Genomic DNA, 72089 nt, shown 5'->3' on the forward strand with positions numbered 1-72089 from the left:
AATGACTAACAACTCCCACATCATGTGCAATATCCGGCCTTGTGCACACCATTGCATACATCAAGCTGCCAATTGCTGAGGCATATGGAGTTCTCTCCATCTGGACTCGCTCTTCTCTGCTCTTGGGTGAGTCATGTTTAGATAGCTTGAAATGGCTACCTAAAGGAACCGTAGCTAGCTTGGCATCTTGCATGCCGAATATAATCAAGACCTTCTTGATATACTCAGCTTGTGAGAGATACAACTTTCCAGCCTTCCTATCTCTTTCAATCCTCATGTCCAGAATCTGCTTAGCTTCTCCGAGATCTTTCATAGCAAACTGCTCAGATAACTGCTTCTTCAGTTTTCTCACTTCTCGAGCACTCGACCCTGCAATCAGCATATCATCAACATATAACAGTAAAATTATGTAGCCTTCATTCAATTTCCTGAAGTAACAACAATGATCAGCTTCACTCCTCACGAACTCAATTTCGTGCATGAAACCGTCAAATTTCTTGTACCACTGTCTTGGAGCTTGTTTCAGACCATACAAGCTCTTGTTCAACTTGCACACAAGCTCAATGTTATCAGACTCATAGCCCTAAGGTTGCTTCATATAGATGTCTTCATCTAAGTCCCCATGAAGAAATGCCGTTTTTACATCCATTTGCTGCAGCTCCAAATCTTCTGCAGCTACCATACTCAACACTAAACGAATAGTAGTCAGCTTCACCACTGGAGTAAAAACGTCAGTATAATCTATGTCGTACCTCTGCTGAAAGCCTTTCACGACCAGCCTTGCTTTGTAGCGTTTGCTACCATCAGCCTCTTCTTTGATTCTGAAAATCCACCTGTTTTGTAGAGCTTTCTTACCCTTTGGAAGCTCAACAAGTTCCCAGGTGCCATTGGTCATCAAGGAATCCATCTCATCATCTATTGCAAGCCTCCACTTGCTCGCATCCTCAAGCCTCCACTTTACCTTCAAACCTGTCTCATTCTCAACCAGGGCCTTCCATTTTCGAAAGGAATCAAAAGCATCAGATTTCTTTCTCAGAAAATAGATCCACACTTTCCTAGTGGAGTCGTCAATGAGGGTCATGTAATACAAAGCTCCACCAAGAGATTTCACAGGTGCAAGACCCCATAGATCGCTGTGAACTAACTCCAACTTCTCTTTCTTCAAAGTTCTACCACCCTTAGAGAAACTGACTCTTTTCTGCTTCCCAAAGATGCAATCCTCACACAGCCCAAGATCAGCAGATTTCAGACCCGACAACAGACCCTTTGAACACAGCACTTTCATCCCCTTTTCACTCATGTGACCAAGACGACAGTGCCACAAATCTGCATTGACATTCTCCCTCACGACATCAATGCTATTGAAAACGTTGTCTGTTAAGTACAACGATCCAACCTTCTCACCACGGGCAACCACCATGGCTCCTTTGGTCATTTTCCAAGCACCACCTGCAAAGATTACACAATAACCTTCATCATCCATTTGCCCAATTGACAACAGATTTCTCCTTAGGCCAGGAACATGCTTTACTCCAGACAGCTTTATCACAGATCCATTCGGAGATTTGATCGAAACATCTCCTTTCCCTACAATCTCCAAAGGCTCATCATCAGCAAGATAAACCTTTCCGAATTTCCCAGGGGTATAGTTTTCCATCAAATCTGCACTACTACATGAATGAAACGAAGCTCCTGAGTCTAATACCCAAGACTCTAGAGGACTTCTTACACTCAATACCAGGGGCTTCTGCTGCTTTTTCTGCAGTTGAATTACTCAGAATCAACGCATCACCAAAATCCTCGCTGGTTGAATTCACTGACTTCTCCTTCTGCGGTGCCTTACATTCACTCTTGTAATGACGATTCTCATTACAATTCCAGCACTTGATGTGGCTCTTGTCCTTCACAGGTTTCCCTCTCCCTTTGGACTTAGACCTGCCACGATTCTGCTTTGACCTACGATCTGACCTGCCCCGATTCTCTGCATTCAAGGCTGATCCAGATGTGGAACCTGACTCTTTCCTGCGAATCTCCTCGCTTATAATCAAGTCTCTGACATCATCAAACCTAAGTTTTTCTTTCCCTGCTGAAGCACTTAGGGCAGTAACCGTGCCGCTCCAACTCTCTGGTAAAGAAGATAACAGAATTAGGGCTAATACCTCTTCGTCAAAATCAATATCTACAGAACTTAATTGAGTGATTGTCATATTAAAATCATTCAGGTGCGTCGCCACTGCTATATTCTCTGTCATCTGCAGATTAAACAGTCGCCGCATCAGATGAACTTTGTTTGCTGCGAAAGGCTTCTCGTACAACGAACTCAAGATCTCCAACATCTCCTTCGTGGTCTTTTCCTTCACCGTGTGATGAACCACGTTTCTGGACAGCGACAGGCGAATCACGCTCATCGCTTTTCTGTCCAATAGCTTCCACTCTTCATCATACATATCCTCCGGCTGCTCACCTAGGGGTTGGTACAGATCTTTACCGTACAGGTAATCCTCAATCTGCATCTTCCAGAAACCGAAATCCGAACCATCGAATTTCTCCATAGGGGTTTTTCCTTCTCCAATCGTAATTACCCTCGCTCTGATACCAGTTGTTAGGAATAATTGAAATTACTGTTAGGAATAATTGAAATTACGATAAACAAAAAATAAGCAAACACACAAGAATTGTTAACCCAGTTCGCCACTCGATTAGAATGACTACGTTGGATCGCTGCAGTTGGGCCCATCACTTCAGTTGGGCCTATATATATTAGTCTCCATAAGCCCAACAAATAATTCAAACTCTTTGTGACTATTCTTCTAAAGTAAAATAATTAAAAATTTATCTGGTGTGACAATGTATATATCAAATTGATGTGTTAAAACAATGTTATATTGATAGTTCCATTTATGCTAAATTGAGTTTGAATCACAAATATAAGTGAATCATCCAATAGAGTTTAATAGGTTACCAAATAAATGATCAAAAACATAATATATATACATTTAAAATATGAATGATTTAATCAATATAAATTAAATTAATCTAGATCAATTCTCATACATAACCGCGGATCTTCTTCACATCTTCGTCCAAATCCCATAATCAAATATACAAACTTTCCTTTTATTTTTGTTCATCTACTTTGAGTAGCATGAAAGAAGTTTGTATTCCTTCCCTCCTCTTACTTGGTTAGGTTCTTGTGTTTCTTTATTTTGTTATTTTCTTTTTAGTTTTTGTTCAAATATTTTATAAAATCTCTTTATGTGTATAAATTGTATCTACTCTCTAGTATTTTATTGTTTATATCTTTTTCGGATTTAGCAAAACTGGAAACGATTTATCGGTGGATCAGTAAATATAGGTGGTTGCAATAAAAAACGATTCAGATCCAAATATTCGAAGTTTGGATTACAGATGTTTTTCAACAGATTTGTTTTAGGAGAAGTACATGTTTATAACTTTTATGGAATTTTTTTTTTGTTTTTTGTAGTTGTTTTCATCCCTTAGTGGATCTTGTATTAGCTTTAACTGGTATTTGTGTAATGTTTTATTTCTGACCATTTTCTTGTTATATTTCTTCTTTGTTCACATATAAGCATTTTTCTGGAAAAAAAATAAAAAAAAAATCAAATGAATCTGATTAAGTGATGCGGACATCCTAATTGGCAGAACTGTGTTATGGATTATAGCCAGTTAATCAACTGTAGCGCAGCAGAATTGCGGTTTAAAATTTATTTCTAATCCCTTTTAGTTTGATATTTGTCTGTTAACCATTGATTGAATAAAACCTTTTGGATCCGTTTAAGGATAAAAACTTACCCGGACTGTCTCTTCTAGAGACGGCTGAAGAATCCACAAAGTAGTAAGATCTCCGTAGTCAGGTGCACGAACAGCTATCGAGCCAGAACCGGTGCTAGCCGAAGAACGGAGAATGAACTGGAGAGAATAAGTAATTTGCCAATAAAATCCCACTATACATGAATGGTGGCTGCGTTTTTTTGTGTGTATTGCTTTGAGCAATAGGTTGGCCGAAATCATGTGTATTAGGTTAGTTAATTAGGTTTTAGGCTTTTATTATATATAGTGTAGTTATTCCTAAACCTAATTGGTTTAGGGTTAATTGGTTAATTACAAAACTAATCTAATCCTAACATAATCACTTAAATAAATACCAATAGTATTTATTCTATGCAATTAGTTACAATTAGATTAAATTTAATTACCCCAATTAAATAAATAACACTAATTAATAAATTGACGTATTAGTTTGATTAATTATTCACGAATGCAATTTCATTAATTTACAAATTAATTAATTACATTCCGTAAACTAATTAACCAATTAAATACTCAACGCCTAAATCCATTAATCAATTACATTGATACAAAGTATCAATTAATCAATTAATTAACCACCAATTAATTACCTTAACATTTTACTGTCAACCAATTAATTAATCTCATCCCTCCAGTGTACCGTTCTATAAGTTCTAACTCAGATGTTCAATGTGCACGATCCTATGGGACTGTCCTTAGCTAGCAGTGGGCTCACGGCCCATAGAAAGTAAGTGGGTTCTAGCAAACCATTACTGCCCCTAACCAATACAGCTATTTCAGCAGTCTAAAGATGTAGAGACCTTGTAGTTATCTCTTAACGTCTTTTACCATTTGATATCGATATTATAAACTAGAGGCATGGCGGCTGTCATCCTCTCTGATGTTTATGATATTTCTTGATCTTAAGTAGATTAATGAATCAGATAAGTAAACTACTTATCAGGGTGTGGCCACACACTTATCAATCTCACTTATCAAGTGGCCTGTGATATCATCTCACTGTTATGTGAGTGGTAATTCCATCACTTCACTATCAATACAAATGTGTTCACCTGTTCACCCAATCATACCCGTATTTGGCATCCTGTTACAGACCTGTTAGGCATATGTCAAAGTGAACCGGCTCCCACATTGATATTATAATGAAATCTAGTCTGAAGACAGTCAGAGACCTACTTAAGAAAACTAATGACACAACCACCATATAGTTTTCTCGGGCGGATCGATCCAGTCACATGTTTACAACATGTACCCATATTCACAACTGACTTATCAAGTGCTATGGCTAGTATCAATTGCTACCATACAGTCGTCGAATATACAAGTCTATGGTCCTAATCATTCCCATGATAGAATAGACTTGGGATATGGTTTTATGATTATCAATCAATGGATTCTCTATTCATATTATAGCACAAGATATAAATGAACTAGATTAATGCCTTTATTAATGTGACACAAAAGCATTTTATAAGAACCAATGCCTATGAACTAAGGCACACCAACAGTCTCCCACTAGAACTAGTTCCAAACGGGTATTTCCCTAAACACTATAGATCTAGTACTACCAATTTCCTTGGTAAACTGACCAGCGACATTGTTCTCAGTGTCAACCCTCTACAATGTAATGTCACCGGGTAATGTGTTACTATCTAAGTACGCGTTTGGATCTCTTGTGTGACATAGGATCCAGTGCTTGTGCTATGACCCCTGTATTGTCATAGAAAACATCAACTGATCTTAAGAGAGTTTGACCTACTCCTAAATCAGTTATGAACTTCTTAATCCAAACTACTTCCTCTGCATCATCGCATGCAACGATGTACTTAGCTTCCGTCATAAAATCGGCAATGGTTGGCTACTTTAAGGATCTCCAACTAATGGCATCGCCATTCAGGAGAAATCCATAACCAGTATGTGACTGGTTATCATCCTCAAAGTCTCGATCAGTGTAACCTGATATTTCCATTCCTTCTACCCATCAAATACTAAGAAAAATATCCTTGGTACGGTTAAGGTACTTTAGGATTGCCTTGACTGTCTTCCAGTGTTCCTTATCGGGGTCTAACTGGCACCGACTAGTCATGTTTGGTGCAACACGCAACATATGGCCTTGTACATAACATAGAGTACATGATGGATTCTTGTTTATGTATGATGCCTGACTCAAGCCTAGAAGTCGGTTGGATCTAACCTTGTAGATCTTGATCGCCTTCTCCTAAGTCTTTCATTGTGAAGCATTTACTCAACCACTGCTTGATCTGGCAGTGTTAATATATTGCCTCCAATGAGCAGTATGTCATCGACATACAATATTAGGAAAGTGGATATGCTCCCACTGAATTTCATATACACACATGGTTCATCAGAATTCTGTACGAATCTACTTGAAACACCACATGTATAACCGGTTTAGCCTCCTCAATGTTTTGAGGATCTATATCGGTTCCCAAAGCATCCTCAACATAAGCTGCAGGAGTTTGTGAGTCTTGAATCTCAACTAGATCAATATCACTCCCACTGTCTACTTTGGAAAGGAATTCCTTTTCCAAAAAGATTGCAAACCTAGCCACGAATGTTTTATTCTCAGCTGGGTTGTAGAAGTAATAACCCTTAGTTTCCTTAGGGTAACCCACGAACTGGCATTTAACAGATCTGGACTCTAGTTTGCCACTTATCAATTTCTTGACATGTGCATCAAAGCCCCAAATCTTCATGAAGGAAACGTTGGGCTTTCGTCCCATCCATAATTCATATGACGTTCCTTCAACTTCCTTGCTCGGTGTATTATTAATTGTATGAGCAGCAGTTTCCAAAGCAAATCCCCAAAAGGAGATAGGGAGAGAAGCTTGACTCATCATTGAGCGGACCATGTTGAGCAGGGTCCTATTCCTCCTTTCTGACACTCCATTCCATTGGGGTGTACCAGGAGGAGTGAGTTGGGATACAATCCCACACTCTCTCAAGAATGAGACAAACTCTTGGCTCAATTATTCACCCCCTCTATCAGACCGGAGCGCTTTTACTTTCTTGCCAAGTTGATTTTTTACTTCATTTTTGAAATCTTTGAATCTCAGAAGAGTTTCAGATTTATGTTTCATCAGATACACATACCCATACCGGCTATAGTCATCTGTGAAGGTAACAAAGTACAGAAAACAAGATCTAGCACTGGTGCTCATTGGACCGCATACATCTGAGTGTATCAGCTCCAACAGCTCCGTGGCCCTTACACCAGTTTTGGTGAAAGGCGCCTTTGTCATCTTCCCTCTTAAACAAGATTCACACGTGTCATAAGATTGCATGTCAAATGACCCTAGCGCTCCACTAGAGTGAAGCCTAGTTATGCATTTCTCATTTATGTGGCTAAGACGACAGTGCCAGATATATGTAGGATTAGTCTTAATCCTTTTAGCTTTTATGTTATAGATTGATTCACTACGTTTTAGATCAAGGATATACAAACCATTTTCTAGAAATGTGGTCTATAAACAATATTGCCACGATGTATAGAAATTATACCACGTCCAATATTAAAAATTAAAACCATAAATATCCAACATAGAAACTGAAATAATATTCCTGCGCATTCCAGGTACAAGATAGCAATTTCTAATTTCTAAAACTAATCCACTAGGTATCTCTAAGAATAATCTTCGATCTTTAAGGCCTCTACATGAGCGCCATTGTCGACTCGAAGATCCACTTCACCAGATCCCAGCAATCTCCTATTTCTTTGTCCCTACACATTTGAGCAAATGTGAGTACAACATCTAGTGTTTACAACCCAAGATGTAGAAATAGCCAGATTAAATTCAACAACATAAATACCTGAACCAGAAGCTTCGTCCTTCTGTTTCTCCCTTAGCTTTGGACACGCATTTTTCCAGTGTCCCTTCTCATTACACTCATGGCAGATATCATCTGCTAAGGCCAACCTACCTTTAGAAGCTGCCGCCTTCCTAGCATTGGGCTTGGCCTTTTGGGCCTTCGCTTTGGACTTAGACTTGGCCTTTCCCTTAGGTACGTTCCCTTTGTTAACCAGCAACACTTCTGGAGTCCTCTTGCAGGATTGCTCAGCAAGTTTCAACATGCCATGCAATTCTACTACAGACTTATCAACGCCCTGCATGTGGTAGTGCATGATAAACTGATTGTAGGATGCCGGAAGTGATCCAAGAATGATGTCGACTGCTAGTTGTGCAGGCACTGGTGAGCTAAGCCTTGACAATGTGTCAATAAAACCCTTCAACTTTAGCACATGTGTGCTAACAGAAGTCTCGGCTTGCATCGTAGTGCTGCATTGCGCCTTTGTTGTCAAGTATATTTCCTGACGAGCTTGATCTTGGAACATCCTTTTGAGTTGATCCATGATCTCAAAGGCGTGCTGCTCCATGAACTGTTTCTGAAGATCAGGAACCATGGTACCCAGCATAATGCATGACACATCCCTGTCATCCTTAACATGTCGGTCGTACTCCGCCATTCGATCAGCGGTTACGCCCCGACCTGTAGGACGAGCTGCTGGTAAGGCAGCAGTCAGCACATATTCCTTCGACTCGTGTCTAAGAACTATTTGCAAGTTCCTGGACCAGTCAAGAAAATTAGTCCCTGAAAGCTTTTCCTTTTCCAGGAGTGGTCTGAGTGAGTTGTTGCTTGTTGCAGCCATTTAATTTTCTTTTCATGTAATTTTGATGTGGAGTTTAATCTACGTGGAAGAAATTACATTAGAGTTAGAATAAAGGGCTTAAGCCAAAGATCAAATTAATAATCCATTTTAATTCGTTATTAGTGATATTTATTTGGCTGTCTTGACCAAGATCCACAATCCATCAATAATCAACCGAGCTAGGGCTCCGCCGTCGACCATTGACGATTTGGTAGGATAGACTATCCAATCCTCCACAAGGACTCTTGGTTTGATGGGTTTTGTGACACTTAGCCCATCTGTGCTTAGGGCCCGCTCTGAGCTAATGCTACCCACGTTGAGTCCAACCACCATACACGTGTTAGCCATACCGAAGTATCCTAACCCTCGACGGCCCATTAATTACTACAGCATACCTGCTAGGGCACGTCATACACTGTAGCACTACCTGGGAGGAAGAGGTGTGAATCTGGAAAGCACTTTTAAACGACTCAATATTTCACTATCCGGATTAATTAAGTGATACGGCTTTAACATATAATTATCGCGGGTGATGATCTGGTGATCGTTGCTACTTATATTTCATGTTATACTAAGCAATTGTATAATCAAAATAAACATAGAGACTCTATGGGCCTTATAATACATCCTAGTGAAACTAGATATATTATCTAATCTTCACGGGCTTGCTTCAAGTCTCCTTGGGCTCCCACCATGGGCTTGGACCATCTGGGCTTCTTCACGACCAATTACAATTTTATGAATAGAACCTATTCTAAAATTACATTAATGAAAGAATGGCACGCAGGCCATATTTCCCAAACTAAATTAAATTACAAACCGACTTTAATTTAGGGCTCATAGAACTCTATAACACATTACTACACGGTAAGACATATAAATATAATGCATGATCATGGCATTCCAAAATCATCTAATAAAGTTAAGCCGAGTTACTTAGGGTGAAATCGCCAATTTTTACCATATGTGACTAAGGCCCATAAAGGCCCAAACGGTTAACATCCATTTAAATACAAAATTATAATTTTGCTCCCACTGAATTTTAGGGTCGTCACATATCTAAAATTTAGCTCTCCCAATTTAAACCGGTGTCACGGTCTATTGGGCCAATTTCACAAATTAACCATATTCAATTTTATACAAATTATCAATTCGATCAAAAATTAAATATGCATGCCAATCAAAAACGTTTTAATACCAATTAATTTTTATTCAAAAACACGTTTAATAAATTAAACGGTATTAGGGCCCTGATTTTATTAAAATTACCCGAGAAAAATTTAAAGATTAAAATCAGTCCCATCAAATCCAAAATTAAACAAATTCTGAATTTTTAACGGACCCGGAACAGTGACGGGGCTGCTGTCCGCGGACAGCAGCCCCGTGGCTGCCGTCTGGCGGACAGCAGTAGTGTTGCTGTCCGCCCAACAGCAGCCGCGGGGCTGCTGTTCGCGGACAGCAGTCCCACGACTGCTGTTCCGTGTCCGAAACTTTTTTTTTCTTTTATTATTTAAAAAAAATGTTGCTGTATTTTTATTTAATTTTAAATTATTCTAAAATTAATTTCAGAACCAAACACACCAAAAATACAGACAGAAATAAAATTGAAAACTTCCTAGAACAATTTCTACACGAGGAATTAATAGGAAATTTCAAAACTTGATTTGGAAAAATAATAAAACCAAATCATATTAATTTTTCAATCAATCAAAACGGACTAAACCATGTCTCTGATACCACTGTTAGGGATTATAGCCAGTTAATCAACTGTAGCGCAGCGGAATTGCGGTTTAAAATTTATTTCTAATCCCTTTTAGTTTGATATTTGTCTGTCAACCATTGATTGAATAAAACCTTTTGGATCCGTTTAAGGATAAAAACATACCCGGACTGTCTCTTCTAGAGACGGCTGAAGAATCCACAAAGTAGTAAGATCTCCGTAGTCAGGTGCACGAACAGCTATCGAGCCAGAACCGGTGCTAGCCGAAGAACGGAGAATGAACTGGAGAGAATAAGTAATTTGCCAATAAAATCCCACTATACATGAATGGTGGCTGCGTTTTTTTGTGTGTATTGCTTTGAGCAATAGGTTGGCCGAAATCATGTGTATTAGGTTAGTTAATTAGGTTTTAGGCTTTTATTATATATAGTGTAGTTATTCCTAAACCTAATTGGTTTAGGGTTAATTGGTTAATTACAAAACTAATCTAATCCTAACATAATCACTTAAATAAATACCAATAGTATTTATTCTATGCAATTAGTTACAATTAGATTAAATTTAATTACCCCAATTAAATAAATAACACTAATTAATAAATTGACGTATTAGTTTGATTAATTATTCACGAATGCAATTTCATTAATTTACAAATTAATTAATTACATTCCGTAAACTAATTAACCAATTAAATACTCAACGCCTAAATCCATTAATCAATTACATTGATACAAAGTATCAATTAATCAATTAATTAACCACCAATTAATTACCTTAACATTTTACTGTCAACCAATTAATTAATCTCATCCCTCCAGTGTACCGTTCTATAAGTTCTAACTCAGATGTTCAATGTGCACGATCCTATGGGACTGTCCTTAGCTAGCAGTGGGCTCACGGCCCACAGAAAGTAAGTGGGTTCTAGCAAACCATTACTGCCCCCTAACCAATACAGCTATTTCAGCAGTCTAAAGATGCAGAGACCCTGTAGTTATCTCTTAACGTCTTTTACCATTTGATATCGATATTATAAACTAGAGGCATGGCGGCTGTCATCCTCTATGATGTTTATGATATTTCTTGATCTTAAGTAGATTAATGAATCAGATAAGTAAACTACTTATCAGGGTGTGGCCACACACTTATCAATCTCACTTATCAAGTGGCCTGTGATATCATCTCACTGTTATGTGAGTGGTAATTCCATCACTTCACTATCAATACAAATGTGTTCACCTGTTCACCCAATCATACCCGTATTTGGCATCCTGTTACAGACCTATTAGGCATATGTCAAAGTGAACCGGCTCCCACATTGATATTATAATGAAATCTAGTCTGAAGACAGTCAGAGACCTACTTAAGAAAACTAATGACACAACCACCATATAGTTTTCTCGGGCGGATCGATCCAGTCACATGTTTACAACATGTACCCATATTCACAACTGACTTATCAAGTGCTATGGCTAGTATCAATTGCTACCATACAGTCGTCGAATATACAAGTCTGTGGTCCTAATCATTCCCATGATAGAATAGACTTGGGATATGGTTTTATGATTATCAATCAATGGATTCTCTATTCATATTATAGCACAAGATATAAATGAACTAGATTAATGCCTTTATTAATGTGACACAAATTCATTTTATAAGAACCAATGCCTATGAACTAGGGCACACCAACAAACTGATCACGCGTGCTCTGGCGGATCCTCAGACATCAAACCCACGGAGGTTATATCGAGGATGGCGGATCCCCAGGACATACGAGCGGGGTGGATCTAGGAGTACACAAAGAGGCGTATCAACATCTACCCTGGACGGATCTCTAGGTTTACTTCCTGCCGAAGTAATTCACCAACAACCCTGACAATCCGTACCTGTACCATTGTACTGGTTGTTGGGGCGTATCACCTATTTTACCCTTTTACGGATAGCCTTATTGAAACCCTAGTAGGGGTAGTCCTTGTCTTTTATTATCATTAGGAGGATGTATTTAAACCCTCATTTTGTAAGGATGAACCAACTTTTATCAATCAAAAATCATTCTCTTTGAGAACTTAAGGTTTATACCTTGTTATTGGGATTTACTCCTTCTAGTTTAGCTAGAGAAGAACCTCTTTGTTGGTTTACGATTAAAACCTTCATTTATTGCTTTCAATCTGTATCAGTTGGTATCAGAGCTGATCGTTTCCTGACCCGAAACTTCTTTTGGCAATGGTTCAACCCCGACAACCGCAAGATTCTATGGAAACCAGTGATCGGAGGTATGAGGAGCTGAGGGAGCACCTCGCGGAGCAGATCCAAGCCAGCCATGAGTGGTAGAGGCAAACCGACCAACGGTTCCTGGAGCTAGCCACGTCCCTAGAAAACTTCAAACTGGAGGTTCTGGCTCTAATCCGACCAACCGCGGGAGGATCAACCCAAAGAAAGGAAGGAGTCCCTGAACAACAGCTTCCACAAATGGGTCCTAGGGATCCTGAGGTAAGAAGACCCAACTTTGTCCTTGTGCATAACGCTGATAGTGATAGTGATGACTTTGAGGGTATCAGGAATGATGATACCGTTAAAACTATGAGGGATGTTGGGCCTGTTGACAACCGACGTGTGGAGGTTGCTAGAGTATACCCAGGTCTAGGAAACTTTGATAGAGATGATGCCTTTAAGCTAAAAATAGACTTACCATCTTTTGGAGGCGAACTGGATATAGAGGGATTCTTAGACTGGTTATCGGAAGTGGAACGTTTCTTTGAGTATGTTGGGATTCCTGATGAGAGGAAAGTAAGGCTGGTGGCGTATCGCTTGAAGGGTAACGTATCAGTTTGGTGGGATCAGATGAGGGAAGAGAGAAGAAGAGGGGGCAGAGATCCGATTCGATCTTGGCTACAGATGAAGGCGATGTTGAGGGAGCGGTTCTTACCGCCGGATTATGAGCAGTATATTTACAGCTCCTACAGGGGATGCTCTCAAGGGACCCGAAGTGTCCATAAGTATACCTCCGAGTTCTTGAGGCTTTCGGCAAGGGCCAACTTGTCAGAAACTGAAAGCCAAAAGACCTATAGGTATCTAGAAGGGTTGAGATACAACATCCAGGATCGTATTGGCACACAGATGGTGGTTTGGGTACAAGATGCCAGAAATTTAGCCCTCAAGGATGAGTCTCAACTAACCGGGAGATCCAGGAGATCCGCCATTACTGAGTATACGCCTGGAGGAAGAGATAACGTGAAGTCTTATGACAAAGGCAAGAAGGTGGCGAGTGCCAGTGGGGCCAAGATCAACAGTGTGGGAAGGGGATCTGTCGGAGATATTAGGCCGTACAAGGAAGCTTATATACCACCTAAGAGCATCAATCCGTATGCGAGGCCAGCGCCTTTTAAATGTTTTCGGTGCAATGAGCCAGGCCATAGATCCAATGAATGTCCTAGGAGGAAGAGCGCCAACATGGTGGAGAGGTATGAAGATGACTATGACAAAGGGGATGAAGTATTTTGTGAACCCTTGGGAGAAGATGATGATGAGGCGGATGAAGAGAGATACGCCATTCATGTGGTACGGCGTTTGTTAGTCTCCAGCCGGATAGAGGGAGATCAGAGGCACCGACTATTCAGGACTCACTGTCTTGTGAAAGGTGGGCGATGCAATGTGATAATAGATAGTGGGAGCCAAGAGAACATTGTGAGCTGCAACGCCGTTCAGAAATTCGGGTTGTTGGCGGAGGCGTATCCCGACCCCTATGTGGTAATGGTTAAGGCGAATCATTTGTCAGCGAATGTGAAGAGAGCCAGATGGTGTATGTGGTAATGGTTAAGGCGAATCACGAACCCTCCCAAAGGGGCAAAAGGGAGATGCCGAATGAAGTGACCCGCCTACTTGACGAATATCAAGATCTGTTCCCTGAAGAACTGCCGAGTGGGTTACCACCTTTGAGGGACATCCAACATCATATCGATCTTATGTCCGGGGCTAGTTTGCCAAGCCTTCCCCATTATCGAATGAGTCCAAAGGAAAATGACATCATGAGGCAGAAAGTGGAAGAGCTCATTGAAATGGGATACATTAGAGAAAGTATGAGTCCATGTGCCGTCCCAGCCCTACTCACGCCCAAGAAGGATGGATCTTGGCGGATGTGTGTGGACAACAGGGCTATTAACAAGATCACTATCAAGTATAAGTTTCCTATTCCAAGGCTGGATGATATGCTAGACCAACTTGGCGGATCCCGAGTTTTCTCCAAGATTGATCTCAGGAGCGGTTATCATCAGATACGAATTCGATCTGGGGATGAGTGGAAGACCGCTTTCAAGACCAGAGATGGATTGTATGAGTGGTTAGTTATGCCATTCGGGATGACTAACGCCCCCAGTAATTTTATGAGGCTGATGCTTCGCCCGGTGATTGGAAAATTTGTAGTTGTGTATTTTGATGACATCCTGATTCATAGCGAGACCTTGGTGGAGCACGTGGAGCATTTACGGATATTGTTTGACCTGTTAAGGAAACACCAGTTATACGCCAACACTAAGAAGTGTGATTTCATCATGGAAAGCCTGGTTTTCCTTGGGTTCGTGGTTAGTGGCGATGGGGTCCAAGTTGATGGGGAGAAGGTAAGAGCCATCCGAGAATGACCCACTCCGAGGAATGTGGGGGATATCAGGAGTTTTCATGGGCTAGCAACATTTTATCGCCGATTCATCAAGAACTTCAGTGCCATAGTGGCCCCGTTGACGGAATGTTTGAAGAAGGGAAGGGGGTTCGAGTGGGTGGATGTCCAAGAGAAGAGCTTCGCCCTGATCAAGGAAAAGTTGAGTACAGCGCCCGTGCTGGCGTATCCCAATTTTCATAAACTGTTCGAAGTTGAGTGTGATGCCAGTGGAGTTGGGATTGGTGGAGTCTTGATGAAAGAAAAGAGGCCCATTGCATATTTCAGTGAGAAGCTTTGTGAGGCACGGCAAAAGTGGGCCACGTATGATCAAGAGTTTTATGCTGTAGTGAGGGCGTTGAAAGTGTGGGAACATTACTTGGTGGGGAAAGAATTCATCCTCTACACTGACCACCAAGCTCTCAAGTACCTGGGAAGTCAGAAGCAACTTCGAAGCTCCATGCATGCCCGGTGGTCCGCCTTCATAGATAAGTTCCCCTATAAGCTTATCCATAAGGCTGGAAAACAGAACAAGGTGGCGGACGCCTTGAGTCGAAGGGTGTCACTAATAAAAACAGTCAACCTGGAGACCGATTGTTTTGAACACATCAGAGGAGAATACTTGGCGGATCCTGACTTTGGCAGTATCTGGGAGAAGTGTCAACACCAGCATGGGGATGGGGCGTATCATCTGATGGATGAGTATCTCATGAGGGGCAACCAACTTTGCTTACCCTGCACTTCCATCCGCAAAAAGGTTGTTCGTGATCTACATGGCGGATCCCTTGGAGAGCATTTTGGGCGAGACAAGACATATGAAGCAGTGAGTTCTCGTTATTTCTGGCCTAAGATGAGAAGAGATGTTGCCTACTTAGTAGAACGATGTTATATTTGCCAGACCGCCAAGGGACGCACTACAAATGCTGGCTTGCAGCTACCTTTGCCTGTGCCAGAGACCATATGGGAGGATCTGTCCATGGACTTTGTCCTATGGTTGCCCAGAACTCAAAGAGGCATGGATTCCATCTTTGTTGTGGTTGATCGGTTTTCAAAGATGGCCCACTTCATACCTTGTCGTAAAACTAATGATGCCTCAGCGACTGCTAAGCTATTCTTCAAAGAGATTGTCAGGCTACATGGCGTACCTAAGAGCATTGTCTCGGATCGTGATACGAAGTTCCTCAGTCACTTTTGGCGAACGTTGTGGGCTCTGTTTGATACGTCTCTGAAGTTTAGTACCACCGCCCACCCTCAAACAGACGGACAGATCGAGGTGGTCAATAGAACTTTGGGAAACTTACTGCGCAGCAAATGTAAGGATAAGCCCAGGATGTGGGATGTGGTTTTAGCCCAAGCTGAGTTCGCCTACAACGGCTCTGTACATTAGGGAACCGAGAGATCCCCATTTGAGGTAGTATAAACAAAGACCCCAAATCACGTCCTTGATATAGCCCATCTTCCTAAAGGAAACGTGACTGCCAACCAGCTGGCTAAGGATTATGTACAGATGCACCAAGAGGTGAGAGAGACTCTTGAGGAGAGAAATCAGAAATTAAAGGCTAATGCGGATGAACACTGTAGGGACCTACAGTTTGAAGTTGGGGATGAGGTTATGGTATATTTGGGCCAAGAGAGACTCGCCAACGCCACAAGCAGCAAGCTTCGGCCTAGGAAATACGGGCCATATAAGGTCACCAAGAAGATCAATGCCAATGCCTATCATATAGCATTGACGAATTGGCTCGGTAAAATATCACCAGCGTTCAACATCCGTGACCTTAGCCCGTGGAAGTCAGATGGTCCTTTGGAGTTCAACAAAGACGAATCAGTGCCGAGATCTTTTAAAGAAGGATAGAATGATACGGACATCCTAACTGGCAGAACTGATCACGCGTGCTCTGGCGGATCCTCAGACATCAAACCTACGGAGGTTATACCGAGGATGGCGGATCCCTAGGACATACGAGCGGGGCGGATCTAGGAGTACACAAAGAGGCGTATCAATATCTACCCTGGGTGGATCTCTAGGTTTACTTCCTCCCGAAGTAATTCACCAACAACCCTGACAATCCGTACCTGTACCATTGTACTGATTGTCGGGGCGTATCACCTATTTTACCCTTTTACGGATAGCCTTATTGAAACCCTAGTAGGGGTAGTCCTTGTCTTTTATTATCATTAGAAAGATGTATTTAAACCCTTATTTTGTAAGGATGAACAAACTTTTATCAATAAAAAATCATTCTCTTTGAGAACTTAAGTTTAAACCTTGTTATTGGGATTCACTCCTTCTAGTTTAGCTAGAGAAGAACCTCTTTGTTGGTTTACGATTAAAACCTTCATTTATCTCTTTCAATCTGTATCATTAAGTGTGTGTTTTCCCTAATATTTTTTTATTAGAATGCTGGGACGAGAATGAGGCCCAACGATGACATCCCGACCAGGTCGGCACCCCAACGAAGAGCTCCAAACAACCCGAAACGAACCAAAAAATGAAAAAATACAAAGAGAGAAACAATTAAAGGAAACGAACGTGCGCTACATTATAGAGATCATCAAAAATAAAGGATTGACAGAATGACGGTGCAGAGTGCCACCACGTCAAATTAGCAGCCATAGTGCCGAACTTCGCGAGGCGATCCGCAGCCTGGTTTCCTTCGCGGTAGATGTGCGAGATTCTGAAGTTCATAAGAGCGCACCGTGCCTTCGCTAGAAGCCACTCCTGTCTGAGCTGCCACGGCACCCCCCCCTTCCCTTCCGGTGAACAGGCCAACCACGTATGACGAGTCTGATTCAACCCATAGGTTGTGCCACTCCCTCTCCCATGCCGAATCAATTGCAAAAAGAACTGCCCGAAGCTCAGCAATATGCGCAAAAGGACTGTCAACGCGGAATGCGAAGCAACCTCTAGCAAACCCTCTCGTATTGCGGAAGATACCCTCAGCACCTTCATGACCAGACGATCCCAATGTCGAACCGTCTGTATTTACCTTAACCCACCCGGCTGGCGGCGGCACCCATCTCACAATCCTGTAATCCGGTTCCGGCGGTGGTCGTGTGCGCTGCTGAACAGTAGAAAAACCGTAGCTGTCGCCTGCAGATTCAGCGATGTGCGCGATCAGGCGGGTTACCAAACTTTGGATTGAAGGAAGCTCACTTTCAAAGATTGCTTTCACTATAAGAAAAATGACTATTAATATGTAAAATTTAATAAAGGTATAAAATACACTTATTAAAAGTATATTGCTCATACATATAATAAGACTAAATATCCTCACTATATTATTAGTAAGCAAACTTTTTTTTTATTAAATTTGACTAAAATTTCCCCTTATTAATTCACTCTAAACTAAAAATTTTTTATTTTTATTTCCTTAATAAAATTAAAATCACTTAATAATTATATTAGTAATAAAAAAACCCCTTGTTAAAACATTTTCATTTTACCGCCCATCTACTTATTAGGTTTCCCCCTCAAAATTTCGTTTCCCTCTTTTTTCTTCCAAAATTCCAGATGAAAACTCGAATAGAAAGACGTTTCCCTCTTCAAATTCGGTTTCCCCCAAATTCTCCCAAATTTCAAACCAAAATTAAAATTGTTTCCTCTCAGAATTTCTCGACCTGTTTGCTCAATTTATTCACCTGCGCGAGCTACTTTCTATCACTGATTCACCACTGCGAGCTCGTCTGAACACCGACTACTGCTCAACCCAGACCACGATATCAGCTCTGATGGCCATCCCTTGAAGCAGGTACTTCTTGAACACTTCCACTTGCTTGAGTGCGTTTGAACATCCAAATTTGTTGTTTATCTTAGAAATTAGAAAGAGTATCTCCTTTACTCCCTCATATTGATTCCTCTAGTGTTTCTCTTGCTCTTGGTTTGCTTGATGAATTTAGGGTTTTCAGTTATCCTCAAATTAATTTTGGTCATGAAGTTGTTTAATTTCGTTTTTTTATATGTTTATTCTTGAAGTTCTAAAGTCTTTCCATCAGCTCTGTTGAAAAACCCCTTTTTGTTGTCGGTATATTCAGTTTTGTGTTTGTGGGTTCTATGTTTTTGGTTTCTTTTGTTTCTATTCATAAACCCTCTAGCATTGTTATAGGATAGGTCTTATCCAATGTTCAGTTTTCTTGTCAATTGAAGAAATATAATATACTGAGTTGTTTTAGGTTCAGTTTAAGAGGTTGCAATGAAGGAAATCACATTCCTAGTGGTGGGGTTGTTACATAAATCCCAAAAATTCAAGGTGGCTTGCTTAGAGTCCTGAAGGTAAGCAATCATGTTCTGCTTTTCATCCAAATTGGTATGGTTACATGCATTAAAAATGAAGAATCAAAGATCTCTAGTTAGTGGTAGTTTTCGTCCTTAAATTTTACAGTAATAGAAATATACATGGTTCCTTGTTAGTTGTCAGGTCCAATGAACCAGGACCTTAATAGAACTTTCTGTATCCCAAGTTAGTCTAACAATAATATTTGATATAGAAGAAACACAGATTTTATGTCTGAATGAGGATAGGAGGTTATTGAAGTTGAGTGCCCAAATGATCAAACATCAAAACCCACTTCAGATTTTTCATTCAAACATTGTACAGAAATTAAAGGTCTCAAACTTGGAGCCAGACCATTTGAACTTCTAAACGTCATCTCTTATCCACAATCCCAAAATCCCCAATACCCTTTTCCTTTTCCTTCAACTACAACTTTTTTGCCTACAAATTTCACCATTTTAGCCGGCCATGCTTGGTATACTCTGTATTAGTCTTTATTTTTGAATTTGAGTCTATGAAAGTGGTTGTGGATAGAATATGACCAGCATAGATACCTTTAGGAGAAGTGAATAAGAAGATCATTAGAGATTTAAGTGGTTCTGATCAGGGCCGACTCGGGACTACTTGAGGCCCTATGCGAAATATAAAATATGGGCCCTTATATACAAAAAAAAAAAAAACTATAAAAATAAATAGATGTATTTAAATATAATATCATCCTCTCTTTTTTCGGAAGGATACCTTAGAACTTTTATAAATACATGAAAAAATATATATATTTATATACATGAAATTACAAATTTAATATTCATCTAAAAATTGCTCTAGCCGGTTGAGATGCAAAATCACTAATTAAACTTTTATATTCAATATCCTTTAATGTTTCATTTTCAATAGACAATAAAGCTAATCCATTGAGTGGGGACTCTTTTATCCTTCCAAAAATAAAATATGGCAATATTTTGTACTTTCCAAAAACTGACAATTTTTTTTTTTACTTAAAATCTTATATGTGTAGCAAATTTATCCCAGCTCTCTTTTTGTACCAATTAACCAAACTAACCTATATATTACTATAATAATATATATGAGGCCCTAATTTTTAGGGGGGCCTAGGCAATTGTCTATGTTGCCTAAAAGCTCGGCCGGCCCTGTTGGTATTGATTTGTTTATAAAATAACCTTTTGAACTAATTAAAAGAAATAACATTAATAAAAAAATGTAAAGTTTTAAACAATTGATTTGTTTATAAATAAGTGGAGGACTAGGATTTTGGATCACTTGGCCATCTCATGTGGACAATTATGCAAACATTGCATGTAAATTAACATAAGACATGTGATTTTTCTCAATAAAAGTGGTAACTTTAGCCGAAAACCACTAAATCTACTTTAACTATAATTAGGTCGATGCTCGAGTATCAAAACTCCATAATTATAATTAAAAGCTATAAGAACTATGAAAAGATCGTAGGGGTAGTAGAGGATTCCCTACCTGATTCTACGTCTCGATAGGCTTTTTCTCGCTCACCTTCTTTCACTTTCCGCAATTGTCACCACACATCGGCCATTTCTAACTCATACGTGGCTTTTAGGTCATCCATCTCTTTTTCCATGGCAGCTAAATTATGGGCGAACCTACTTCCTCAGCCATGAGTTGGTATTGAGAGTCTAATGGGTGGGGCCCTGCATGCTGATCAACTTCTTCATCATTGTTTCGGTGAAAATTCAAGTGAACTCGACTAGATTGAGCCATTGAATATTCTGATAAATGGTGGATAATCGAAGTCTATATTCACCACACTAATGATATCTTCTTACCTGAACTCTGTCACGTGCCAAGACGATGTTGATGATCCAACGTCCTGTTGGTTCCTACAAGATAATATGCAGGTTGGACGGGGCAAATTTGAGGCTAACTATTTGGGATAAAAGGCCAAATTTGACACTAACTATTAGGTGAACTGTAAATTTAACTCTAACATACGAAATGATCCAAATTTAAGCCTAATGTTTATAGGCCAAGATAAATATTAGCTTTATGTTACCGAGAAAATTTGAAAATAATGGTTTGAGTGTTTTTTAATTATCTTGTCGGACCTTCCAAACTCAATTAAGTCTAAGATATTTAATGTGTTACTAAAAATATATTAAAATACTAACAACCAAGTCTCGCTCAAACATGTTAACACGATTTTTTATAAGGTGACTAAATTTTTTATTGTGTTATTAATATAATTACAAACAACAACAAAATTATGAAACTGCTTCAATTTATCATAAAACTTGTTTGGAATTTATAATATGATAATTAAATAATAGTCAAACTATAGCCTTTTCAAATTTTTAATATAATAATGCTAAAATTGATCTTGTTTGGAAACGTTGGGATTAAAATTGAACTATTTCATGTGTTAAGGCTAAATTTGCACTTTTAAAACAAATGTTAGAGTCAAATTTCATCATTATCTATTTTTTTTAATTAAACCTAATTGTTGATGTAGGGAACATATAAAAATCTATTAAATTAAATAAAAATGTAATTATTAAATTTTAAAATATATAAACAAAATGATTCCTCCACGTTAACCCTAACGGATAAAAGTTAATCACAAATATACCATGCCAGATCTCATATATAAATAAAACGATTGATGAACATAAACCCTAGACTCCCAAATCTCATATATCTGGAGCAACTTTCCACCAACATTGCCTCCTTTTATTAAGAAAGTTTCTTTTATTCTCTATCCCACTCATCAAATAAACAATAGCTTTCACTTATAGAAGAGTGGTTGCTCTGCATGCGCTTTTTCAGGAAATGTATGTATACTCTCTCTCATTAGTTGTATAGATGTTAATTTGATGCGATTCAAAACTTTGCCTACAAATTCCTTTCACTGATTTTTAATTTCTTTTTCTAATCTATTGAAAGCTCCTCATTTTAATATATGTGTATAGCTTTCCAATTGAAACTTTGAGCAGCACCATTAAGTTTATACATATAATGATTTGTGGAATTTGTTCTTTTGCCTTTTGAAGTTTCCGAACCTACATATATTATTTGTATCCTTGCTTATGCAGGATATGGCTATTGAGTTATTTTTTTTAAATCAAAACCAAAGGAGAAATCCAAATAGTTCTACCTTTCAATGTTTAAGAAATAAAAAAAATAATCAAAAATATGTAGAATGATAGTGAAAAATGTGAATCCATCTAGAAAACACATGATTCTAACTTAGTATATATTGTGCAGGAAATATGACATTGAAGAAGCATGAAGAAAATCCATATCAATATATGAGTAATTCAACAGATCTTGAGAAACACGAAAAAGAAAAAATATATTCTAGCACTGATTGCAGAGTTAATGTGGCGAGCGAAAACCATCATTTCTTACAGCAAAGATGATAAGAGGCTTCAAGTAAGTTGAGGTTTTGAATTAATAATTTATTTTTATATTAACATGTCCATCTTACAATTAAATTTGCATTATTTAAAAAGTTTATGTTTCCGAACAATTAGTTTGATTGATTGGTTCATTGTGTTATTAAGTTGTATAATCAAATGCCTTTGTAAAATGTTACATATTTATTTTGAGAAGCTCATCTGTGGTCCTTGTTTTATATTGATATTTTGGTTTTGCTGGTTAATTTTTTTTTGTTGCTTAAACTGTTTAAACTTGATGAAACCCATATTGTACGCCATGCGTGAGTTTCTATGATTAGTTCAATTAGTTTTGATCTTATTCTCTTGACTAGATTATGATTGTTCAACTTGTCATCAATTAGTTTTAGCCTTATCTTTAACTTCTCATCAATTAGTTTTGGCCTTATCAGTCAACTTAATTTTCTTATGGTCATATGTAATTCATACTATTTCAACTTGAGATTTATTGTATTTAGGCTAATTCATCAAAATTTGTCAATCTGAGAGCCCAAATATACAATTAAGTAATTGTGATATTTTAATTATGCTATAAGTGGGTTTAAATTGGGTTAATTGTTATTTTTGTTATTAGTATTGGTTTTTTTAGATGTGATAGTGATATTTTAATTATGTGATAAATGGGTGTAACAATATGATTCTCAGTGATTGTTATTGATATGAAGTTTAGTATTTATACAGAATACAGTTCACTCTGTAGTGAACTACTATAGTCAACAACTGAACCTATATTATAGGCTAGAGATAAATAACAGAATGATACAGATAAATGATAACTAAATACATAGTCTAATACACTCCCTTAGTCGAAAGGTTCGGAGGGCGAACGTTGAGACTATTTCGAAAATCTTCGAACAGTGTTGACGGTAGACCTTTGGTAAAGATGACAGCGATTTGATAACGAGATGACACGTGAAGAACACAAACTTCTCCTTTGGCTACTCGTTCTCGGTCAAAGTGAATATCCATTTCCACTACTAATTGAAGAAAATACACCCGATCGATTCTCCTCTAAATTCTGTTCTAACACGTTTTCCTCCAAATACTGCCGAAACTTAAAAACTCTTCGGTTAGGACTTAGATCTATGCATACGGATGCTATGTTTTAAATTTCGAGTGATTCGGACGGTCGAATCTCCGTAAATCAAAGAAACGGTAGAGAAACGGTTCAGGAACGATAAGAAAAGACCAAGAGGCAAAGAAAGAGAAAACAAAGTTGATGATGATCACGATGATCATCTGTTTTCAATTAGAATATCTATCCAAAACTGGAGAAAATCCAGTTTGATCCTCCATCTTTATATAATCTTTTAAAAATTATCCTAACTTTTAATTTACACATAAAAACATCAAATTAACTCCAAACTTTTTCCATAACACCAAATTAACTTCACACACCTAATAATTATAATATCTATTACTATCAAGGTATAAATATATCAAAGAATTGTTAGAAATTGACATCTTAGGGTTTATACAGGTATTTTGTAAATTGAGTTTTTTCATGATTTTGCTTTTTATTGTGAAATTACGGTTCAAATGAAGCTATTGACTATGCTTCTATGTGAATTTCAGATTTTACTTGATTATGTTGATTTAAGGCTTAATTTGGTTGATTTACATATATACATATATGTTTTTGGTTTCAATATATATCTATATTGAACAAAATGAATTTGATGATTTCTTACGAATTGTTTTTGGATTGAGAAATCTGTTGCGGTTATTGTTGTTATTATTTTGGATTGAAGTCCAAATATGATTTTTATGATACAAAAGGGCTAATTGAAGCCAAATGATTTATGGTTATGAAATAGTTTGGAATTTGATTGTGAAAGGAAATTTGAGCACGTTATGATTTTATGATTTTATATCCATCGAGAGTTATGTGGATCGGTGGTTTTATATTTAAAGACCATGTTCAGTGAGGGACATGGCCTGTGTACACAGTGTGAAGACCTATTAGGTATGGCAGCGAAGTGTTGGCTAAGACCATATGGGATAGGAAATGTTAAGAGACGTCTCGATTATATACACTACAACAAATGAGCACTTGTGCCACGAATCATGCCACGAGAATGTAAAATTCGTGGCATATTTTTAGTTAGCCACGGGAAAAATGGATTCCACCATAAACTTTTGATCACTTGATGTATTTATGCCACGGTTAAGTTTATTCCGTGGCAAACATATATTTGTGCCACGAATCTTGCCACGGTATTTTTTTTTTTGTGTGGCTGAACTTGTTTATACCACGGGAAAAGTTTAAGCGTGGCATAAACTTACTAATGCCATAGGTAATTTATTTGGTGGCAAACAATAATTTATTATGTAGCAAAATTTTCACTTACTATTCTCACTATTTTATTTAATAATACATTCAATTTCACTTAAATTTTCCGCTCACTATTTCTTCATGGCTTAATACATAATTAGCTCCCTGAATTTGTCCATAATAGTAGATTGGCTCCCTGAACTTTGCAAGTGTCTCACCAGCTTCCTAAACTTGCTTATTTCGTACTACCAGCTCCCTAAACTTGTCCATAAAAATTGATTAGCTCCCTCAACTTTGCAAGTGTCTCACCAGCTCCCTAAACTTGCTTATTATGTAACAACTAAATACAAAAACCATAATATTAACTCAGACTCAGGTGGAAAAATACCCCTAACGTTTTGGGTCAGGAGTAATTTTAACCCTAACGTTTGAAATGGTGTAATTTTACCCCTAATGTTGGAAGCCAATAGTATATTTACCTCTAACATTGATAAATTGGGTTAATTTGAGAAATAATTCATCAAACTGTCTTTTCGGTCATGAATCTTTCCATATACACTTCACACATGCGTTATTTTATCAGTAACAAATCACAAATATATGTTGGGATGTGAAAAAAAATACTGACTTTTGTACGAATTTGCCAAAAAAATTCAAAAAATTCACCAGATTTATAAATTTGCTCTTGGCTACTAATGTTAGGGGTAAAATTGCACCATTTTAGACGTAAGAGGTATTTTTGCACCTGGTGAGACACTTGTAAAGTTGAGGGAGCCAATCTACTATTATGGACAAGTTTAGGGAGCTGGTGATGTATTAGGCCTTTTCTTCATTTCACCTCTTTTTCACGAGTTTTTTTTGCCTCTTTCCCTTCCCCCCAATTTTTTTGCCCAATATTTCAAGGTTACAGATTTAGACTTTCCCCAAATTTTCTCTTTACGCCAAATTCAGACCTAGGGTTCTCCATTGCTTCACCTAATCCAGAAATTCGCACCATCGCCAACAGTCTGATCCACCTCCTCCCCTTCAACGGCTTATGCCATTCACCACCATACCGCCACTCCATTTCATCGTTTATATCCTCCAGATTTCTCTCTATCCTACTTCATTTTTTCTCCTCTACCTTTTTAGATCTGGCCACCAGAATGGAAAAACGAATCTCCAACTCGATTTGTTCTCTCCTCTACCTTGCCTCCTCTGCTACTTCTACAGTGCTGCTCCCTGTACCACCGCTGCTTTAGCTCAGGTATCTTTTATGTTTTAGTTTCCGTGATGGATTATACTTTATCCGGCTCTTCATTATAGCCTCCTATTTGTTTAACTATCTAATTGTCAATTTAAAACCTTACATTCCGTAGAATAGGCATAGTTTCATGGTTGAAATGCTGATTGTAGTTTTAGTATTAATTTCTATAATGTGGTAAATCAAACTATAATCTATGATCAATTGTAAAGACTTGTTTTGCTTATTTTGCCTTACGAGGGTAGTTGCTTTATATACTGGTGAAGTTAAGTGTTATTATGAGACTCCATGAATTGTGATTAATGTTGGCAAATTTTCAAAAACTGCAATTAATTTAAAGTGTGTTTCAATTCGACAGTTATAAATGGAATAAGGATAAATTAGACTTGTACTAATTGATTCATAAATGGAATGAGGATAAACAACTTATTGAGGATGCAAAACCCAATAGGTGTTGGAGTTTGCTGATAAACATTACACAGTAGTAGCCTACATTCAGTGGATCGCCCTTTTTAGTGTGATGTGAATGGTTACCAGGTAATAACACTAACCCATAGCCGTTATATGACTATCATAATGAAGAACATCACTGATTTAGTAATAAAAAATTTACAGGATAAGTTGCTCTATGGAGAAGTATGGTTGCACAAGGCCTCACACCGGTGCCAATACAGAGAATACATAATTAAGAACGAGGTCATGTTGCATGCTGGAGATACCATCAATGAGTTTGTCTGGGATAACAAGCATGCTGAAATTAATGTCCTCATTTCCAAGGTATATCTAAGTTAAATATCCTAATCAACACCTTAATTATTGGCTTATGATTAGTTTGAAGTATTTGCTGCTTAATTAGATCTTAATTGATTGTATGATGTAATAATATGATGTTACTTTATGTGTGGTTGCTTATTAAACCAATTTGTCTTTGTCCTGTCGTGGGTGCTCCTCCTTCCTGATGTCTTGTTGTGACTTTTTCTTAGTCTGCAAATTTTATAAAGTGAAAAACCTAGGTGTCTCACATGGTGAGGAGTAAGTGGATAACTGGGGCATGTTGAGTGGCTCCTACATAATGTTGGACCAGGCTCCCAGATGCGAGCGAGGCAAGAGCGAGGGTGAATACACTGATTCGGCATATTGCCTAGAAAAAGCCATACCTCTTCATAATTTTTTGTTTTGACTCTAGCCTCTAATTTTAGCAGTTTTAGCTCTAGTTGGCTGAGTGGCTGGAATTTTAGCCAAAGTATAAAATTAACAAACCCTAGGTTGAAATTTTTTCCATACATTTTAAATTTAATAAAAACTTCTTACTTTGACAACTTTAGCATTATTTGTGCTTTTAGCAAAACTAATGCAAATTGAATTTGAACAGCAATGTATCGGGAAAATTTTCATAAAAAGTCACTTACTTCTGTCATTTTTACAAATTACAAAACAATAATATATATTGAAAACTTAAGTAATCATTTTCTTTTCAATAATATAAGAAGTTATTAGAATTGGAAAAAAAAAAGTTCCCCTTAGTTTTTGTTATTTAAAAGTCGTAGATAAAAAAAATTAGAAGTACTATATGAATAAAAAAATATTATTTTGTCAAATTTTACCCTTTGGCTAAAATTATAACAAATTGGCCAGTTTAGGCTAACCTTCTATTTTACAGTGAAAGAACCTTTTGCCCTAGGAACTTGCCAAATAGCAAAAAGAAAAAAAAATTGTGAAAAATCATGAAAAAGAGGATTCTAGTCTTTAGGGCCTCCTTTTTTTTTTCCTTTTCCAATTTGTCAATTTTCTAAAATTGCAACTAATTGGAAAATCAGGCTTTAGTCATCAAATTTAAATCTTTTTGTCTGGATTATTTTATTAGGCCTTCAAAAATTGAAAGATTTGACTAGTATATTATCATATGGGTATGGATAGCATATAAACAAGAGATAAAGTTTAGTAAAGTGAGATGAAAAGAATCAGAGTTGTGGTTACTGTTTCGTTGACATAGAATACTGTAGCAAATGATCACAAGAAAAAGTAGATATAGAGTAAGAAAAAAGTCACATAAGGTGTGGAATCCTTCAAAACTCAAGCCAAACTAGATATGAAGCAGCACAGACCAAAATGATTTCTGGTTTGCAAGTGGATATATACCGAGGGTTGACTGCTTTCTAAGGGGCAGAATAAAAAGGAAGCATTTTCTTCTGTGCAGATTCCCAAGTTTTGTACAGATGCTTTCTATGTTGCACGGACACTCCTCTTTAGTAGCATTTTTGCGTTTCATGTCCGTGTTCATTTCATGTCTGTTTCATGTCCAATAGCAGATTGATTATAAATCAGCCTACTCTGCCTCAAAATAAGCAATTCCTTATTCTTAATTTTGTTAATTTTGTATAGCATTTTGTTTAGAGACACTCTGAAAGGTTGTTTCTTTTAACTTTTGCTTCAATATTTGTTGGTTTGAGGTGGATCAATCTTTTTCTTGGGCAATTTAAGTTGGAACTTATTTACACTCTGAATTAATACATCCATAAACACAAAAATTTCATTTCATTTCATTCTGTTTTCCTTCACAATTCGGATTGGTGTATGTCATACTCATGTTAAATAATAATTATGTCAAATAAGTCGTCTTATTTGTGTCATTATGCACTTCAATGCTCTATTTGTTTTCATAATATAGTGAAAATTGTTCTTTGACTCATAATGGTTGCTCAATTTGTGTCATCCATACTGAATGACAAGTAAGTTCTGTGATTGATTGAATGATTATTGCTTCTGTTTTCCCTTTGCTCAATAGTTTTGACTTCTAACAGAATACCTTTTACAATCAGGTGTTAATATGTGAAAACCTTTGCAATCAGAACCATAGTGAACCTATTAATGGAAGAGCATAGTCTCCGTCCCCTTTGACCTTGGATGCTCACTTGGAGTTGCGACGGAGCTCACGAACTTGACGGGCCCTATTTGGTGCGTCTTTCGTCTCTTCCTTTTATTCTTTTTATTGGATGATTTGTGGAATATTCAAACAGGTTTTCATCCGAAGCACCTTTGCTGCATTGGCATGTTTGGTTTTATGGATATGGAAGATGTTATTTGCCTTTGGAGTATGATTAAGGTAGTTTCTGTGCATTACTATTGAGATTCCTATTACAATGACTTTGCTTCTTAATTTCTATGGAACACAAGTTCCTAAAGGATTCATATGTGCTTGGTCCTTTTTTTAGTTTCACCTTTTATTTCTCTAACTAATGTCTATTGTGGATCTGGTATAATGTCAAGTAACCATTTAATCCAAAAGCCAAAGAAAAGGGCAAAAAAGAACATACATTTACATGAAAAGATAATTGATATTAAGAAATAAGATGCGGTGGATCTAAATCATTATAGAACTTTTCTATTTCTGGTTGTTTTATATGTTATTGGGCTTATGCCTTGACAGTATTGTAATCAATTGTTTCTTAATGGTATTAGCAAAACATGTTTCCAATTCTGTTTACAGAACTAGTTCCAGATGTCGGAATACATAGTTTGATTTATACATTTTTGTGTGCATGTAATGTTGCAGGAATTTGACACCACATATGGTCCAGCATGGCTTTGCGTAGTGGAAACAAGCTTTGGTTTTTATGTTACTCATTCAATAGGAGGCTTCTTGTATTTCTCAATTGACAAGGTTTACATCTTACTCTTTAGGACTGCTTTTGAGCCTTTGGATCAATGTTTATCCTTGCATTTCTATGTTATTGTTGTCGTTCATGTTCATGTTGTTTTTTACTTTAAAATTATAGAGTGCACGTAGGATTTTGTTAGTTGAGGAAACAAACTCTGTAGTTGAGCTAGCTGACTTCTAGGATTTTATATGAGTCGTTTTTGTTGAGGTAGCTAACCTTTTCATTTATTTGGAATTAAAATATACTCTAATCTAGTGTAATATCTGTGGTTAAATTTAACTAGTCAGCCTGTAAGTGATTTGGTTGCATCTGCAGTTATTGAATTGCGTTCGTAATATTAATATATATAAATATTGTCTTAACTTTGATTGTTGATTTTGTAATAGTTGGTGAATTAAACCATTTGGTTTCTTCAACTACGAGTGGGGTAACTCCAATCTTTGGAAGCTTGCTGCGAATCTCATTTTTTCTTATGATTTCTTCTATTATTATTTGTATGGTACTGATGTGGAAAAATTTATATTGGATACTTTTGATAGATTTCTTTTCCTGTTGGGATTTTTATTGGATGGATCTAGAAAGATTCATGTTTAATTAATAAATATTATTTTTGACAAGATTGGTTGAAATTTGAGTCTTTGTTCACTTTTATATTGATTTTAATGAGCTTCCTCCATTCAAAAGATCATATAATAATAATAATAAATTAAAAATAAATTACCACTGATTATGTTTGCCACGATGATGCTCGTGGCTAGGAAATCTTTACAGCCACAATGAATCTATTTTTGCCACAGTTATGCTTGTGGCTAAACAAGATTTCTAGCCATAATTATTTTACTTTTGCCACGGTTTTGCTCGTGGCTATGTTGGGTTGATTGCCACGGGTTGCTATTACTCGCCAGATGTATTTTATTCTTACCACAAGTTTATCCGTGGCAAAATGATGTGATTAGCCACGGACGTTCCCGTGGCATAAGAACTCATTTATGCCATGACCATTATATTTCCGTGGCAACTAGTTAGCCACGATCACTTGTGCCACGGAAGAATTTCTGTGGCTATGTAGTGTAGCCATAGAAATTTTAAACTTGTGCCACGATTTTAACTGTGGCACAAGTGCTCATTTGTTGTAGTGATATGTGGTTATGTATTGATACTTAAGGGGAGAAACTCGAGGATGGATTCAATGTTTTAAGCTCATTTGGATTATGTTTTCGGTTATGATTGATTTTGATTTAAGGTTTTACATTTGATTAAATCCCTTTCTAAATGTATATATGTAGCTATGTTAAGTAAAGTTGGTTTTTATAGCTGATAGTTTCTTACTGAGATTTTTGTCTCACGTTTTTTAAATGTTTTAATGTTTTTAGGTGATAAAGTACAGGATATAGAGAAGGTTACCGACCGATTAGGTGAGGTTTGGAGGTTGGCTGCTTATTGTTAGAATTATGGTTAAAACTTTGGTAGTTCAATTGTAATATAATATGATATTATGATATTGGAATAAATTGGAGACTCCTAGGTGTTGATTATAATCTTTCTATTTCACGCCCGATGCCGATTGAGGTCGTCTAGGGTCGGGTGTGACAGGTACTGAACCGGGTTGCCTGTTAGATACACTGCGCTGACATTGTCACAATACACTATTGAAGATTTCTGAATCTGACAGCCAAGTTCTAAAAGTAGATTGCGTATCCAGCATGTCTCAGACACGACGTTGGCAACACCGCGATATTCGGCCTCCACGCTGGAACGGGACATTGTTGGCTGTCTTTTTACTGGCCAAGAGATTAGATTGTACCCTAGGAATACACAGTAGCCTGATGTTGATCGACGAGTATCGGGACAGCCTGCCCAATCGGCATCCGTGTATGAAATCAATTGGTTGGGAGAAGATGCTAGGAGTGTGAGGCCAAAATCAAGAGTGCCCTGAACATACCTGAGGATGCGTTTAAGGGCAACCATGTGTGTAGTTTTGGGGTTGTGCATGAACAGGAATATCTGTTGAACCGCGTATGAAATATCAGGTCCGGTAAGGGTGAGATATTGAAGTGCACCAGCCAATCGTCTGTATTCGGTGAGGTCATGGTAAGCAGAACCAGAAGAGATACTGAGCTTTTGCTTGGTGTCAACCGGAGTGGTAGCCGAATTGCACGAGCTGAGTCCGACTTTTTCAATTATTTCGGAAGCATACTTCCGCTGAGATAGGAATGGAGAGCCAGGAGAGTGAGTCACTGATATGCCTAAAAAATAATGCAGAGGGCCCAAGTCTTTCATTGCAAATTCGGAGCTTAATTGGGACATTACGGAAGCCTAAAGTGTGTCAGAAGAGGTTATTAGCACTATATCATCGACATACATAAGGATGTATGCCGTGTCAGAGCCTTGCCTGTAGACAAATAATGAGCTGTCAGAGATGCTATTTGTGAAACCGATTTTGATGACAAATTAGCAAACCGATGATACCAGGCCTGAGGAGCCTACTTGAGGCTGTACAATGATTTCTGTAGCAGACAGACATGATCAGGATACCTGGAATCCCGAAACCCCAATGGGTGATGCATGTAAACTATTTCATTAAGATCCCCATGCAAGAAGGCATTTTTGACGTCTAATTACAGAATTTTCCAATTTTTAGACAAAACTATGTTGAGGACAGTACGAATAGTAGCTGGTTTAACCACAGGGCTAAATGTTTCACCACAATCAACTCTTGCCAACTGTCCGGACCCATTTCCAACCAATCTTGCTTTATATCGCTCAAAGGAGCCATCTGATATCGTTTTGTGCCTGAAAATCCACCAACTACGAATAATATTAGCACATTTCAGACGGGGTACAAGTACCCACGTCTTATTTTCAATAAGAGACTCAAATTCATCAGTCATGGCTTGTATCCAGTTTGGATCACTTAATGCAAGCGAAGGTGTTTTTGGAATCAGAGATATGGTAGGTTGTGTTAGAGTGGAGAGATATAGCATTCGACGGGGTTTGTGTATTCCATGTTGGGCCCTTCTGGTCATTTTATGAGTATTAGGAACTTGTAATTGAGGAATGGGGCAGAAGTAGCAGAAGGTGTTTGTGATGCATTAGAGGAGGATATGGAAGACGATACTAACTCGGAGGATTGCGTTTGCACTGTGCTCGCAGATGAAGATGCGGATGGACTGAGATTATGTGACGAGACGGGAGACGACGCGGACGGGCTATTTAGACTCGATGGGACAGCAGACGACATGAACGGACTGACTCGACTTGACTTAGGGGTAGATGACGCGGACGAAGTGCTTGGACTGGATGGAGCGACAGGTAACATGGACGACGCTACTGAGTTCGACGCGACAGATAAGGGTGACGCGATGGACTCGAGGCTGACGACTGATGAATGGGGAGTAGGAGTTCGAAAGTGGACAGCGGGTAGTAAATTACTGTCCGACTCGGTAGGAATTTATGGGGGAGAAGCGCAATTGAGAGGCGCGGTGGAAAACGGAAATGTCGATTCGTCAAAAACGACATGGCGGGAGATGATTAACTTATTCCTAGACATGTCCAGACACTTATATCCTCGATGATTAGGTGGATAGCCTAAGAATACACATGGATAAGAGCGAGAGTCGAGGTTATTTCGTGTTTGGGATGGAATTAGAGGGAAGCAAAGGCATCCGAAGATGCGCAAGGGAGAATAGGTAGGTTCCTGATTATACAAAATTTTTGTAGGTGATTGATATCCTAGAACTTTGTGAGGATATATATTTAGAAGATAAGTCGCTAATTCGAGAGCATGTTGCCAGAATTTAAGAGGAATGGAGGCATGATGCATTACTGTTCGAATCATATTATTAATAGTGCGAATGGTGCGTTCTGATTTGCCATTTTAAGGTGAGGTGTATGGACATGAGAAACGAAATTGCATTCCATTAGTTTGACAAAATTGTTTAAAGGAATTATTATTGAATTCACCCCATTGTCACACTGAAAAACCTTAATTTCTCTTTCAAATTGAGTTCGAACATATGACCCAAAAATAAGAAAAGCTGAATAGACTTGTGATTTGTGGGCTAACAGAAAGGTCCATAGAAAATTGGTGTAAGAATCTAGAAATAATACATAAAAACGATGACTACCCGAGCTAAGAACGAGTGATGTCTAGATATCACTATGAATTAAATCGAATGGCATACAAGCAAAATTGTTGGAGGACTGAAAAGGTAATTTTACTTCTTTTCCATTAGTACATGAAGAACAAACAGCAACATCCTTAACTTTATTACAAGAAATCAAATTTTTATTGAGCAGGGCGTTCAAAACAGGAAGCCCTGGATGTCCTAATCTATTATGCCAAACGGCGGAAGATAAAACAGTAAAAACATAATGAGACGACAATGAATTGTGGGAGCTAGAGGTGACTGGATATAGGGCACCGGCACTTTTACATCTCATGATAATAGTGCCCGTCTGTAAATCCTTCACAGAAAACCCCAAAGGATCAAATTCCACAGAACTTGGTTATCTTTAGTAAATTGACGGACGGAAATAAGATTTTTGATAAGGTGAGGTGCATGCAAAACATTGGTTAACTTTAAAAGGTGATGATTAGAAGCTAAATATGCATTACCAGATCCATAAACAGGCATACAATGACCATTACCAACAATTATATTTTCATTGAGGCTCGAATTAAAATAAGAGGTGAGTGTACCTTTGTCGGCTGTCATGTGTGAAGTAGCTCCAGTGTCCATGTTCCATTGATCAGAAGGTGGAGCAAGTGTCATGGTGTGCATAGCTTCTGCAATATCGGTAGGCACATACGATAGTGATTCCATATGAAGGTGTTCTTGCTGCATGTGAGGATGAGGTCCTAAAATACCAGATTGTGATGGATGTCGCCCTGATGTAGGATAAGGGCATGGAGGAGTTGCCCATTGTTGCGGTGGTGCCCAAGGGTAGGTATATCCCCAAGGAGGAAGGGTAGCAGGGCGATAATGTGGTGGCTAAGACGACCAGTAGTGGTGTCGACCGCCTCTGCCGCGATAGGAATGGCCACTATGTCTGCCGCCGCGGTAAGAGGAGGAGCCGCGATATTGCACGAGTCGGGATGACGAGTGGTGCGATGGCACAACAGCAGCGTCAACAGACGATACAGTCAATGCAACGGGTTCAGATGTAGGAGGATTCTTGCGGGCACGAGCTGTTTCCTTTAGAATAAGCATGGATCGAGCTTTCTAAAAAGAGGGAAGAGGATCCCCATGTCCAATTTGAGTACCAACGGTATCATATGCCTCAGTCAAACCAGATATAAGCTGTAACACCATCTGATCATTGGTAACCGGACAATCCACATTTGATAATTGATCACACAGGGATTTGAGGTGCTGACAGTAGGCGGAGATGTCAGAATAGTCACTAAGCTTGGTTTTGGAGAACTCTTATTGGAGAAAGAGAGCTCGGGAATTTTTGTTGTCTGAGAAAATCTTTTGTAGACGACTCCAGGTCTTGGTGGCTGTGGAGCCGGCTTCAATAATAGTATGTAGAAGGTCGAAGGAGATGGTGCTATAGATCCATTAAAGAACAACGGCATCAACCAGAGATCAAGGTTGGATTGTTGGAGAGTATTGGCGGAAGGGTTTGTGGGTGATGGAGGAAATATATGGTCCAGGACCTAGAATGCCTTGGCATGGAGCTTGAATAGAGCAGCCCAAGTAGGATAATGCCCTTTTTCGATGTCGATGGTTATTTTTATAAAGGTAGATATGTTGGAGACAGTGAGGGAAGGATGGTGATTAGGGTTTGTGCCTGTGTTATTCATGTACGAGTTTGTGTTGGGCGGGGTACCGGTTGTGGAATTTTGTTTGGTGCTCATGATTTGCGATGGGAAGAGGGAGGTGGTGTTTCGGTTTTTCTGGATCGGTAGAAGAAGGTGGCCGGAATCAGTAACGGCGACGGTGGCGGCCGTATATGGGAGGAGGAAGGTGGTGTCTGGGTGAAGGTGGGAAAGAAAGAGGGAAGATTAGGGTTAGAGTTAGGTCTCTGATACCATGTAACAATATGATTCTCAGTGATTGTTATTGATATGAAGTTTAGTATTTATACAGAATACAGTTCACTCTGCAGTGAATGACTATAGTCAACAACTGAACCTATATTTTAGGCTAGAGATAAATAACAGAATGATACAGATAAATGATAACTAAATACATATTCTAATAGTGGGTTTAAATTGATTAGGATAATAAGTATGGAAACATAGGATTTGATGACTGAGAAACATATATGATGGACGACGTTTGGTTGCTTGTTTAAGATTTAAAATTCCGAATTTTAACGGTAGCCTATTAGTTTAATTGGTTAAAGATCTAAGGTTATTTGATTAAATTGTTAAACTTGATGAAATAAAGTAAATACTTTCAAACCAATTCCAGCATGGGAATTTCTACACTTTCTTCTCCTCAAGTAATATCATCATTGAGATAAATGAAATATTTATATGGCTTCAACAGGCAGTGCATCATCATCATCTGTCATGGTCATCATCATAATCATCTGAAACAGTGCTAGAATCAGCAGCACACAAATTTGCAGCATAGCTGGTATTATTATCTGTTGACTGCGGCGGGACTTGATTAGTTAGCAGTTTCTCAAAAGGCATGCCCTTTGATTGAGAATCTTGCAACAACAGCTTTATACTGTATGCTAAGGCATTTCCTAGTGGTTAGGGTGAGATTGAAAAATAATAAACTATGTATCAACTGCGTGCGCTTGGGACCTTGGTGTTGTTACATTCCATTGACCTCCAATATCTAAAGCATGTTTGCCTTTTGAGGCGGCTACCTAGACCCATATGGTTGTGTTAAAGGATGTTTCGCCAGCAGCCCCGTTTGATAAATTAATGGGTTGGAGTACAATAGGGACCAAATTGCCTCTCGAGATCCCCAGGAGAACTTTCAGTTACCACTAGAGGCACCTGTTTACCTCTGGAGCTGCATGAACAGTTCCATTTCCTTCCGCGGATGGATAATTATTGCCATCAACCAGAGCATAATTTACCTTTGAAGACTGTAGACTTTTGTAGACTTTTGGGCAGAATTACCTTCTTTATTTTTTCAGTTTCTTTAAAATGGCTTGGCATTAATGAATATTGGGCATTTTGGAGTACATGCACATTTATAGAATTAGTATTTACAAGTAAGAAATGTTCACAAACCATTTCCAACAGTTTTATCAAAGAGAAATCACGAATTTGGTATTTACCACGGCATTCATCTTCCACTTCTCCCAATTAGATTTTGACTTTGAAAGCTGCAATTCAGAGAAATCTTTCGAAGATGAAGTCATATCAAAATTCTTTTGAAGAAGAAATCCTTATATATTTGAAGTAATCTCTTTTGTCATCTGAATTATGTCCATTTGAAGAATTCTGCTCAGGTGAAGAACCAATATAAACCATATCAAAATCAGATTTGCAGGAAGAATACGACGTTCAACATATAAGAATTCATAACTTCAATATATAAGAATCAAGAATTTCTCTTTTTTCCATTGTCTTTGTTCATATGGCTTTAAGCAACTTATTTACTTATAGAAATACTAAAAGTAACTTCCAAACATTCTAAAACACTTTAAATTAATTACTAAAATCTATCTCAACTGATTGCTCCATTTGTTAGTCTCTTAATGTAAACAAATCAGTAGAGAAGGAAAACCTAAATTGACTAATCTTTTAAAACTAAATTGTGTTACTATTTAAAAACATGCAGCAGCCAAAATATGATCACTTACTGCAGCTTCAACATTTGCAGGAAGCTCTTGGTTAGGACCCAAAAGCATTGATATGATACTCAAACCTATGCTTTCAACCTACATAGTAAAATGTATGCATCTGTAAACAATGGCTACCGCCAAACAAATCGATAGTAGTTGGTTATGCTCAATAACTAGGATCTGAATGGATAGACCATTAGTAGATCATTTCACTGCCCACGAGGAAAATCTGCAATCTTCTTGGGATGAAAACTATCGCTATCTATATTATGAGCAATCTACCCTCAATCACCACAAACCTAAATATGGTAACAACTCATAATCTACAACACCCTGTTATGTCGGAATCAAAGATGAGCAAAATGATTTTCAAAGTTAATGCAGTCAAAATAAGTCCCAATTGAAGAAGAAGTTGGTATTAATGAATTGGAAAAATTGGAAACTGTTTATGAACGTTTTTTGCTTGTAAATACTAATTCTATAAATGTGTATGTACTCCAAATTGCCGGAAATTCCTTAATCCAAAGACATTTTAAAGAAATTGAATAAATGAAGAAGGTAAATCTGCCTAAAAGTCTATAGTCTTCAAAGTTAGACAACAGGAGGATGTGAAGCCAAACAAATATCCCACTTATCTTGATGATATTAGTGGAGGATAATGCAACAACAACAACAAAGCCTTAGTCCCAAAATGACTCTGAGTCGGCTAACATGAACCATCATATTAAACCGTGAAATCAATCTGACATAAATTCTCTCCCTCCACTCTGTCCTATCCACTTCCATATTTTCCTCAATCCCCAATAAACTCATATCACTCTCAATCACTCTCTTCCAAGTTTTCTTAGGTCTTCCTCTATCCCTCACCGTTACATCCATTTGCCACTCTTCAGTCCTCCTAACCGACACATCAAGCGCTCTCCTCTTACATGCGGCCAAACGACATTAGTCGGTTTTCCCTCATTTTATTCTCAAACTGAATAAATGAAGAAGGTAACTCTGCCTGTGACGGTCAATTGGTGGCATTTACAGCCGGTCCCGAGCCTGGAAAAATGAGGAGGGTTGCGGTAGGTTTGTGGCGGCCAGCCTAAAACAACGTAAAACTTAGCCACATCTTATGACATGAACCAAAATATTACTCGAGGAGAATAAGGTGTAAAAAATCCGAGAATTTCCTTCGAGCAAAGGAATTATGGAGCCTAGTAGAAGACGGAATAACAGAGATTCCAACAGGAAGAGAGCCATCAGAAGCAGAGACTAAAGTTATTGCAGAACAGCAATTGAAAGAAAAGAAGGTGAAGAATTATCTCTATCAAGCCATTGACAGAGAAATTATGGAAACCATTCTGAACGATGATACATCCAAGCAGATTTGGGACTCGATGAAGCAGAAATTTAAAGGGTCAACAAGGGTTAAAAGAGCATAACTTCAAACCCTAAAAACTGAATTCGAAATTCTGAAGATGAAAGAAGGGGAAAGTGTCAATGCCTATTTTGGAAGAACACTCTCAATTGCCAAGAGGATGAAATCATGTGGTGAAAGTCTCAAAGAAGCTGATATCACAGGAAAGATTCTTCGATCCTTAGTTCCAAAATTCAACTACGTGGTATGTTCAATTGAAGAATCAAATAATGTTGATGTTTTAACTGTGGATGAACTCCAAAGCAGCCTTTTAATTCACGAACAAATGATGAAAGGATCTGTAGAAGAAGATCAAGTATTGAAAGTTACACATGAAGACCGAAGTGGACAAGGCAGAGGAACGTTTAGAGGTCGAGGAAGAGGCAGAGTTCGATCGTTCTTTGACAAATCTGCTATTGAATGCTATAAATGTCACAATTTGGGACATTTTCAGTATGAATGTCAAAATTCAGAGAAACGGGCTCACTATGCCGAGATCGATGATGAAGTTGAGATGTTGTTAATGGCGCAAGTTGATCTCAAACAAGACAAAAGGAAATGGATCTGGTTTCTTGATTCTGGATGTTCGAACCACATGTTAGGAAACAAAGAGTGGTTCACACGACTTGATGAAGTTTTTAAGCATTCTGTTAACTTGGGAATGATTCCAAGCTGATGGTGATGGGGAAAGGGAGTATCAAGCTCGAAGTTGGAGGCCAAATCCAAATTGTGAGTGATGTTTTTTATATACCTGAATTGCGTAATAACTTGCTAAGTATAGGTCAATTACAAGAACGAGGAATCACCATTCTTATCAAACATGGAGTGTGCAAGTTATATCATCCGACCCGTGGTGTTATAATGAAAAGCGAAATGACAGCAAACAAAATGTTTGTAGTTATTGCAAACATTCTCATGAAATCACCTTCTTGCTTCAACGCACAAATTGAAGAATCGAGTGAAATTTGACATCAAATATTTGGGCATCTGAGCTATAAAAATCTAGCATTGTTGCACAAGAAAGAGATGGTTCGAGGGCTGCCAAACATCAAAACCCCAACAAAAAAATATACAAGTTGCATGATGGGAAAACAACACAGGGTAGCCATTTCAAAGAAGAGTAATTGGAGAGCCACAAAGAAATTACAGCTCATACACTCAGACATTTGCGGTCTTATTTCGCCTGCCTGCTACAGTCAAAAGAGGTACATATTAACATTCATAGATGACTTTAGTCGAAAGCTGTGGGTTTATTTTCTGAACGAAAAGAGTGAAGCTTTTGTGACTTTCGAAAATTTCAAAATAATGGTGGAGAAAGAGTGTGGTCTATCAATGTGCAGCTTAAGAACAGATAGAGGAGGAGAATTCAACTCCAAAGAATTTTCAGAATTTTGCAAAACACAAGGCATAAGAAGACAGCTTACTACAGCGTATACGCCTCAGCAAAACGGAGTTGCGGAGCGTAAAAACTGTACAATCCTCAATATGGTGAGATGCTTGATTGAAGAAAAAAAATTCCCAACATGCTTTGGCCAGATGCTGCGAAGTGGACATGTCACATTCTCAATCGGAGTCCCACTGCCTCTATGAAAAATAAAACTCCAGAAGAATATTGGAGCGATTTGAAACCTAACATTGAATATTTCAGGGTCTTTGGCTGCATTGGAAATGTACATGTACCTGATGCTAAGAGATTGAAGTTAGACGCAAAAAGTCAGAAATTAGTCTTGATCGGCTACAGTGTGGAGTCCAAAGGATATAAGCTGATTAATCCTTTCACAAAGAAAGTAACCATCAGCAGAGATGTCATCTTTGAAGAAGATGAAAAATGGGATTGGGCAAAAACAAAAGAGGAGACTACTGATGTACTTGATTGGTGAGAAGAATATGAAGAAGCCCACAATCAAGGAGATGAAAGTGAAGAAGAAGCAGATTTAGATGAAGAAAATACACCAGATGTGGATGAAGACATCACCTCCAATGACGCAGAAAATTCAAGCTCCAACAGTGATGTTCCAAATTCAGCAAGTTCCAGCTCTAACTCACTGAATTCCAGCCCCAACAATACCTCTAATTCATCTTTCTCAATCAGAGAACGAAGAGCTCCTGCCTACTTAGAAGATTACACAAGTGGAGAAGGATTCCCTGAAGATGAGGTACAAAACTTTGCTCTATGTATATCTGCTGATCCCATTTTCTATGAACAAGCAGCAAAATTGAAGAAATGGAGGCATGCAATGGATCTTGAAATCGAAGCAATAAAGAAAAATCAAACTTGGGAACTTGTAAAGGCTCCTTTGGAAGTGAAGGTGATAGGTGTCAAGTGGGTGTATCGAACCAAGCTGAACGAAAATGGAGAGATTGACAAATGTAAAGCACGCCTCGTGGCAAAAGGGTATGCTCAAGACAAGGGAATTGATTATAATGAGGCCTTTGCACCAGTAGCACGATGGGATACTATTCGCATGGTAATTGTAGTAGCAGCGAAAAATGGTTGGAAGTTGTTTCAACTAGACGTTAAAAGCGCATTTCTGCACGGAGAACTCAAAGAAGACGTCTACGTCGCTCAGCCACAAGGCTATGAAGTTATTGAAGAGGAGAACAAAGTATACAAACTAAACAAAGCTCTTTATGGCTTAAAACAAGCTCCAAGGGCGTGGTTTAGTAGAATTGAAGGATACTTCGTCAAAGAAGGGTTCGAAAGAAGCTGATGTGATCCTACCTTGTTTGTAAAACTGGAGAACAATAAGATTCTAATTATAAGTCTCTATGTTGATGATCTAGTTTTTACAGGCAATGATTTGATTATGATACAAAATTTCAAAATCTCTATGAAGAATGAGTTCGAGATGACTGATCTTGGAGAAATGAAGTATTTCTTGGGAGTGGAAGTTCATCAAGGAGTAAATGGCATTTTCATCAGAAGAAATATGCCAGTGAAATGCTTGAAAAATTCGGGATGAAATGGTGCAATGGAGTCAGAAATCCAATTGTTCCAGGAAACAAACTATCAAATGAGGAAGAAGGCACTCAAGTAAATGGAACCTTATTCAAGCAGATCGTTGGAAGCTTGCTATATATGACTGTCACAAGACCAGATTTGATGTACAGTGTATGTCTTATAAGCAGATTTATGTCAAAACCCATGGAGATACATATGTTAGTAGCTAAGAGAATCTTGAGATACATTCAAAGTACTGCTGATTCCAGCATTGTTTACAAACGAGGCTTCACAACTGAGTTAATGGCATACACAGACAGTGATTATGCTGGTAATATAGATGATCAAAAGAGTACATCAGGGTATGTTTTCGTATTAAGTGGAGGAGCTGTAGCTTGGGCATCAAAGAAGCAACCTGTAGTGAGTCTGTCAACTACAGAGGTAGAATATATCGCTGCTGCCTAATGTGCGTGTCAATGTGTCTGGATGCAGAGAATTCTAAAACAAATTGAAGGTACAAAAATTGACTATGTGAAGGTTCTCTGTGACAATTCTTCTACTATTAAACTTGCAAAGAATCCGATACTTCATGGGAGAAGCAAACATATTGATGTAAGATTTCATTTTTTAAGAAATCTTGTAAATGATTGGTCAATTAAAATGGAATATTGTGGCACGAATGAGCAAGTTGCAGATATCATGACAAAACCTTTAAAGCTTGATCAATTTGAGAAGCTTAGAGAAGCATTTGGTGTTCGAAGCAACTTGGGTATAAACCTTCTTGCTGTAAGCAAGTTTAGTTTAGGGGAGAGTTTTGTTAAGTCACGTGTCTTCTTGTTAGGTTTCTTTGAAGTAGTCTTTGCTGTTAACAATAAGTTCCTAGAAAATAGGAATAAGTTAGAGTTTGATTCTATCTGTTTTGGTCTTTCTTGTAATCACGTTTCCTGTATATGTGGGATACGTTAGTTTCTCCTTTTTTATTTTTGTTCATTCTAAAGCTATTTAAAACTTCCTCAGTTTACATTCTAAATAACAAATACTCTTTGCATTTTGTTGCAATTTGTCTATTGAGTTTATCAGGGATGTCCGTCTTTTACTTTTCTCCTGCTCGCTTTTAATAAAAAAAATCAAATTAATAAATTTATATTGATTAACTAAAAAAAATTATCACACTTATCATGGTTGGAGAATAATTATTGCAATGTTAAAAACAGATTGAACAAAACAATAAATTTAATGATTCGATTAAAAAAACTAAAGTAAAAATTATTCAAATCCTATAATGATTTATATTTTTGAAAAAAACAATTTGCTAGAATGGCAGGCAATGAAAGGAATCATACTTATACTTATAACTTAATCATTATTGATAATCTAATTCACTAATATTATGTAATAAATAACCATATTAATTTTTAAATCTCTAATTTTTTGAATTGATTAGGGATTGATTGTTAAAAAATAGTGGAATATCTAAGAATATTACCCAGTAAATATATTAAATCTCAAAGCCTAAACATAATCTGACTGTAAATAAAAAAAAAAAAATAAAACAAATCCCACTGTATCCCTTCGCCTGCCTCTCCACAAGTTACAAGTTAAAAATAATTATAATAATGAGTATATAGTTAATGTTCAATAATAAAACTACACAAAACTCTGAAGTGACACAAATTAATGAGTACTACAATAAAAGGAGTTTCACATGTGAGGGATTCCAAAAGACATATACATTATATAATCTTCAAAGCAGCCATAGGCCTCGCTGAATAATGGCAAAGGAAAGCGAAAGGCCGAAGTTGCAGGAGAAAGAAGATCACATCAGTGGCTTGCCAGACCCCTTTTGCCTTCAACATATCCTCTCCCTTTTGCCTTCAAAGAAAGAAGCTATTCAGACACTGTTTTATCAAAGAGATGGCATAATCAGTGGACTTATATGTTCAGGTTCTTAATTTTCATTCCTCTGGTATGTCTGCTGAAAAACTCTGTACATTCATTGATCATACACTGCTTCTTCATGCCTGCTCCAAGATCAAGAAGTTCAACATCCAATGCAAAGGTTATTACGCTAAGAGGGATTCTCACATCAGTTAGAAACTCGGTTTTTCAATCAGAAAAGAGATGGAGGAGCTAATCTTGAATTTCCATTATGGTTAAGTAGAGTTCAGTTTGCCGGAGTTCCTATTCAATTATGCTTCCTTGGTTAAACTGCAGACCAATTCTTGTAATTTCGTTTTCATGCCTTATGGGAAGGTAAGCTGGGGACATCTTAAGTCATTGAATATAGAAAACTGTAAATTGCCTTCTAAAGCAATTCAAAATATTCTAGGTGGGACTCCCTTACTTGAATCGTTGGAAATAGCAAGCAATATGACATATAAAGAGGATATTATTGCTTCCAAATCTTTGAAAAAATTGGTGCTAAACAATGTTTGGATTTATGTTCTTCAAATTTCTTGTCTAAATGTTGAAGAATTGACTCTTTGTGATAGTTTTCTTGCTTTGACTGAGCCTAAATTAATGAATTGTCCATCTTTAGTTTGTGCTACTCTTGATTTTGTGTTTAGTTGTATATATCGAAGTTTGCATGAGATTATGATCCTGCGGCAGCTTGAGCATGTCAAGGAGCTGAAATTTGGGAGACTGTTTATCAAGGTAAGGAACAAGCTTAATATTTGAATTTGAAATTAAATTAATGTTTTTGAATTCCCATTTGCAACATTGTGTTTGCAGATTCTACCAGATTTAATTTTGAAAGCTGACATATCTTCTCTGCGCTTGAAAAACAAATCCTTGACTTTGGATAGTCCTAATTTTGCAACACAATCTGCTGAAATTGAATTAGCACTTGGCATTTCATATGTTATTGAGAAATTAGTTGTAAAGCTGCCAATTTACAAGGTAAAACAATTTAGAACCAATCATAAATTTAAATTTGAGTTTAGAGTTATTGTGTTTGTTAATATGTAAATGGTTTGGTTATCATATCATCTATTTCACCCGTCGACTTGCACTCTAAACGTCTAATATGACTCTAAACTTTGAAATCGACTATTTCACCCATAAAAGTCCAGCAGTTTATGCAAGTTGAGAAAGCATAAAGGGTGTTTATGAAAGTTGAGGGGCTGCATTTGTATTCAGCCTACCAACTCTACTGGAAATCTTTCTACTTAAGTTAAAAGTTAATTATGACGTTTCATGATTTTTAATTAAAAGTGAACCCTAAATCCTAAACCCAAAACCCTAAACATCCAAGTATTTCCTCGAAGTTGTTGGTATGATATGTGTTTTTCACTACTTCATATAACTTCTTAGCCCATCCATTTGCCAATGGAAATGTTGATGGCAGAGAAATTTACCTTAAAGGGGGCGTATTGGTCTAATGTATTGCATAACAAAAGCCTGAAAAATAAAACATAAAATAAATTTTCTATGCAAAAGAAAATATGATTCAAAGAAAATGCAAGAATGCATGCAATGTACTTACCGTTAGAGCAAATGCACAACCTCATATGTCAGTCGTTTTCTTTTTCTTAAATTCATCAAAGCAATGGTGATCTCCACTAAGACAGCCTCTCTGCAAGCAAAGTCTTTAATTTCATCAACACTTTTTACAAATTGTCCATAGATTCATAACTCCACGAGGGAAAAAGTAAATTTTCTATTAGATACAAAACAACTGTTTGAATCCTAGTATTCAAATCACTGCATTCAAGGTAATCTCTTTTAATTTTCTCACTTTATGTTTTTTTTTACTATAAAGTTGAATGTTATTGTTGGCCAATATATCAGCAACTAACCTTTCTGAGTTAATTTTGTTTGTTATTAGTGGTTTTCCAGTAATTGGCAAACCAAAAATATTTATAGTACCCCTCCAACCAAAATATATTTCAACTTCTATTGTAAAAACAAACATCTTCTTTGTACTGTTATAATGTGAAGCAATCTCTTCAATCCAAGGTTTGCAATGAATATGGCCAGTATTGGCAAAGCCAGCAAGTTCTCAAAACCAGTATTTTGTAAGAACTCCAGAACATCATTATCAACATTTGAGTTCTTACAAACTACTGGTTTTGAGAACTTGTTGGCTTTGGCCAATACTCGCCATATGCATTGCAAACCTTTGATTGTTAAAACAGGAGTTGAAATATATTTTGGTCTGAGGGATATTATAAATATTATTGGTTTGCCAATTACTGGAAAGCCATTAATAACAAAAAAAATTTAACTAAAAAAGGATAGTTGCTGATATATTCTCCAACAATAACATTCAACTTTAACGTAAAAAATGTGGCATAAAGTTGAGAAAATTAAAGGAGATTGCCCCGAATAGCAATGATTTGAATACTAGGATTCGGGAAATTGTTTTATATCTAGTAGAAAATTATTCTTGTAGTTTGTAGATTTTTCTTTCGTTCTAACCCAATTTTTGCAAACTATCACTTGGTTTGTTACTTAACCCGAGTTTTTGCAAAGCTCACATTGAGCCTTTGTTTTCTTCTAGCGCTTTATCTTTGTTTATGGCATCATAGTAGCAAGCCAAAAGGCTAAGAAGTGAATGAGAATTACTATCCAAAAGAAAAAAAAGAGAAAAAGGAAAAACAGAAAAGAAAAAAAAAGAAAAGAGACGAACAAAAGAAGGAGAACCATATCTCCCAAATCTAAAAAAAAATTATTATTAGAATGTCTCAGAAAAAATATGTGAATAAAAAGCTCAATCACTTCACAATTTGCTAACGCCATTCTAAACTTTGTTTTTCTAGCGCTAGAACTCCTAACCCTTGTTGTACCTTTAACCCTCTAACCACATTACAACCCCAATTCGAGGCTGTTTTTGATATCATCGGAGTCATATAGCATAGCAGAGGAACTCGGATGAACGTGCAAAATCAACATAATCCTAAGCAAGAACATAAGCCTAGAGTAAACACTTTAGCCACCAAAATTATGTGAATTGAGTGAACTACCTATGGTGAGGTGTTTTATTTAGCTATCCCCTTAAGCTCGTTTAATTGAACATGTGTCCATTTCTCTTAAACATATGACCTATGATAATTGAAATGCGGCGTCTCTACTTTGTATTTCCGAATGCATGTAATTACAGATGCTCGAAATTGTGTCAAGCACCTAGTCAAACCAGGAGGTTTCCTAGCTTGCTTGTGATTGCGGGTTTAGTTTTTTAGTTTACTTGGGGACAAGTAAAGTTTTAAGTGCGAGGAGGTTTGATAGGGGTCAAAAACCCCTATCTTTGGGTACGGTTTTAGGACGGTTTTTAGCGTTATTTCGTGAATAAGCGAGCAATTCTCGCATTTATATGCTTTTGTGTGAGTTAGTTAGAAATTGGAAATGTTTTATTAACTTTTCGTTGTTTAGGCTCGTTTTCTGGTAATTTCAGGCAAATATGGCCAAAATAACATGTACGTCAGATTTCCACTATCTTTTATAGCTAATTGATCCGCCAAAAGTCGCACCAAACGGAGTTTTTACTTAAAATGAGCGATTGGCGGGTCAATTTAGCCCTTGGACTAATGTTGTTTGGAGTTTCGTACATGTGCAGGAATGAATTCGGGTGAAAAACGCGTTTAGGGGAAATTCGGCAAATGCGCACGGGCGTTCTGGGTATTGTCGCCCGACGAACTGGCCTTTGTAGGCCAGCTCACCGAGTTGGCTGTGCCAGCTCGCCGGGGCCTGCTCGGGCGAGCTGGCATGGCCAGCTCGCGACGAGCTGGCCTTCATAGGCCAGCTCGCCGAGCAGGCCTCCAGGGGCCTGCTCGGGCGAGCTGGAGGCCAGCTCACGGCGAGCTGGCCTATAAGGGCCAGCTCGGCGAGCTGACCTGCGGGAATCAATCAAAAGACTGATTCCCGGCCCCACGAAGTCCCGATCGGCCCCACGTCTTCCCACCTACAAAAGGACACGACTTAGGTCAAAAAGAGGGCCCGAACCGCGTCTATAAATAAGAATTTCCAATTGTAAAATAGTCATCTTTTATCTTTTGTAAAAACCTAAGCTCCCACCTTGAGAAGTCCTCTCCACCTCCTCCGTCTCCTTCAACCTCCATTGAAGACAGCTCCGAAGCTCCGTTCACCGAGGATTGCTCAAGTTCCATCCTTAAGTCCTAGGAAGACGCCTGCATTGGTAGACAGGTTCCCTGAAAGGGATTTTTCTTCTTTTACATTTTGTCTAGCCTCTGATCCATGTTATGAATCCTAGGCTCATTGTATCTTCGTGACAATACTTTTCATCTTTGATATATATTATAGTTTTGTTTATTCAATTGTTTTATCGCTTTAATCTTTGTCTTACGCTTTGTCTGATTGGTTTAACTCATTCGATAATCCCAAAATTAAGTTGGCACATATTGCGAGCTGAATCTGACCTAGTCAGTGCCTATAGGATTGACGACCCTATAGAAGATTAAGCCCAAATTGCTGATCCTTAGAGCTAGTTTCGGCCTTACAAGGGAATCATGAACTAGGGACCTCAGGAGGATAGGTAGGGTTAATCGCCTCGGACACAAGTGACTTAGATTAGGTTTTAATTCCATTGTCTAAACAATCTATTTTCATTATCATCGTATCCCCTCATGTCCCTTCGGGTAATTACATTGGTAAAAGATCACCTAGGAGTAGAATAACTTAATTAGGAGTAGAATAACTTAGTTCGAATTAGTATAACTTAGCTGGAAGTAGAATAATTCAACTAGGAGTACGTTAACTTAATCAAAACAAACTCAAAACCCACACAGCCTAGATAACGCCTGAAACCGAGTAGCTCGATACTTGCAGAAATAAATCTTGTGGATGATACCTGGACCTATCTAGAATTTTATTACTTGATAACGACGGGGTACACTTATCCCTTAGTCGGCCTCAGCGGAACCGAACGCCGCTGAGGCCTCGTCAAAGTGTACCATCTTTATTACAATTACCCTGTATTATGATGCATTATAATTTCATTTGTTGGATTCTGTAGCCAAACAATTTCATCTACCCCACAACATTTGATTCAAAGAACAGATTGAACAATTATCTAGGTAAAGATTCCTGTCAATATCTATGTACTTTATTTACCAAAACGTTCATCTAACTAAAATAATGCAATTTGTATAGCCAAATGGAGGTTTTGTAACCTATTTGGAAAGACTATCACGCGCACAACACGTTGCAGAATTCATCTAGAGGGAACGAATCGATCAAGATCCCATTCGAGAGGATGATGGGCGAATGGCTAAATTGCAACAAGCTATAGATTATGCTATGGCATATGGAAGATGGCAAAAAATACTTTGTCAAATGTAAATATATATTTTGACAAACAGTAAATAGATATTTTTGGCATACTGTGTGAAAACAATTGTTTCGGCGATCAATCTGTGTTACAAATTTATGTTTGTTTAATTATCATTTGGTTGTGTCAATTTCGACAGGTTGTGTTAAACACAAATTTATAACAGTTTGTATATATGAATTATTCCATAGAAGACATCTTCTTTGTAGTATTTAACACATAAGAAGACATCTTCGTTTGACAATATATTCTATACGCTAGAAGGTAACACCAAATTATAATACATCATTTTTTTGTTTTACATTGTTTACTTATCACAAATATTTACTCATATCCAAATGACACAGATGACTGGAATTTCGGCTATGCTTCATATTTGATTGATAATAAGACAACATCTTATGTATATTCTCTAATATGATATCGAAACAACATTTTTTTACATTGCATTTTCAATCCATTTATTTATCAATGAGGATTAAAATAGAGTGGTAAACGATTAATTAAAACTAAGATTAGTTATGGTCGAATAGAGGCTGACTGAGATTAATTCCGATCACTTTGAGACTGCCTGAGATTAATTCCGATCATTTTGACACTGCCTGAGATTGATTCCGGTCGAAAAAAAGTCTGCCTGAGGTTGATTTAGCGTCGTCAATGGCTGCCATGAGAGAGAAATCGTATTCCTTTGGTTGCACAATTCAACGTTATGCATTAATTTGGAAAGAGAAAGAGAAGATGATATTAATTGATGAGAGAGAATTCGGTTTTTAAAATGCACAAGGTTTTAAATTACAACCTACATATTAGCAGCTTGATGAATTATTTCTCAAATTCACTCAATTTATCAACGTTAGAAGTAAAATTGCGCTTAGCTTCCAACGTTAGGGTAAAATTGCACCATTTTAGACGTTAGAGGTAACATTACTACTGACTCAAAACATTATGGAGAAATTATATAGTGTGCCTGGCACACCACGTCACAACATGATGTGGTGTGCCATAGCTAATTAAATAAGGACATCTATTTTAAAAACAGATAATTAAAATAAAATAAAAAATAGTGGTTTCTCTCCCATCTCATTTTTTTTTACGGTAAACAGATATTTACTTTTATCTAGTACCACCATCAGCTACTTCTGAGTCTGCTCTCAACCTCCGACGACCGGAACTGTTCTGTTTGTTCTCCGCCAGTCACCACCATGTCAAGCAAAATCTGGGCGCAGCTATTCTAGGTTCGATCCAAACACCAACTACTTCTCAGTCTGTTTCTCGTTCTCCAACCATCGGAACTGTTCCGTTTTTTCTCCGCCAGTCACCACCACGTCAAGCAAATTCTGGGCGCATCTATTTTAGGTTCGATCCAAACACCGAAAGCTACTTCTCAGCCTCCAACCACCGAACTGTTCGGTTTGTTCTCCGCCAGTCACTACCATGTCAAGCAAATTCTGGGCGCAACTATTCTGGATTCGATCCAAATTGAATCCTAAAAATCTCGACAAATTCATTATTCTAGCAACATGAGCTCAATGGAAGGAATTAGAGTTTTCTGGACTACTCTAATTAATAATATAGATTTTTAATGAATAACTCTAATTCAAATGCTTTGTAACTTATTATGTTCACTGAATGAAAGAGGAATAAATATTTCAATTGAGTAGCAACAATGGTTAAGCCAATCTTTCCAAAATTAAATATTTATGTATGTAACCATTAATTGACAGTAGAAAAGGAGGTGTAGAAAAAGAGGAATGGCGGCTCAAGAAATAAAACCTAGAAGGGGAAGGGATGTCTCAATATTGAGGGAGGGAGTGAAAAGTTTTTACTGATTTACGGAGAAGTAATAATTATTTTAATAATTATAATACTATATGCCAAGTGTCCTTATTTAATTAGCTATGGCACACCACATCATGTTGTGACGTGGTGTGCCAGGCACACTATATAATTTCTCAACATTATGAGTATTTTTTACACATTAACCCATTTATTTATTGCATGATATTTCTAAGATAAAGTTAACACTTTTCATATATTGTGAATTAGATTATCAATATTGATTAACTTTGTATTTCTTTGTTTGTCATACTGATATCCAATTAATACTGATATGCATGGTTTTCATAGTAGATTGATGTTCATGAAAGCTATTTTGCTTTCATTTTTCTGGGAATGCTTTGTTTATTTGAAGTACAGAATTTTGGAACATGAGCTGTAGTTTATTTCTTATATGTTGACTCATGTTTATACGCTTTGAGATCCACCAACTAATTTTGCCTTTTTTCACATGAAAAGAATTTTTACAAACAAACAAATAACAGATGACCACAACAGAATATTACAATTCTCAGCAAATTTAACCAACCATCTAGCTCCCCATTTGCAAAACTATTGAGCAAATTCTTTTCAATTACTGAAATGAAACCTCACCTGCTAGAAGCTGAACAAACAATGTTGTCTCACAATCTCCCAGCCTCTCGACCAATTTGGATAAGAAGGGGAGCAAATAATTCATGCTTAACTTCCTTTATATCCTGCTTAAAACAGAAAAATAAATAACACCCTTTGTGAAATAGTCTCACTAAGGTTCAAATAAAAAATTAACAAAATTGGCAGTAAAAAATACCTAAGATAATCCCAAACATTATTAAAATGATATGCAACTCTACATGTATTCGTCATTTCCATTTTCTATTTTATTTAGCCTAATAAAGAAAGATTGAACTCTCGACATTACATTGATTACATTCTATTATAATCCTATTTAGAGTAAAGTAACAAATATTATTCCCCTTCCCCAAAATATTTGATTTTCATCTCAGTGTACCATGGAAAAAGCAGTTCACAACAGCTTACTCATTGAAATAACGCTGACCATGATGGATGTTAGTAGTTGTCATACTCAAATCATTGAATTCCCCAACAACATCCTCTAATGCTCCCAATATATCAAGTCTCTGCATTGAGAAGGAACAAATTATTTGGCATTTAAATTTGCTTACATGTGCTTACCAGTTTATGTGTTCACTATAATACATATAGAACATAAGACCAAGGTAATTTGAGGATAAAAATACTTAAGACTTAAAACTCCTTTAACTACTCCTTTCGGGTTGACCTCATCCATATGAAAAGCAGCATGTTTAGCATCAACCAAAGTTACAACACCGTCCAACTTGACATCATTAAAAACCGCATCCTCAGCAAAAAAAATCTGAATTATTGGTGCTGGATTAGCAAGACCTGTAAGGTTTCAGTATGACATATTTTAGTAAATGTGTAACAAGTGCATCATTTGATGTACACACAACAACAAAGCATTTAGATAACAAGTCACTACTGTATAGTGATTTCAGAACAGTACATTTTGACTAATACAGTAATATCTATGATCAAAATTTCCTCTCTTTTTAGCCACTAGTTCAGCTATCATTCTCACAAGATCACCCCTCACTGTACAGCACAAACAACCATTGTTCAACATAATAATGTCTTCAGCTCCAGTAGTTTTTGCAGCAACTAGAGAACCATCAATGTCAACTTCACCGTAGTGCAATTCAACATTAGGAGAGGAAATTATACATCTGCACACTATAAACATACTCTCACAAGCGAACAATATACATAGAGACTCTCATGGTTATAACAAAAATGGTGGTTTAACTAATAAGCGAACAGCCAAAAACAATGCAAACTAATACCTCATTCTCAATCACTGCTATGCGCTTCCCATGCTCTGCAGTCAATATATGGTTAAGTAATGTTGTCTGTTCATCAACGCAAGGAAAAATGTCAGCCCTATTAAGTCCAGTTGAGAAGAAATTCAAGAAAATGGAAATTTTTAACTAGCATTTGCATTGACCATTTAGAAAGCTTAATAAGTCAGCAATTACATTTGAAGTAGCCTATCTTCTTAATTTTAGTACGAATTAATACAAAAAGGTAACAACTAAAATAAAAAGATTACAATACCTTTCTAGAACCCAAAAAGCCGGTAATAATGGTAGCAGGAATTCGATCATGGGGAGGAATCTTGGTGGTGACATCACAATCCTCGGTCTGGGGGGATGCGGCGGCAAAAGAAAATCTAGGGGGGTTTTTGAAAGATGGTTTGGAGAAACCGAGAGCGAGGATTGTAGAATGAAAGGAGCGGGTAGCTTGAATGGATAAGGTGGGTTGAGGTTTGAAGAAAAGAGGAAGGAGTGAGGTGCCACTAGTGGAAAGAGGGGTTTGTTGGCGAGCAGAGAAGGAAATGAAGGAGGTGGCTCTTGCTATATCCACTGATAGTGAAGCCATGTGCGGGAAGAGAGGGAGGCTGGGGTTTTTGATGGGTTTTGAGTTTCCAACTCCACTTCTTAAGCAAAACACAAAGCAAAACTGATCGTAAACCAAGGTCATAAAGACATTGAATCTAAACCCATAAAGGAAAACACAAGAACATGAAGAAAACATGAAAAAATAAAGAAATTAACAAGAGATGAGAAGAGATACCGCGAACAGAATGAGGAAACCCCAAAAATCTGCTGAAGAAGGAATAGAGATGCTCGTTCAGTCCCAATTTCAGAAGTTGAGAGTGAGAAGATGGGAGCAGACCTAGGTCGAACAGGAAGGAGAGCTTTTTTAGCTGAAAGCGTGAACTTTGTGTCTAATTTTAGGGGGGAACGAAATATTTGGAATGAATTGTAGGTCACATTGGCGGTAAATTAAAAATTAAGGTTATTAATGAGTGGGGTTTTTTATAATTAAAAGGTGGTTTTTTTATTGTCATGAAATAATGAGTGGAATTTTAGGAAAATTGAGTCAAATTATATACTTTGGTCATTAATTTGATATCCGCACATTAAATGTATCGAGAACATATTTTTAATGAGCCGAAACCATACCTATATTTAATTTTGGTCACTAAAACCCTTTTTTCTTGTAGTACAAATTTTGCAGCCCTTTTGATCTCTTACAAAGTCTTATAGATTGGAACCATATATCCTATGAACATTTCCACATTTTTTAAACTAATTTAACAGTTTATAAACTAAATAGAATTTAAGCTCATTTTACACTCTTACAATTCGATTTGAGGACAGTGTTTTATCGATTTTGTAGCATCTTAATGAGATCGTGACATAGTTTTTTTAAACGACAAAAGTACCCTTTGTTAATAAGGTATTAATTAGTTTAGTAGCATCTTAATGAGAACGGTGACCCTCATTTTTCCATAAATTGATTACACTACTAAGCTGCTACATGAAATTATGTAGATATGATTGGAGAATAGATAGAAGAAATCACAACTAATGTAAGAAATAACAACTTGGATATGAGTAGTTTCACAAAGGTTGCTTGCAAGGAATTTCTATTTTTCTTGGTAGATTAAACTCGATGTAACTTTGGATGAAAATGAAAGTAGAAAAGCATAATTTTTCACAAAATTGGAGTTCAAGGGCTTATGTGAAAATTTCTCCAATAATATCCTTTTTCCATTACTGGTGTTTGTGAATGAAAATTTTCTTAGCCAAATTTTAAAGCAGTGTGGCATATGGTAACAAACATATGCAACTTATGTGGAAAAAGTCTTATAGATTTTGAAAACCTAACAGGTTAGCTTTGAAAACTGAACCTCAATGTACTAAATTTTGCAGCCCTTTTGATCTCTTATAAAGCCTTACAGATTCGAACCATAAATCCTATGGACATTTCCAGTTTTTTTAAATTAATTTAACAGTTTATAAACTAAATCGAATTTAAGCTCATTTTACACTCTTAGCATTCCATTTGAGGGCGGTGTTTTATGAATTTGTAGCATCTTAATGAGATGTAACACTCAGTTATAGTTTTTTTAAACGACAAATATACCATTTGTTATTAAGGTATTAATTAGTTTTATAGCATCTTAATGAGATGGTGACCATCTTTTTCAATAAATTGATTACACTGCCAAGCTGCTACATAAAATTATGCAGATATGATTAGAGAATAGATAGAAGAAATCATAACTAACATAATTAAATACAAACATGAGGTATTTTTTTTGAGAATTCACAAACATGTATCAGTTATAAAGCATAATAATAGCAACCAAATCAGTCAATACTGCAGCAGGACAACATATTACTCCTCTATAGTCTAGCTTCGGACGTTATATAGTATATGATACTATACTAAAATGGTGCAGTTTAAATTTCCTTTGTCAGTCAAATTCTTGATGGTTCTAGCCACTACTACAAACAGAAGAACACACAAAATGCATCTCAAAACTTCAGCTTCATTGTGATAGATTCTTTTAGGATTAAAACATCTCACAACTATTCAGGAACCCGCTAGATACATACATCATTTGTGCAAGCTGATTAAGAATATGAGAATGATTTGCTTTTAGTGTTTTCTATACCAATAGTAGTCAAGTTTGAGAAAAAGAATGCAATTGAAAAATATAAGTTTATTCAATTACATCTTCTAAATTGATTTATATATGGTAACTCAAACAAAACTTAAAACTCTAAGTAATTAAAGAAAATATTTGTTCTTAATAATTCTAATGCCATGACTAAACCGTTTTATGAAACCAAAACCCAAGGACTGTATGATTATTTGGGATAGCATAAGGACTCGCTAGTATAGTATGTAAAAATACATGGACTAAATAATATTTTACCCAATTTATTATTATAATTCATGAAATTCAGGATGAAATTGGATACTAACCTTAGATAGAGTCGTTTTTAGCCATAGGACACAAAAATGTCCCACTCATCAAAACGAGTCCACAAGAATAAAAATCATCAAAATTAGAGATCAAGAACTGTATTTTCGAGCTGAAATATAGCTCTGAAGGGATTGAAGAGGGATGCCATATGTCGACGCATGACAAACACATGGCAACGCGTTAGTGCTGACGCGTGCGTGACCCTTCCTTTTTTACCTTTTTGAATTAAAAAGGTGAAAATCTCAATATGACCCTTCCTTTTTTACTTTTTCGCAATTCTAACTCTGAAACTCTAATTATCCTTATAAATATGGGCTCTTAGACCAATTTTTGAGGGAGACCAAAATCAGACTAAATATTAGCGAAACTGTATCGAAACAACCTCAATAAATTCTAATTTTCTAAAATATACGATTTCTGATCCTTACTCGTGATTTTCTAAAAATCCCACAACATAGGTAAAGGTTGCTTAGAGAAAATAGTATGTATGTAATACTTTTTCTATTATTGTTTATACTGAAAAATAAATATATTGTTCATCTTTTCTCCTATTTTACTACATTAATTTTAGCTTTAATTTGTATTAAAGCGGTTGTCAAATATATTTAAATTAATTTAAATTAAGCTTGGATCGAAATACGAGATTTCATTTTTGAAAGGTCTAAGAGCAATGATTTACTAGTTAAATCATCTGTAATAAGTTTTTAATTTATTCAAATTAATTTGTTTTTTTTTTTGTACTTTTACACATGAATTTGATATTAATAATATTACTAGCTAATATTATTGATTTATTTAACTCACTTCATTCATAAAAATAATTCAGAATAAATGAACTAATTTGAGATAAATTTTATTTTATGGTCGTTTGGATACTGATAGTTATTAAAATCTGTAATTTTATCCTTTTGATTTATTTTTTAATTGATTTAATTAGTGTTTTTTTAGTTAAAAATTGAGACGATGATATTCGATTAAGTCTCGGATTACTCTTAGTTTTATTTGTATTTTATATATTAATTAAGTTTTATTTTTTATTTTTATTCATTTATACTTATTTAATAACTTTCTATTTTGTTCATTTTATTCCCTAATTTAGAACTTTATATTTATTCATTGTAGTTTCTAATCGAATAATTTTCTATTTTATTCATTTTAGTCTCTCATTTGGAACTTCAAATTCTATCCATTTTATTGGGTTTAATAGCAAATTTAATAAAAAAAATTGTTTTATTCACTTTCGTCCTTAATTTTGAAGTATTCTTTTTTTTCAATTTGGTCCTTGAATAAACTTTTCAGTTTATTTAGTTTAGTCCTTTGTCCATTTGTTTTTAACCTTTTATTTTAGTTGATAGAAATATGAGATAATACTATTTTGGTGTGGATTGAAGACTCGTAAAAGTCCCAATGTAATTGTATTTAATTTATATTCATTCTATTACTTTTGTGGTTGTAATAAATTGTTCTTTATTTATGTCGTATATTAATGTGCAATATGATATGAAGATGATTTTTTCAAATAAAACAAGCATTCAAAACGAACTTTAAAAGCTTAGATGGATTCATGAACGATTTTGGGAGTGCTTAATATTTGTTTTTGAGGGAATATTAACATTCTACTTAGATGGATTCAGGTGACAGCTCTTTCTCCAACACCGGCCCTGCCGAGTTTATCATTTTCTCAATTGGACTCCGATTCTAAAATGTACCGTAGAGTTAGGACGGTCCTCCCACAGGTGATACCCCGTGGAGGTAGACTCCGTCTATAACTATCACATGCATTATTGATTTTTTTCAACTTTATGTGAAAGTGCGTGCATATTGTGTATCAATTAGTATTTTAGGTTCAATTCACCCATTTTTAAGCCAACACATGTTTTCAGTGCAAAGGATATAGAATGTAGTGAATTCGACCCTAGTTTGTTTAATTCGCTTCAGTTGGTCTTCCCTGTTTTGTAAAATCACCAATCATTGTTTCCTCATTTCAATTTCACCCCTAATGTTTAATTTCACCTTCAATTTAGCCGATTTAATCCTTTTCATTTTTATTTGCAAATCAAAAGTAAATAAAAATTGAGTAATTAATTGATTGACCGAACTAATTAGCTCGTTAATTTAATTGATTGATTAAAAAATTAGCTAAATAATTGAAACAATTAAAATTGCTAAAAAACCATCGGTTAATTGAATTAATTTGTTAACCAATCAACAACTCAATTGCGTATTAATATTAATCTTATTATAATTTATAAGTGTCTCTTTTTCCCTTTAGTATTTATTTATTTATATTAAATAAATATATCACACGTCTTCTTATTTCATCACTATAACATCTTATTTTTCCATATTTTTGTGTGTGTCAAATTTGGGAAAAAGAGTAGCAGAACGATTAACTGCTAGTAACTATAATAAAGGTTGTAAAAAACGTTAGACGCTATTCGGGCGAACAGGGCCCTCAAGGATTAATCAGGGATTAATCGGTTTTGTATTTTTGTATTTTTTATTTATTAATCAACAAATTATTATATAAATTCAATTAAAATATGTATTATGCTATCTAAAAGTAATAATATAAAATTATTTAATATGGAAAAATACGTATATTTGTAACATATATCTTTAAAATTGTGCAAACATCAACATTTCAACAACAATATCATTGAAACAACTTAAAAGTGAATTATAATAAAGCAAAATAAATAAATTCACAAGTAAAAATGTTTTTGTTCATTATCGCTTAGGCGGTACCTAGGCGGTCTAGGCGGTGCCAAGGCGGAGCCCAAGCGGCTGAAACGCCTAGAGCGACTAATCATAGAAAATCGGGGCTGATCATAGAAAATCGAGACGGATTCTCGATTTCGAGCGCCTAGGCGGGGCTTAGGCGTCTCAAACAGTGACTATAATAAAGATTAATTGAACAAAATGTTAAGTAACTAAGCTTGTTTTTTTTAAAAAATTATTTAATTATTCTAAACGTTGGAAAATTTTGAATAAAATTATATATTAATTTAAATACCAACAAATACCTCCTTTCATGAACAGCCGTGTCCGTCATGAACAGTGGTGTTCGTATGTGAACAGCGGTGTCTGTCCATGTACAACAATGTTGGTTCGTGAAAAGACATATCCTTTGAGTTCTATTTATATAGAATGGATTGTCAAATTCATAAGTTTTTGAAGTTTTTGATAAAATAAATATTCTCTGAATGTTTATGTTTTCTATCTGTTCATAGTATTCTTATTTACCTATTATGGTGATAATGAGCCTACACACAGCTAGTTTTATTATTCGTATGTTTCTCTGTGTTCGATTTGTTTTTTTCGTTAACCACATCTAACATTCTTAAGATAGACGTAATTGTTTGTCCAACATTCTTAAGACAGAGTATTGTTTTCTTAAGAATCTAACATTCTTAAGACAGATGTTGTCGCTTTTAACAATTGTCTCACAGGATACAACAAATTAGACAAGCGAACTCTTACCGAGTGTATAATAGTTATCACCCGAGTAGAATAAAACAACAACGTACAGAGAGCAGAAATATTTGAGAGAGTAATTTTCAAAAGTGTGTAAATCTAATAGCTTCATCATGTATATATAGAACTTGAGTGGACATGTCTGTTCTCAAATCAACACAACTGTTCACGAACTAGCATGACTAACCATGACACAACTTCTCATGAACAAGGATGACTATTGAAATTTATACTAATTTTATTTATATGTATAAAATTTCCAACACTAAAGAATTATGATTTTTTTGGAAATAAAAATTACTATTATTTATTATCTCTTTTACTCATTTTTTATTATCTCTTTGGGTCATTTTTAAATACTTTAGTCAAAAAGAAATTAATTAATTAAATGCACCATTCTGTTTAAACAAACATCAGTAAGCAAATAAAATAAAAGAAAACAAAATTGTAAAAATTGGATTAATTAACTATAAATTTGTCACTAATAAAATGTAAAATGTAAGGTTCAAACAAAAAAAAAATGTAAAATGTATTATTTATATTATACCATCAGTATATTAAGTGTACTATCAGTATATTTGTAGTATAATTATTCATTGGTTCATTGAATAAAAACAAAAAAAACAAAAACAAAAATTGGTAAGTTACAGAATTTGTTTAGTTGGCTTCCACTAATATTATTATTACATGAATGAATGCCACATGTTTACAGCATTAAAATTACAGAAATACAGTGGGAGTGGGGTTTGGTGAAGGTCATGTATATGTATATATAGCTTATCAGTTTGTTGAAAGAGAAGACATCATCATTTATATGGCTACTCTGGCCGAGAATGCACATGTTGCCGGCCATGATGACTAAACATAAGGGAGGAGGTATTTTCTCCCCTAGTTATGGTTGATCGCCGGCAACGTTGTGCAATCTTAGCCACCAGAGTAGTCTTTATTTCTTTAGCACTCAAATACGCATAAGAAAATACAGTGTGAGTGGGGTTTGGTGAAGGTGGTGTATATGTGTATATAGCTTATGAGTTTGCTCAAAGAGAAGACATAATGATCTATATGGACACTCTCTCTAAGGTTGCAGATGTGGCCAGCAATGACTAAACATATTTTTTTTATTTCTTTTTTTTTCCATAATTTTATTTTTACAACTTTACTCTAAAGTTAACTACATGCTTTTATTTAAATAAATAATTTTTTTTATTTATTTGGGCTAACACAAATATATATGTACATCAGTTCGTAAGGACATTATCTGTAATTTTGAGATTTTTCCCGACGTCGAGTTGAAAACACCCTTTTCGAAATTAGGACATATTTAATATCTATATGTTTTTTATAGTTTTTCTTTTAATTTTATTTAAACCATAGATTTATGAATATTTGGTCAGAATTGAAAAATAGCTATTATTGGGAAAAAAGAGTAACGAAAAAATTAACGGCTACTAACAATAATAAACGTTGATAATTGAACTAAATGTTAAGTAAATAAGTTTGTTTTTAAAAAAATTATTTAATTATTCTAAAGAATTATGATTTAAAAAAATTATGATTATTTATTATCTCTTTCACTCATTTTTATCATCTCTTTGGCTCACTTTTAAGTACTTTTGTATATATACATTTCTTAACATCAATTAAAAACTTGAGTAAAAAAGAAATTAATTAATTAAATGCAGCATTCGGTTTAAACAAATATCAGTAAGCAAATAAAATAAAAGAAAACAAAATTGTAAAAATTGTATTAATTAACTATAAATTTGTTACTAATAAAATGTATAATGTATATTATACTATCAGTATATTAACTGTGCCATCAGGGTATTTGTGGTATAATTTTTTTGTAGAATGCTTCACATGGAAAACAATAGAAAAGATGGTAAGTATCCCTTGATTCATTGAATAAAAACAAAAAATAAAAAGAAAAATTGGAAGTTACAGATTTTGTTCAGCTGGCTTCCACTAATATTCTTGTTACTGGAATGAATGCCACCTGTTTACAGCATCAGAATTACAGAAATACATTGGGAGTGGGGTTTGGTGAAGGTCCTGTATATGTATATATAGCTTATCAGTTTGCTGAAAGAGAGGAAATAATCATCTATATGGCTACTCTGACTGAGATTGCACATGTCGCCCGCGATGATGACTTAAACATAAGGGTGGAGGTGTTTTCTCCCCTAGTTATGGTTGATCGCCGGCAACGTTGTGCAATCCTAGCCACCAGAGTAGTCTTTCTTTCTTTCTTAGCACGCAAATCTGGACAAGAAAATACAGCTTGAGTGGGGTTTGGTGAAGGTCCTATATATGTATATACAGCTTATCAGTTTGGTGAAATAGAAGACAAAAAATGATCTATATGGCTACTCTGGCTAAGATTGCCCATATGGCCGGCAATGACTAAACATAAGAGAGGAGGTTTTTCCTCCCCTAGTTACTGTTGATGGCCGACCACATTGTGCAATCTTAGCCACGGGAGTGGTCTTTCTTTTGCCACAGGGTAACACCATTTTCAACACATGAAGCACTCAAATCTGGTTTGTTTTCAATTAATTTGTGAGTGCACTATGATATACATGATAGATTTGATTTAGTGAAGGCGTTCTGGAATGAAAATGGTATTTGTGAATGATTTTCTCAACCTTTTGAGTGCGCCCTCATGGTTTAAATCTAATCCAAACAAATCAACAGTTATATTTATATCAAACTTGTTTTTTTCTTGCAGATACATAATAAATTAATCAATAAATTTCGATACTATTTTCTTTCATCAGTTTGAATAGATCTGGTTTAAAAAAAATATATAACCTCAAGTTATTATAAAAATTCAAAATAATTTTTTTTTTTCATTTGAAAATGTAGCCTGTAAAATTGGAGTCTTGCTTTTTTTTCTTTCTTTTTTCTTTTATTTATTGGAGTCTGAAGTTAATTTTTTTTAATTGTCACTAGATGTTTTAATTGTAAGATAGCTAATGAAACTGTTATTGGAATTGAGTTCTCATTTGAAGAAAAATATATCTAATATCTTGTATTTCTTTTTGTATATTGTATGGACGATCCAATGTGCAAGGATTAGAATTGGGATTTTTTTTTTTTTTTTGTATATTGTATGGATGATCTGATGTGCAAGGACTAAGATTGAGAATTGTTTGATACTCTTTCCTCGAGGAAGGAGTTTGATTATGGTGACTTCTACGTTTATCAATGGCTCTATAAGTGAAATATTTTTAAGGCTTTATCAATGCCAGTTAAATAGTTTTCTTTTGTTAGAATTAGAAATGAAATTTGTATGTCAGTTTAATGGAATTTCTTCTTGTAAGAATGGTTAATAGAAGAGAACATTGGTAGAGGAAATGGAATTGTCTGAATTTGGTGAAATTGAAAGCTTCGGTTTGATTTTGTTTTACTATTTTATTGTGTGAGTGCTTTGGATATTATGCTGCTGGGTATTAATATATGGGTTTCTTTTAATAGTCAGTGCTGAATTTTAAATATTATTGTGCGTCTCCCTAGTTCTCCTCGTGTCATTTCAGTGTGTTGGCAGCGATCTCTGGCCGCGTGGATAAAATGCAATATCAACGCTCAGCTTCTGGAGCCCCTGGGCAGGCATCTATAGAATTTCACTGGCCTTTCCTAGAGGAGCTTTTGCTTTCCCCATTGCTAACTCTTTTTAATTGGTTGGTTGAGTTGAAAAGTGCAATTTTCGTTGTCAAGAACCCTTGGGAGAAGAACTGGCGTCATCTCTAGTTAGAAAGTGACTTGAGTTATTTTGTACATTTGTTTGAGAGTGGCTCTATCAAGGTCCCATGGGTTGTTCGTCAAGACTGACTGACTACTTTGTCTTTCTTACTTATCTCCCATGACATTCGTGGTACCACATGTATCTACAGGGAAGGTAACCGAGCTGCTAATTCACTAGCAAAGTTTGCTCACAGCGCGACAGAGTCTTATTGGTGGGATTCCACTTAGATTTTTGTAGTTCTTTTATTTTATATGATTTCTGTGGCATGGAAAAATATAGATTCTCCTAAGACCGTATACTATTTTGATTTATTTTTTATTAGCATATTTGGCTTACGGGGTTTTGCGATTGGCTTGGGACGTGTCAGCCTAGTGGGGATGTCATGCCCCCTGTTGTTCTCTTTCCCCTAATTTTTACTAAAAAGAATGTTGAATTTTTCCATTAATATTTAATGTCATGTAGTTTAATATCTTTGTTAATTTACGTAGTTAATTTAGTAGTTTACTTTTAAACGTGAACTAAACAATAATACACGGACTTGACGGAAACAAAGAGAAACATAAGAAAACTTATTAAGTTACACAAATTGTTCACCTGACTTCCACTATTATTATTATATAAATGAATCCCACTTGTCTTTACACCGTCAAAATTAACGAAATACTTTATACAGTCGAAGTGGGGGCTGGTAAACGTTATATATGGTTACTCCGGCTACCCCGATAATGACTGAACATAAGAAATGAGGTGTTTTCTTCTCTAGTCATGGTTGATGGCTTGTGCATTGTGGAATCTTAGCCACCCAAGTAGTTTTTCTTTCGCCAATCTGAACCATAATTTGGGGAATACCATTTTCAACAGTTATCAATGTTTTCTTGCGTCATCCATTTGAATATATATACTCTTAAAAAACGTAACTTTATGGTATTATGAAAATTCAAAACAAAGTCTTTTCATTTTAAAGTGTAGTCTGTAAAATTGGAACCGAAAAGACTACTACATTCCTTTCCTTATCCAATACAAAGTTCCATTTGCCATGTATTCGAAAACCAAAATCCTGTCAGTTCCTTGTCCAACCAAACGTTTGTGGTGAAGCCTTTAATGTTCTTTTGTTGACCTATATATTTCCTCTTGATTGCCACTTCACTTACGCCCCTTAACCATCCCCAAGCTTGCAGATTGCAGCGATCAGCTGAGAAGTCATAAGTGGCAGCAGCAAGTTCAGCTACAGTGAATTCCTTGTCTCTATATAGTTTCCTTAGATTCAAGGTGGACATTGTTTATAGATGATTTCCAAAAAATTTTGTATATAAAAGATCAAAGGCAAAGAATATACGCCAAGTAGAGACTTCGACAAGATTATTTCAGTCTTTCAAGACAACTACACTAATGTTATTGATGCAAAAATCCATTGAAAGAAGGCACAAACTAGGGATTGTAACCGGTACCGTACCCGCGGGTACCCGACACTACCCGATCCTAATAGAACTACCCGTACCCTGTATAAAAGGATATGAGACCGGTATGGAATCAAAACCATTATCCGTTAAGGTAATAAGATAGGTACGGGAATACCATACTTTTTTTATATATTAATTATTAAATACCATTATTTTTTAGATGTAAGACGTGAGATTTGAACCCCAACTTTTTGTTTTTCAACCATTGATTCTTAACGGGTAAGGATATCCGCGGGTACCTCATGAATTAAATGGGCCGGATATGGGATGCACAGAGCATACTGGTTGGTTAGGGTAATGGGACGGGTATATGTAACTAAAAAATAAAAGGATAAGAGTTTGGGTTTGACATTATCAACAGGTATCCTACCAGTTGATAAATATTCAATCTTTCTTCCGCTCAAATCAAAGTTATACCGGCCATGATGGCACAACTCTCCCTTTTGTGAGTGCTGGTGAAGTCCCTTTTGCGTTTTATCTTTCTAAATCTTTATGTACATTATATACAGTCATCGACATCCTTTATTTAACTCTTTTTTTCGGAGCTATGGAGGAGGAAATTTCATATTTGTGATGTGAATACCATTTCATGTTAGAGCTTACATGGAATCAGCAGTTTTCGACAAGCTCTGATATGGAGCTCTAAATATTCTTGGGGTTGTATTAAGTTTAGTAGATTTTGCAAAATCAATAATTTGTTTTTTCGGATTTCGAACATGATTAATCCACCTGCATTAGAAGATGAAGTAGAGGCAGTTGAAATCATGGCATTGCACTTCATCGTGCAACAAGAATTGTAGTTTCACAAAGGTCGCTTGCAAGGAATTTCTATTTTTCTTGGTAGATTAAACTCGATGTAACTTTGGATGAAAATGAAAGTAGAAAAGCATAATTTTTCACAAAATTGGAGTTCAAGGGCTTATGTGAAAATTTCTCCAATAATATGCTTTTTCCATTCCTAGTGTTTGTGAATGACAATTTTCTTAGCCAAATTTTAAAGCAGTGTGGCATATGGTAAGAAACATATGCAACTTATGTGGAAAAAGTCTTATAGATTTTGAAAACCCAACAAGTTAGCTTTGAAAACTGATCCTCAATGTACTAAATTTTACAACCCTTTTGATCTTTTACAAAGTCTTCTAGATTGGAACCATAAATCCTATGAACATTTCCACCTTTTTTTAACTAATTTAACAGTTTATAAACTAAATAGAATTTAAGCTCATTTTACACTCTTACAATTCGATTTGAGGACGGTGTTTTATCGATTTTGTAGCATCTTAATGAGATCGTGACATAGTTTTTTTAAACGACAAAAATACCCTTTGTTAATAAGGTATTAATTAGTTTAGTAGCATCTTAATGAGAACGGTGACCCTCATTTTTCCATAAATTGATTACACTACTAAGCTGCTACATGAAATTATGTAGATATGATTGGAGAATAGATAGAAGAAATCACAACTAATGTAAGAAATCACAACTTGGATATGAGTAGTTTCACAAAGGTCGCTTGCAAGGAATTTCTGTTTTTCTTGGTAGATTAAACTCGATGTAACTTTGGATGAAAATGAAAGTAGAAAAGCATAATTTTTCACAAAATTGGAGTTCAAGGGCTTATGTGAAAATTTCTCCAATAATATGCTTTTTCCATTCCTAGTGTTTGTGGATGACAATTTTCTTAGCCAAATTTTAAAGCAGTGTGGCATATGGTAAGAAACATATGCAACTTATGTGGAAAAAGTCTTATAGATTTTGAAAACCGAACAAGTTAGCTTTGAAAACTGATCCTCAATTTACTAAATTTTACAACCCTTTTGATCTTTGACAAAGTCTTCTAGATTGGAACCATAAATCCTATGAACATTTCCACCTTTTTTTAACTAATTTAACAGTTTATAAACTAAATAGAATTTAAGCTCATTTTACACTCTTACAATTCGATTTGAGGACGGTGTTTTATCGATTTTGTAGCATCTTAATGAGATCGTGACATAGTTTTTTTAAACGACAAAAATACCCTTTGTTAATAAGGTATTAATTAGTTTAGTAGCATCTTAATGAGAACGGTGACCCTCATTTTTCCATAAATTGATTACACTACTAAGCTGCTACATGAAATTATGTAGATATGATTGGAGAATAGATAGAAGAAATCACAACTAATGTAAGAAATCACAACTTGGATATGAGTAGTTTCACAAAGGTCGCTTGCAAGGAATTTCTGTTTTTCTTGGTAGATTAAACTCGATGTAACTTTGGATGAAAATGAAAGTAGAAAAGCATAATTTTTCACAAAATTGGAGTTCAAGGGCTTATGTGAAAATTTCTCCAATAATATGCTTTTTCCATTCCTAGTGTTTGTGGATGACAATTTTCTTAGCCAAATTTTAAAGCAGTGTGGCATATGGTAAGAAACATATGCAACTTATGTGGAAAAAGTCTTATAGATTTTGAAAACCGAACAAGTTAGCTTTGAAAACTGATCCTCAATGTACTAAATTTTACAACCCTTTTGATCTTTTACAATGTCTTCTAGATTGGAACCATAAATCCTATGAACATTTCCACCTTTTTTTAACTAATTTAACAGTTTATAAACTAAATAGAATTTAAGCTCATTTTACACTCTTACAATTCGATTTGAGGACGGTGTTTTATCGATTTTGTAGCATCTTAATGAGATCGTGACATAGTTTTTTTAAACGACAAAAATACCCTTTGTTAATAAGGTATTAATTAGTTTAGTAGCATCTTAATGAGAACGGTGACCCTCATTTTTCCATAAATTGATTACACTACTAAGCTGCTACATGAAATTATGTAGATATGATTGGAGAATAGATAGAAGAAATCACAACTAATGTAAGAAATCACAACTTGGATATGAGTAGTTTCACAAAGGTCGCTTGCAAGGAATTTCTGTTTTTCTTGGTAGATTAAACTCGATGTAACTTTGGATGAAAATGAAAGTAGAAAAGCATAATTTTTCACAAAATTGGAGTTCAAGGGCTTATGTGAAAATTTCTCCAATAATATGCTTTTTCCATTCCTAGTGTTTGTGGATGACAATTTTCTTAGCCAAATTTTAAAGCAGTGTGGCATATGGTAAGAAACATATGCAACTTATGTGGAAAAAGTCTTATAGATTTTGAAAACCGAACAAGTTAGCTTTGAAAACTGATCCTCAATTTACTAAATTTTACAACCCTTTTGATCTTTGACAAAGTCTTCTAGATTGGAACCATAAATCCTATGAACATTTCCACCTTTTTTTAACTAATTTAACAGTTTATAAACTAAATAGAATTTAAGCTCATTTTACACTCTTACAATTCGATTTGAGGACGGTGTTTTATCGATTTTGTAGCATCTTAATGAGATCGTGACATAGTTTTTTTAAACGACAAAAATACCCTTTGTTAATAAGGTATTAATTAGTTTAGTAGCATCTTAATGAGAACGGTGACCCTCATTTTTCCATAAATTGATTACACTACTAAGCTGCTACATGAAATTATGTAGATATGATTGGAGAATAGATAGAAGAAATCACAACTAATGTAAGAAATCACAACTTGGATATGAGTAGTTTCACAAAGGTCGCTTGCAAGGAATTTCTGTTTTTCTTGGTAGATTAAACTCGATGTAACTTTGGATGAAAATGAAAGTAGAAAAGCATAATTTTTCACAAAATTGGAGTTCAAGGGCTTATGTGAAAATTTCTCCAATAATATGCTTTTTCCATTCCTAGTGTTTGTGGATGACAATTTTCTTAGCCAAATTTTAAAGCAGTGTGGCATATGGTAAGAAACATATGCAACTTATGTGGAAAAAGTCTTATAGATTTTGAAAACCGAACAAGTTAGCTTTGAAAACTGATCCTCAATGTACTAAATTTTACAACCCTTTTGATCTTTTACAATGTCTTCTAGATTGGAACCATAAATCCTATGAACATTTCCACCTTTTTTTAACTAATTTAACAGTTTATAAACTAAATAGAATTTAAGCTCATTTTACACTCTTACAATTCGATTTGAGGACGGTGTTTTATCGATTTTGTAGCATCTTAATGAGATCGTGACATAGTTTTTTTAAACGACAAAAATACCCTTTGTTAATAAGGTATTAATTAGTTTAGTAGCATCTTAATGAGAACGGTGACCCTCATTTTTCCATAAATTGATTACACTACTAAGCTGCTACATGAAATTATGTAGATATGATTGGAGAATAGATAGAAGAAATCACAACTAATGTAAGAAATCACAACTTGGATATGAGTAGTTTCACAAAGGTCGCTTGCAAGGAATTTCTGTTTTTCTTGGTAGATTAAACTCGATGTAACTTTGGATGAAAATGAAAGTAGAAAAGCATAATTTTTCACAAAATTGGAGTTCAAGGGCTTATGTGAAAATTTCTCCAATAATATGCTTTTTCCATTCCTAGTGTTTGTGGATGACAATTTTCTTAGCCAAATTTTAAAGCAGTGTGGCATATGGTAAGAAACATATGCAACTTATGTGGAAAAAGTCTTATAGATTTTGAAAACCGAACAAGTTAGCTTTGAAAACTGATCCTCAATTTACTAAATTTTACAACCCTTTTGATCTTTGACAAAGTCTTCTAGATTGGAACCATAAATCCTATGAACATTTCCACCTTTTTTTAACTAATTTAACAGTTTATAAACTAAATAGAATTTAAGCTCATTTTACACTCTTACAATTCGATTTGAGGACGGTGTTTTATCGATTTTGTAGCATCTTAATGAGATCGTGACATAGTTTTTTTAAACGACAAAAATACCCTTTGTTAATAAGGTATTAATTAGTTTAGTAGCATCTTAATGAGAACGGTGACCCTCATTTTTCCATAAATTGATTACACTACTAAGCTGCTACATGAAATTATGTAGATATGATTGGAGAATAGATAGAAGAAATCACAACTAATGTAAGAAATCACAACTTGGATATGAGTAGTTTCACAAAGGTCGCTTGCAAGGAATTTCTGTTTTTCTTGGTAGATTAAACTCGATGTAACTTTGGATGAAAATGAAAGTAGAAAAGCATAATTTTTCACAAAATTGGAGTTCAAGGGCTTATGTGAAAATTTCTCCAATAATATGCTTTTTCCATTCCTAGTGTTTGTGGATGACAATTTTCTTAGCCAAATTTTAAAGCAGTGTGGCATATGGTAAGAAACATATGCAACTTATGTGGAAAAAGTCTTATAGATTTTGAAAACCGAACAAGTTAGCTTTGAAAACTGATCCTCAATGTACTAAATTTTACAACCCTTTTGATCTTTTACAATGTCTTCTAGATTGGAACCATAAATCCTATGAACATTTCCACCTTTTTTTAACTAATTTAACAGTTTATAAACTAAATAGAATTTAAGCTCATTTTACACTCTTACAATTCGATTTGAGGACGGTGTTTTATCGATTTTGTAGCATCTTAATGAGATCGTGACATAGTTTTTTTAAACGACAAAAATACCCTTTGTTAATAAGGTATTAATTAGTTTAGTAGCATCTTAATGAGAACGGTGACCCTCATTTTTCCATAAATTGATTACACTACTAAGCTGCTACATGAAATTATGTAGATATGATTGGAGAATAGATAGAAGAAATCACAACTAATGTAAGAAATCACAACTTGGATATGAGTAGTTTCACAAAGGTCGCTTGCAAGGAATTTCTGTTTTTCTTGGTAGATTAAACTCGATGTAACTTTGGATGAAAATGAAAGTAGAAAAGCATAATTTTTCACAAAATTGGAGTTCAAGGGCTTATGTGAAAATTTCTCCAATAATATGCTTTTTCCATTCCTAGTGTTTGTGGATGACAATTTTCTTAGCCAAATTTTAAAGCAGTGTGGCATATGGTAAGAAACATATGCAACTTATGTGGAAAAAGTCTTATAGATTTTGAAAACCGAACAAGTTAGCTTTGAAAACTGATCCTCAATTTACTAAATTTTACAACCCTTTTGATCTTTGACAAAGTCTTCTAGATTGGAACCATAAATCCTATGAACATTTCCACCTTTTTTTAACTAATTTAACAGTTTATAAACTAAATAGAATTTAAGCTCATTTTACACTCTTACAATTCGATTTGAGGACGGTGTTTTATCGATTTTGTAGCATCTTAATGAGATCGTGACATAGTTTTTTTAAACGACAAAAATACCCTTTGTTAATAAGGTATTAATTAGTTTAGTAGCATCTTAATGAGAACGGTGACCCTCATTTTTCCATAAATTGATTACACTACTAAGCTGCTACATGAAATTATGTAGATATGATTGGAGAATAGATAGAAGAAATCACAACTAATGTAAGAAATCACAACTTGGATATGAGTAGTTTCACAAAGGTCGCTTGCAAGGAATTTCTGTTTTTCTTGGTAGATTAAACTCGATGTAACTTTGGATGAAAATGAAAGTAGAAAAGCATAATTTTTCACAAAATTGGAGTTCAAGGGCTTATGTGAAAATTTCTCCAATAATATGCTTTTTCCATTCCTAGTGTTTGTGGATGACAATTTTCTTAGCCAAATTTTAAAGCAGTGTGGCATATGGTAAGAAACATATGCAACTTATGTGGAAAAAGTCTTATAGATTTTGAAAACCGAACAAGTTAGCTTTGAAAACTGATCCTCAATGTACTAAATTTTACAACCCTTTTGATCTTTTACAAAGTCTTCTAGATTGGAACCATAAATCCTATGAACATTTCCACCTTTTTTTAACTAATTTAACAGTTTATAAACTAAATAGAATTTAAGCTCATTTTACACTCTTACAATTCGATTTGAGGACGGTGTTTTATCGATTTTGTAGCATCTTAATGAGATCGTGACATAGTTTTTTTAAACGACAAAAATACCCTTTGTTAATAAGGTATTAATTAGTTTAGTAGCATCTTAATGAGAACGGTGACCCTCATTTTTCCATAAATTGATTACACTACTAAGCTGCTACATGAAATTATGTAGATATGATTGGAGAATAGATAGAAGAAATCACAACTAATGTAAGAAATCACAACTTGGATATGAGTAGTTTCACAAAGGTCGCTTGCAAGGAATTTCTGTTTTTCTTGGTAGATTAAACTCGATGTAACTTTGGATGAAAATGAAAGTAGAAAAGCATAATTTTTCACAAAATTGGAGTTCAAGGGCTTATGTGAAAATTTCTCCAATAATATGCTTTTTCCATTCCTAGTGTTTGTGGATGACAATTTTCTTAGCCAAATTTTAAAGCAGTGTGGCATATGGTAAGAAACATATGCAACTTATGTGGAAAAAGTCTTATAGATTTTGAAAACCGAACAAGTTAGCTTTGAAAACTGATCCTCAATTTACTAAATTTTACAACCCTTTTGATCTTTTACAAAGTCTTCTAGATTGGAACCATAAATCCTATGAACATTTCCACCTTTTTTTAACTAATTTAACAGTTTATAAACTAAATAGAATTTAAGCTCATTTTACACTCTTACAATTCGATTTGAGGACGGTGTTTTATCGA

General features: G+C 35.8%; 3 long non-coding RNA genes across 6 annotated transcripts; 1 reads left to right on the forward strand and 2 right to left on the reverse strand.

Moving 5' to 3' along the window:
• The first annotated feature begins 25758 nt into the window (after positions 1-25758).
• LOC136232108 (uncharacterized) lies at positions 25759-30323 on the forward strand. Of its 4 annotated transcripts, none has more exons than XR_010690306.1 (7): positions 25759-26109; positions 26465-26643; positions 26722-26883; positions 28926-29061; positions 29124-29209; positions 29660-29767; positions 30152-30323. It is a non-coding gene; the product is annotated as an uncharacterized lncRNA (long non-coding RNA). The 4 variants fall into 4 exon arrangements; XR_010690307.1 differs by having other exon boundaries at positions 29138-29209; XR_010690305.1 differs by having other exon boundaries at positions 28926-29209.
• Positions 30324-50604: 20281 nt separating this feature from the next.
• Positions 50605-52701, reverse strand: LOC136233932 (uncharacterized). Its single transcript, XR_010690989.1, has 4 exons — positions 52276-52701; positions 52014-52114; positions 51588-51691; positions 50605-50643 (listed from the first exon to the last, which is right to left on the reverse strand). It is a non-coding gene; the product is annotated as an uncharacterized lncRNA (long non-coding RNA).
• Positions 52702-52856: 155 nt separating this feature from the next.
• Positions 52857-53749, reverse strand: LOC136233933 (uncharacterized). The gene is made up of 3 exons (XR_010690990.1): positions 53649-53749; positions 53130-53508; positions 52857-52924 (listed from the first exon to the last, which is right to left on the reverse strand). It is a non-coding gene; the product is annotated as an uncharacterized lncRNA (long non-coding RNA).
• Between the last annotated feature and the right edge of the window lie 18340 nt (positions 53750-72089).

The sequence above is a fragment of the Euphorbia lathyris genome, chromosome 6, assembly GCF_963576675.1.
Source record: "Euphorbia lathyris chromosome 6, ddEupLath1.1, whole genome shotgun sequence".
Classification (NCBI taxonomy): Eukaryota; Viridiplantae; Streptophyta; class Magnoliopsida; order Malpighiales; family Euphorbiaceae; genus Euphorbia; species Euphorbia lathyris.